This window comes from Meriones unguiculatus, chromosome 3, assembly GCF_030254825.1.
Source record: "Meriones unguiculatus strain TT.TT164.6M chromosome 3, Bangor_MerUng_6.1, whole genome shotgun sequence".
Taxonomy (NCBI): Eukaryota; Metazoa; Chordata; class Mammalia; order Rodentia; family Muridae; genus Meriones; species Meriones unguiculatus.
In genome coordinates, this window is record NC_083351.1 from 29,945,545 (window position 1) to 30,009,785 (window position 64,241).

At 47.2% G+C, this 64,241-nt stretch overlaps 1 protein-coding gene across 1 annotated transcript; it reads left to right on the forward strand.

Moving 5' to 3' along the window:
- Positions 1-29,278: 29,278 nt before the first annotated feature.
- Rimkla (ribosomal modification protein rimK like family member A) lies at positions 29,279-55,076 on the forward strand. Its single transcript, XM_021635027.2, is given in 6 exon segments — positions 29,279-29,959; positions 42,459-42,689; positions 45,214-45,300; positions 49,805-50,008; positions 51,795-52,219; positions 52,221-55,076. Coding segments are annotated over 6 exon segments (1,167 nt in total). The 5' UTR covers positions 29,279-29,796; the 3' UTR covers positions 52,278-55,076.
- Positions 55,077-64,241: the final 9,165 nt, after the last annotated feature.

Here is a 64,241-nt window from a genome sequence, read left to right on the forward strand (position 1 = left end):
TTGTTTATACTGATAGGAAAATTGCAACCTCCTGGGGCTAGCCACTGCAAGATGACAAAGTATCTTGTACTTTGTGGTACTTAGCATCCAAGTACCACAGAGACAGTGTGGTTGACTATATTACCATTCCCAGATGCTTACAGTGCTTCTTGGGGTTGGGTTAGACTTTCCCATCAAGAGCAGAATTGACCATGTGACCTGTATGGACTAGTAGAATGGGAGTAGCCGGATGAGCTAAGCCTCCAGGCACATGCTCTCCTTTTCCTGCTGTCCTGAGGACCATCGCTGCTCAGGGTACAGGCTGTTCCATCTGCCCCAGACCCAGAATGAAAATCACATACAACAAAGCCACAGCAGACCTGGGAAGGACCCAGCAAATGAGAAAAACAACCTCAGCGCATTGGACCACTGCCATCTGAGGATCGTTACAGCAGCAAAGCAAAGCTTATAGCGACTGGTACATTTTCTGGAGTTTCTCACAGCTCAGGTATCTTTTCCAGGTAAAGAAATTGCACGGGGAGAATGAAAGAAAAAGGAAATGGGACATAGCAAAATTAAATTCAATTTTGATCTGTGGACATAAGCAAGACTCAGGACCTAGAGAAATAATGAAGGTTAGAATTCAGTCTATATTTTTTGAGACAGAGTATGCCCATTTTTTTTTCTAAACACAGTACCATCATTGGACCAGGCATCTGCTAGGCATTCTCCATATTTTTGTCAAACTAATGTTGTATAATGATCTAGAACTGTAACTTGGATCTCCTAACTCAACACAAAGGCTCTTGCTATGCTACAGTTTGTTGCTAATTTGGGCTAGGGGATTATTGTTCTTATGTCGTACTTTCTACATCATTTAAAAGTTATACAAATGAAGAGTGGGACGTGGGCTCAGGGGCCTGGAGTGAAGGAGGAGCTCACTAAAGGCACACACACCCTCCTGAGGCAACACAGAACTGTGAAAAACATGACAGGTTCCAGAGGGCTTGGTAATTGGAAATTTAGCCTAGTCAAGTTGATAATGAGACTAGATAAAGAAAAACATGTAGATTAACACTAAACTAAGGTGAACATGAGGGCAGAGAGTCCCAAGTATCTTGTACTGAGCATCCAAGTACCACAGAGACAGTATGGTTGACTAAATTGCCATTCCCAAATGTGTGAGGCCTCTAGCTCAATCCCTGGTACTGACGTAGGGAGCAGGGGGCGGGGGAGCTTCCAAGGGATGATGTCGATGCAACCATCGAGGAGAACAGCTCCGACTTAGCCTGTCCAAACCTGTGGATGAATACTTCAAAAGCAGGACGACTCAGCTTGTTCATTACTGCCCCCTTAAAATATTAAGATCCCTGGGCTGTCCTGAGCAAACCTTTGTGCCTGAACACAGACACTGCGTGTGGGGGTTAGCGCTGGTGCTCGGCAGTATGCAGGAGGCAGGCTGGAGGCCAGTGGGTTAGACGGCAAGGGTCACGGGGAGCAGCTGTTTGATGGTGGGTTTGCTATTGTTGGGAGAGTTATGGGCTGGAATGTGCAGCAGTTAGCACTGTAGCCTCGAGGTGGCTGTGACCTTTATGTGCTCAGGGATTGAGCAGTTTCCTTTCCCTTGTCAGAGGTGGCAACGGAGCCCTGGAGGGCGTGAAGAAGCCAGGACTTGCAGGGAATGCCCTGCAGCCTCTGTCCTGGTGTCTCCTACACAGGTGCGCAGTTCTCGTGTTTGTGTTTTTAGAGAAACTGCTAATAAATAACAGACGTTTAAAAAAAAAAGGTTAAGCTATTGCAAAGACAAAAGCAGTAGCTAGGGGGTAGTATAGCACAGTTGGATCAAGAACATGAGCTCCCCACCTGCTGTTAAAATCCACCCTGAGCTCAATAACTCTAGTTGGGCAAATTTCTTAATTTCTCTGAGCTCAGTTTTCTCATCTGCAAACTGGAATAATGATAGTACCTGCCAGATAGGTGTGTTGTGAATTAACAGAAACCACAACACTCAGAGTACCCAGAAGAGCTGTATTAGCTGTTCCTAGTTCCTTGTATGAGTCAAGGAGAAAGGAGAATGGAGGAAGGAATTCAAACTGACTAGAGATGAGGGTCTTAAGTAAGTGTTTGCTTATACGTGAACATTTGAGCTTAGTCTAGAAAAATGCATCAGGGCTTAAAGCAAGATACACAGGAGCATAGTTCCTCGCTTTATTCTTCAAGGTAGAATAAAGGTAAAATCAAGGTAGAATAAAGCCTGGCTTTATTCTTCAAGGTGAAATATAACTGAGGCTCCGTCCCTCTCTCAACCACTGCCCAGGGTTCGGTGAGGAGGTGAGTGGGACTCACTACATCACAGCTGTACTTCCTCTGCTCATTCCTACTTATTTCATTCCCCCCCTAAGGCTGCTCACAAAAACCCCCTCCTTCGGGAGAGGATCTGGAAACTATGCTGTAGGACCTTGATGAAGGACACGGGTCACTGGGGGGAGGGGTGTGCTTAAAGGTTATCCACCTTGTCTCTACCCCTTCTTTCTCTCCACCTGCCAGGAGCTGAACAGCCTCCTCCATACTTCCCATCTCCATGAGATTCTTCCCAACTGCAAAAGACCAAGAAACTATGGGAACTGTGAGACAAAACAAACTTTCCTCCTTCAGGTTGGCTGCATTGGGGGTGTTGTCATGGCAAGGAGAAAGACAACTAACATAATTTCAAATGTATTGTCCCTTATCCATTTCATATTATCTATCTTGGAAAACTTCAAACACCTATGCAAATGACAAGAAATGCTAGGAACTCCTTATATTCGTCACGCAGCTGAAACAGCTACCAAGTGGCAGGCAGTCCAAATTCATCTCCAGCCTGCCCTCACCCTCATCTTGCCCCTTCTGTGTTACTTTGAAGCAAACTCCAGACATTAAACAAATTAATGCACTCATATTTTCAAATATACCTACAAAAGATGTGAATTCTCTTTACAGCAAAATATCATGTTTGCAATCTTAACTCGATTTTAATTTCTGGTATTGAGATACATGTTTTTACCGTATTTTTATTTTCATCGGTGTATATTGATTTACATGGTACTGATTACCTGAGGACATTTACACACAATGTACTTTGAGTTATTCCTCCATATCTCCCCACTCCACCTTCTCACCCCTTCCTCTTCTCAACTCTGTTCTGTCCTGTGAGCTACCTTTTTCCCCCTAACAATTACACGTCACATCATATATACATCTGTGATTTTATACATCCACATAAAATCTAGGAACTGCAGCAAGATAAAACACAATATCCATCTTTCTGAGACCGCCTCATTTTGCCTCTAGACACATCCACTTCCCTACAAACGATGTGACTTCATTCTTCATGAAGAAAAAAAATCTATTTTGTATTTGTTCATCACGTTTTCTTTATGCGTTCCTCTGATGACGGACACCTAGGTGGCTCCCACAACTAGCGACTTGTGAATGTTCTTGTAATAAAGACTGGTCTGCAAGTGTGGTGTGTTGACCTGCAGTTCTCTGGAGAAATGACCAGAAACGATACAGATCGGATCAGCATAGAGCCACTAGTTTTGGGAGAAACCTTCATGCTGAATCCCATCACGCCTGGGCTAGTCTGCATCCCCAAGAGCAGTGCATAAAGGTTCTGTTTGAGTGCGCCTTTGGCTGTGTTTGTTGTTTTCTTGGTAACAGCCATTCTCATTGGACAGAGATCGAATCTCAGTGCAGTGTTGTGTTTCTCCGGTCTGGTCACCAGGGTGTTTGAACGTTTTTCATAGATTTATTGGTCGTTTTTACTTCCTTTGAGAGTTTCTGTCCATTTAATTAGCACATGTGTTTGCTTATTCACTCATTTATTTATTCTAAGACAAGGTCTAGCATACCTCAGATACGTACCTGCAAGCCGGGATTGGCGGCGCACGCCTTTAATCCAGGGCTGAGGGAGGCAGAGGCAAGCTGATCCCTCTGAGTTCAAGGCCAGCCCGGTTTACAAAACAAGTCTAGGACAGCAAAGGCTACACAGAGAAACCCTGTCTTGAAAACACAAAACCAAAACAAACAAAAAAAGGTAAGTACCTGAAGATGATCCTGAAGGTCTGATCCTCCTGCCTCCACCTCCTAAATGCTCAGGTGCCTGACATGTACCACCACACCCAAGTAGCTGGTTCATTAACCCAGTCATTTTCTTATTGAGGCTTTTCTTGTCCTTGTCCTTTGTGGAGTCTACACAGCAAGCCTCTGTCAGATGTGCAGCTAACAGATTTCCTCCAATCCGTGGGCTGCGTCTAGTAGCTGTTTCCTTTGCTGTGCACAAGCCTTCATTTCACAAAATTCCACTTTTCAGCAGCTGGAATTTTGCTACCTTGTGTATTCTTTTCCCTCCCACCCTCTATTTCCTCCAGTTTCAACACCTAACACTAGATAGGAGAGAAACAAAGATAAAGGGGAGAGAGGAATTACAAAAATCCCTGAATCTAGTTCCTTTTGCTTCTTCTTTGACTACCCATACTAACAAACCGAAACCAATCTTCCTAAACGACCGATCCCACCCAGAATTCCAAACGCCACACAATCACGGAAATTATCTGCAGCTGGAGAAACCATGCTTCTGCTAGAGCACGAGGCAAATCATAGCAGCTATGGCCATCCCGGAGCAGCGCCAAATCCCCACACTGGGATTAAAACAAAAGCCCATTCTTAATATGTCTATGTTTTGTTTTTTTTTTTTTAAACCAAAATCCCAGAATTCTCAAAAATGTCACTACACTTGTCCGTTGTTTACTGAGAGACTTCCGTTCAGGAAGACCTTGCTGATAACTGTGGTTTATTACCTGAGGTGTATTTCTTACTTTTTCCTGTAATAGTATCAGAGTTTCATACCCTATGTTACAGTTTTTGATTCATCATCTGAGTGGAGTTATATTTGGGGTGAGTGGTAAGGGCCTGGTTTCATTCTTCTCCATCCTGACATCCAGTTTTCCCTGCACCATTTGTTGAAGATGCTATCTTTTTATAATGTATATTTTGGGCATGTTTATAAAAAATCAAGCAGCTGTCACATATCTCAGCGTGAGGTATGTGAGACCCTGTCTTACAATTTTAAAAATGAGTAAGTAAATAAATGCACCAATGAAATGGACACTCTGGAAAGAAGAAATACAAACGGTCAATAAACACATCTGGGCCCTACATCCCATCCCACTGAGCTACACATCTGGTTTGTTATATGGCTCTTTTGAAGTACTTCAAGTCAGATATACTGATATTCCCAGCATTACTCTTTTTGCTCAGAACCTGAGGTCTTTTTTTGTTTCTGTGTAGATTTTAAGATTGTTTATCTCTCTTTCTGTTAAAAAAGAAAGAAAGAAAGAAAGAAAGAAAGAAAGAAAGAAAGAAAGAAAGAAAGAGAAAAAGAGAAAGTGCTGCTGAAATTTTGATGGGACTGTATTGAACCTGTAGACTGCTATTGTTAAGCTACCTATTTCCACTATATTAATTCTTTCTAACCATGAGCACAGAAGGTCTTTCAACCTTCTAGTATCTTCCTCTTTTTCTTTCAAAGTTTTTATTTTAGAGACTGTTTACTTCTCTAGTTAGGTATATTCCAAGATAGGCGACAGCCACTGCCTCCTCCTCTTCCCTCACTTTTTCTGCAACTTTGAGTGAAATTCTTTTTTTCTTTTTTTATTATTTCTCTGCATGCTTATATACAGAAAGGTTACTGATTTTTATATCTTAATTTTATATCCTACCACTTTGCTGAAAGCATTAACCGTATCTTAGTTTTCCTAGTATTCTTTAGGGCCTCACGTATAAAATTATAAGATGTGTACTTTTATACATTTATTTTAATTAGCATAAAAGTATCCTTTTCTTCTTTGTGTCATTTCATATATACATAGCTTTGGTTGCCCTTTCGTCTCTTCCCTCCACCAGCCTGCTCCCTCCTCCCACTTGTACCCTCCTACCAGGAGTCCCTTTGCCACCTTCATTTCACATGTGCTCTATTTTCCTCCTCACAATGATTCCTCAAACCCTGTGTTTCCTGACTCATGGGTCCCTTTCTGCTCTCCTGACCACTACACACACTCACTCTCACATAAACACACATGTGTAAAAGGGGGAAGCTAGGACCTGGAGATGAGGGGAAGTGTGTGGTGTATGCCTTTCTATGCCTGGCTGGCTCACCTCACTTAACATACTATCTTCCGGTTCAATCCATTTTCCTGAAACTTTCATAATTCTATGGGGTTTTTTTGTAAGTAAATATAAATTTTAATATATGGCCCAGTTTTTCACTTTCTGTTCATTTGTTCATGGACACCTAGGATGATTTCATTTTCTTGCAATAAATAGAATGATGTGCAAATGCCCTTGTGGCAGAATAGATAGATAGATAGATAGATAGACCGACAGACAGACCCCAGGGTCAGTAGATCTAGGTCCTACAGTGCTTCAAGTTTGCAAATTTTGATAAACCTCTACACTCATTTCCCTACAGTCTATACTTCTACAACAGTAAGGATTAAGGTTCGCCTACATCTATTCTCTGTTATAATTTGTTTTCGTGGAGGTAGCTATTCTGACTGGGACAAACTAGAATCTTAAAGGGGTCTTAGTTTGCACTTCCCAGATGACTCTAGGTATGTTAAACACTTTTAAAATATTTATTGGCCATTTGAATCCCCTTTTTGGAGAAGTATCTATTAAATTCAGTGGCTCATTTATTGATTGGCAGTTTTGTTTTGTTTTTAATTACGTTATGCCGTTCTTTATGTATTCTGGTTACTGATGCCCTGTCTGAAGTACAGCTAGCAAAGATTTCCTGTCAGTTTCTGTATAGCCTGTCCACACTGCTGATAGGTCCATGTCATCCTATTTGTCATAAGATGTATCTTTGATAATCCCTCCCAATACTTACACATCCAGTCACTTTACGAATTTCTTAAAATGTGTTTGAATCAAAACTCAAAAAAGATCTATACATGAAAATTGGTTTGTCCTCTATCTTTTTTTAAAAAAAAAAAAAACAAAAAACATTAAAAGTTACTTCTGGAACCAGGCATGGTGGCTCATACCTGTAATCCCCTCACTTGAGAGGCAGAGTCAGGTGTATCTTTATGAGTTTGAAGCCAGCCTGGTCTACAGAGTGAGTTCCAGAAAACCAAGACTACATAATGAGACTCTTTCTTAGGGAGGAGGAGGAGGGAAAAAACAAAAACAAAAACAACCAAAACAAAACTTTTCTGCTGGGTGTGGTGGTACACGCCTGTAATCCCAGCCTCATGGAAACAGAGGCAGGTAGATTGCAGTGAGTCTGAGGCCAGTCTGGTCTACAGAGCAAGTCCAGGATAGCCAAGGCTACAGAGAGGAAAAAAAAAAAAAAAAAAAAAACTTTTCGAAGGCCACACAACTGGCAGGTGGCAGAGGCAGAAAAGATACTCAACCCAAATCTGGCTGCCTCCCGAGGTCTGTGTCTTCCCAGTGGCCCCCACCCCCGCTCTGTATTAGCTCACTGTATAGTGAGCATAGTATGTTGAGTCCTTGGAAACTACAGCTCAGTTGTAAGAATGACCCCCGCCTTTAATGGAAGTATGTCTTTTGAGAGAAAATGATAGATTACCAAAACAATTAAAGACTATTAAGGGGGAAGACATCATGTAGAACATGAAAATGTGTACATTTTGCAAGTGGTGACCACATGGCAGGGGAGGAGAACGCCCATGTTAGCTGTGAGACAGACTTCAAGCAATGCAGAAATTAGTGCAGATGTGAAAGCTTTACCAATGAGCATGGGGTCCTTTGCACAAGCATCCTCTCCCTTGGGATCTATGTCACTGACACAAAGATTTTTTGTCGCCATGGCAACTGGTCATTGAACCGATGAAATAATCGGTTGTCATGGTAACCCGATCTCCATCTTACTCCCACCAGGCACCTGTTTTAAATCATCACACCCCCTAACAGCTTCGTACCACCTCACTGTTCCTTTCTTCTTTCCTTTAGTCACCCTGTTATGCAAGTGATTGTGTAGTGCAGAGCTACACTGAGGAAAATGCAAGAGCGAAGGACCCTTCGCAGTGAGTGAGGTGTGTGACGACCTTCTTCCCTGTGCTTCCCTAGGAAAGACGCTTGGAGTTTTAGACGCAGTGCTGTCTCCTGATTATCCTCCTGCCTCTATCGGCTCCTTCACTGGCTCCTTTCCCTCCTTTTATCTCCCAAATGCAGGTGTCTCCCAAGGCTCCACTTGCTGTCTGTTCTGCTTCTAATTGCGCTGCCTGATACAGCCGCTACACCAACCACGTGAAGGTTACTGAGCCCTTGAAATTAATGCAGATGTGCTGGACTCTGCTGCTGCAAGTATAAGGTTGCGTGAGTTTTAAGGACTTGCAAAAAAAAAAAAATTGATGTTGAAGAGCTCTTTGGTAATCTTTTACAGATTAAATGTTAGAGCGACAACAATCAGGACATATTTAGTATAATAAAGAGTACTGTTGAAGCTTAATTTCAGCTGTTTCTTTTGTGTGTTTTTAATATGGTTACTGACATGCATCTGTGTGTCTTCGTGTGCCCATGAGTCTCCATGATTGCCTTCAGTACACTTTGCATGAATTCTTATTGCTGCTATAAATAACTGTCATAAATATGGTAGCATGAAATAACACAAGCTTATTGTCTAATAATCCTGAAGGTTAGAAGTCAGAAATCAGTCCCACAGTCTACGAACACAGTGTTCCATGGCTAGGTTCTTCTGGAAGAAGTGGGAGAGACTCTGTCTCCTTCCCTTTGCCATCTACTAGACTCGGCCAGCATGCTTTGGCTCACGTCCACAGCCACGTCCAAAGCCAGCGATGGTCAGGTCACATAGGCCTCACTCCAGCAAAAGTCTCTGTCATTTCCCTGTCACCTCTGTCCTTCACTGTGATCACAAGGACACCACCCAGACACTCCAGGACAATCTCCCCATCTCGGTGTCAGCTGATGAGCAACCTTAAGCCAGGCTTCCATTTTTCCGGCATTTTGTGTGTATGTGTGTGCAGTGTATGTTTCAAGTGTGGATGCATGTATGAGTGTGCATGCATGTTGGTGTGTGTGCGTGTGTTGATCAGGAATCATCCTCCATTGCTCTTCCATTTTACTCAAGGAGGCAGATGCTCTCGTCAAACCCACAGCTCACAGCATGGCAAGCCTCGATAGCCGTCTTGCTCTGGAGATAGCTGTCTGTCTTCCAAGGCTGATGCCATACGCATGCATGCGGCATTGGCTGGGGTTCTGGGAACCCCAACTCTAGTCATCATGCTCAGGTCCTCCTGATTGCACGGTAGTAACCACTTTAACCTCTGAGCCATCTGCCCAGTCTCCAACCTTCAATCTTAATTTGTCCTTGCCTTGTAGCATGATATAGTCACAGAGACTGAGACACAGACCTCAATGGCATCTCATTGGAAAGGCTGAAGGGGGCTTTTGCAAGGTCAGCAAAAAAAGAAATCATAACTCAAGCAGATTCCGGTAGAGTTTTCAAAGTGACTGATGATGGAGAAAAGTTAAGACAGCTGGCCGGTGTGGACATCAATAGTCCATCTCTTTTTCTGATCCCTCTTCATCTTACTTTTTTACTCTGGGATCTATGGTATCTACTGTATGTCCTTGAATTCTGTCTCTGTTTTTTATTATGGTTATTTACATTCATGAACTGAATATGTCTATCAACTTGTAAGGCCTTTAGGCCACCTTTGTGTTCAGCCATCTACCTCCCCGCCCCAGATAGAGCTTTAGACAGTTGTGAGCTGCTGGACATAAGTGCTTCTGGTCCACAGAGGCAAGTGCATTTAGATTTAGGATGCAGATCTCCTGTAAGCAGTGATGCTTAGCATAGTACGTGATGTGTGGTAGTTTATCTATACCTGTTCTTTGAGTTTAGTGAAATAGAGGTAGCATATGCTGACCTGGCGTGCTTGCTGTCACAGCCACTGGCGTCCTAAAACATCTGACTGTTCCACCACCAGCTTCCACTTGTACTATCATTTCTGTTTTACAATGACCATCAGCGTGAACTCTTGTAGGTAATGGGCTGTCATGCACTTGAGTTTTACGCTCATTCAAGGATTAACATAAGCTGTGATATCACGGACAGTCAAATTATAATTATATAGCTCAGTTTAAGTTTATGTAAGTCAGTGTCAATGCTATCGGTGTCAAACTGATGAGAATTATTTACACAAAGAGTTGAGGACTCCCCACAACATAAGGAAACACAGCAACCTTAAATTTACTGATGGAGTACGGAGCTCTATAAGCTCTACTGATAGAGTGGCGGCTTCAGTAAAGGCAGAAATCCCAGCACTCAGGAAGCAGAGGTAGGTGGATCTCTGTGAATTCAATGCCAGCCTAGTCTACATAGTGAGTTCCAGAACTGCCAGGGTTACATAGAGGGACCTGTCTCAAAAAAAAAAAAAAATCTTTAAAACTGGACCCGAAAGTCCCTTACAGTAGGTGTTGTTAAATCTAATGAGGAAGTTCAGAAAAGTTGCTGCATTCATGACTAATTGTGATTTTTTTTGTGATTTTTTTTAAATTAAAGCAAGAAATCTATTCTTTCACTTTTAAAATGTCATTATTAGTACTCGTGTGCATGTGTGTTCCTGCACACACTGATTAGCGCACACAGTAAGAAAAATCTTTGAAAAAAGATGACTTGGAATTAGATAAACTCATTGTGAAGAAAACAGAAATCTGTCTCCTAATCATAAAGCAATGTGCCAGTCACCACACAGCATGAGAAACGCACGTAGAAGCGCACAGAGAGACCACCGAAACGGAGAGGACCACAGACAGGTTCATGAATTGCAGGAGTCGGTGTCAAAAGATGTAAATTCTTCCCTAGATTTACCCATGAATTCAAGCACATTATGAAAAGGAAGTCAAACATGACTTTCTATGGAACAAAGCAGTCTAATGTTAAAATTCAACCTGAAGCAGAAAAGGACAAGGCATCTTGAAGATGTAGAAAAACCTGAAAAAGATTGACCTGCCAGGATCAACTTACCATCAAGTTACTGAATTGAGATGGCATGATGTTGGCATAGAGCCAGACAAATTGGTGAGCAAAACCAGAAGAAGACCCCAGAAACCAGGCTTTGAATGCTTGTAGACTTGACGCCTCAAATATGCCATTGGAAAATATGGAGTAAATTTTGGTCAGGTACGGTGCTGCACTCATTTAATCCCAGCAGAGACAGGTGGGTCTCTGTGAGGTTGACGCCTGATCTATGCAGAGACCTCCAGGACAGCTAGAACTACATAAAGAGACCCTAACACAAAAATAAAAATAAAAAAGAGGGCTGGAGAGATGGCTCAGAGGTTAAGAGCACTGGCAGGTCTTCCAAAGGTTCTGAGTTCAGAACAACCACATCATGGCTCACAACCATGAGATCTGGTGCCCTCTATTGGTATGCATGTGTACACGCAGGCAGAACACTGTATACATAATAAATAATCTTAAAAACAAAAACAAAGGGAAAAATAAAAAAGAAATTAAAAAAATATCGATGGAAGAGCAAACTACTCAATAAATAAATGAGAAAATTGATTATGGTAGGAGAATCTGTCTTTGGGGTGATCGGTGATGGATACCTCAGCGTAGCAGGAGACACCATGGCCCAACACTGCATGCTGCTTGCACATGCAGGAGCTTAAACGTTGAACTCAACACGTTGGCCTTCCTGTTCAGGTGGAGAGGTGTTGCGGGATCCGGAAGCCCAGGAACCACACAGCTCTGAGGGGAGAAGGTATCCCAGTATCCTGAGACACACAGGAGCCCAGGAACCACACAGCTCTGAAAGGAAGCCTCCTCAGCAGAGGCATTGCAGCTCCAAGGGAAGGGGTGATCCCCAGCTAAGCTGCGGTGCTCAGGAGCCTCAGCCCCCACTTCTTCATTTCTTCCGTTCTTCTCTTCCTTGCTTCTTAGACTTCTTTTGACGAGTGAGTCACACCAGGCAGCAAATCTCATTAAAAAAAAAAAAAAAAGATGTATTGGAGGAACAAATTCAGGGTTGGCTGCCTCTGCTCCAGGGCGAGGACAGCAGGGAACAGAGCAGACACAGCCTTTATAGAGGATTTCTTAGCTGGCTGGAGCTTTCCAGGGTGATGATGGGGGGATTTCAAGTCCTGTGCTTGGGGGACCTCAGGGGTTGGTTAGTTTTCTTGTTCAGGGATTGGTGGGATTTTGTGGGAAGCTCGGGGATTGGCGGGTTTTCATGCTCAGGGATTAGTGGCTTTTTGTTCATAACTGGGAAGGGTTCTTTTGCGGGGCTGGAGATGACCTTTGTGACAGCTACAGAGGTTGGAAACACAGTTATGACTGTTAGAGAGGTCCGGGGGAGGGGTCTGGCTGCTGGAGCTCTTCAGGCAAGGACCTGGTCACCTTCCTGCCTCGAGGGTTTATCCACAGCAGGAAAAGATTCCCCTGCAGCTTGAGTCATCATGAATAGCCAAGACAACATAGAAAACAGTGATAAAAAGAAGCCAGAAGGGGTAGAGTAGAGGGACCATAGGTCAGGCAGCACATTCCAAACAGACTGAGAGCTGCCACAGGTTCTAATGTTCTACAGCCCAGCACGGCGACTGTTGTCATAACAGCCTGATGTATATTTGCGAAGAAACAGGGGAGGAGCTTAAAGTCTCCACAGAGAAGAAATGACAAAAGGCTGAAGTGACAGCTTGGCAATTCAGAGACTGGCTGTTCTTTCTGAGGACTTGGGTTCAGTTCCCAGCATTCACGTGGTGACTCACAGCCATCTGTAATTTCACATTCATGGTATCCAGTGCCCTCTTCTGGTCTCTGCAGACACCAGGCACACACATGGTGCACAGACATACATGCAGAGAAAACATCCATACACATAAAATAGTATAAAACAGTGGAGGGCGGGGGAAGAAATGTTTATTGACTAGGCGCACAAATTTATAATGAAATTCCTACAAATTAATAATAAATATGAAACAACAGGAAAGAGGGGGGAAGGTAATTTCTAGATGATTTCTGAGTGACATATAAATATTAAAAAAAAATGCACCTGATCCCTTATCAGACAACTGAAGAAAGCCCATGGGACAGCATTTCACACCCATCGAAGTAGGAAAGTGGGAGATGATGCAGGTCCACATGTCGGAGGTGGACAGCCGGGCTCTGGTGAGCAGACTGTCACTTCTACCATATCAGAAATAAATAGACAGCTGTGTGCAGCGGTGCATACCTGTAATTCCAGCTGCTTAGGGGTGTGGGATCAGAGGATCACACAGGTAAGGTGATTTAGCAAGGCCCTGTCTCAAGAAGGAAAGAAAAACCCTGCCAGTATAGTTGTGAGAATGAAAACCGGCATTCCATTTGACTCACACATTCCTCCCACCTCCACCCCCCCCCCCTTTTTTTTTGGTTATTCTGTCAGGCTATAAAAACCCTCACACATATGTGCACAAAGTTCCATATGTGAATGATCAGGCTGATGGTACAACTCACTGGTAGAATACATACTGAGCACGCATGAAGCCTGGGTCCAAACACCAGTACCACCTGAGCCCATACACAAATACACAGGCATCATGAAACAGTGCAGTATTATTTGTAATTTAAAAAAGGAAACAGCTCATGTGTCCAATAAAAGAAAAAGTGCGGTTTTAGCACATTCACAATATAGTTTACTGTGCAGCATTCAAATGGAGTAATCAGTGTGATAGAGATCAGCAAGGGTACACTTCAAACATGCTAAGGAGACAGAAAATCATGTTGTAAAATAATATGTAGAGTAAGGTACCATCTACATAAAGAAACAGCCATGTTAAAAACATGTTTATGGCACACATACAAACATAAGTATCAAAGTCACACCAAATTCATGATAGTTGCTAGAAGTGGGAGAGGAACAGAAGTGAAATTACCATGGCATATACAGATTTTGCCTCTACTTACAATGTTTATTCCTTTTTGAAAAATCTAAAGCAAGTGTGGGTATAAAATACTAGCATCCGTGTGGATGAATATGAGAACAGGAGTCTATCTCATGTTTGCGATATTTCTTCTTTTTCCCAAGAAGAACGCTTTGGGGAAGTGTAGCAACAGCGCAAGTGTGAGATAAGTGTGCTTTCTGCTGCTGCAATAAACAACTTGTGGAGAAAAGAGCTTATTTCATCTTATAAGTGTACTCAGTCACTGAGAGAAAGTCAGGGCAGGAGCTTGAAGCAGGAACTGAAGCAGAGGCCATGGAGGAGTGCTGCTGATTGACTTGTTCCCCTTGGCTTGATCAGCTGGTTTTCTTGTGGCACCCAGGACCACCAGCCCAGGGTAACATTGCCCACAATGAGCCAGACACTTCCATATCAAACATTAATCAAGAAAATGAAAGCTAGCCATGGCGTAGTCCTTTAATCCCCGTGTTAAAGAGGCAGAGGCAGACACATCTCTATACATTTGAAGCCTCATCCTCATAGCAAGTTCAAAGCTACACAGCAAGACCTAGTCAAAAAAAAAAAAAAATGAATGAATGAAAGAAAGAGAGAAAGAAAAAAAAAGAAAGACAAAAGAAAAGGGTCGGGCATGGAGGTTCACGCCTTTAATCCCAGCACTGGGGAAACTGAGGCAGTTGGATCTCTATGAGTTAAGGTCAGCCTGATCTACATAGTTTTAGAACAGCCAAGGCTTCATAGTGAGACCCTGTCTCAAAACAAAACAAAACTCAAAAAGTAAAACCATTAAATTAACAATAAAATAAAATGCTTTATACTCTAGTATAGTACAAAATAATGGAGTTGGGGCCTGCAAGATGGCTCAGTGGGTGAAAGTGACTGCTTCTAAGCCTGATGACATGAGTTCAATTCCCGAAGCCCCTCTCATGTCCTCTCATGGCTGCAGGTCGCGTCTAGATCTAGATCACGTTCACGGCTCCTATGTAAATTCCTTTACACGTGTCAAGTGAAACCAAGTGCCTGACAGAAATGACTTAACGTGTTACCCATCAGTTGGCTGACGTCTTCTTGCTCTCCCTGGGTAGGAGTCATGGGTAAGCGAAGAGAAAGAAGCTCTTCCCGGACCTTCGGCAGCTTTGTGTCCCTCAGTTCTTGACAGGAGCGCTGGATAGCCCCAGTCAGACAGGAGCAGCAGTGGGGACTCCGGGGTTACAGCTCCCTGAAGCCTCGGGAATCGGAACCCGTAAGTCTTGTGCAGATCTAGTATTCTAGTTTGCTTTTCTGTCGGCGTGATAAAACACCTGAACAAGGCCACTCTTAGCAGGAAGGGTTTGTTTTGACTTACGGGTCTTTGGCGTGAGAGCTCGTCCTAGCAACAGACGGAAGGCGTGGCTCTGGCAGCAGAAGCGGAGGGCTCGGATCTTCAACCACGAGCTTGAAGCAGCTCAGGATGGAGGAACCCTTAAACCCCAGTGACACGCTTTCTCCAGCAGGGACGCACCTCTTAGGCCGCGCCCAGCGGGGGACCGCGTGTTCAGATGCCACACGCAGGATTTCTCCGCGTACACAGGCCTCTGGGCAGGCCTGTGTACTGGGATTCCTCAGCACTTGACACAACCCGTGTTTTATCTCCCGGGCCAGGGGGTTTCTGAGATACTTGGCTGCGGCCCTACAGGCTTGGCAGCCCTCTGGAACTCTTCCAACACCCGGGACCCGCAGTTTCTTTTCTCTTGTCTATTTATAGCTTTCTTTAGCCTCAGCAGTTCGTTCGCTCCGCGTCCGCCCCCTCCCCCGCCCTCATTCTTGCCCTGGGCCACTGTCGTGGACTGGTCAGTGTGTCTCTGCCTCACAGCTCCACAGCTCGGCCTTTGGACCACTCAGCTCTGCCCCTCCTTCAGCCGTCAAGTTGAAGGCTGCCACGCCCCTTCCGCGGCTCGGCCTGGCAACTACTTGACAGCTGACGCTGCCGCCGCCACTGCCACTGCTCATCTAGATCAGTGCATCTCTGCTGCCTCTGCCAGAGGTGCTCAAGAAAGGGTCACTGGAGAATAATGACCAGAAAACGCGTGTACCCTCAGCAACACGGAGGGCTGACTGTGCGGACCCCCAGACAATGGTTTGGGGAGCATGCGGAGATTTTGTTTGGTTTGGTTGGTTTTTGTTCTTTCTGTTTTCTGCTGGAATCCTCTACAAGGTGGTCTGTTGACCTTACTCTTCCTGATACCTATTTCCTTGCGGTTTGCTGGTAGGGAAGGAGTTTCCCGACATCACTCCTACTGCTCTTGCGTTTATGGGCTAAAGACTTCTTGGATGCGATGTGGCTTTTCCTTTCCTTTCCTGATGGCTTACGTTTGCCAGTTTCACTTAGGACTTTGGGATCTGTGCTCCTAAGTGCGTTGCCCTATCCATACCCTTTTAAAAAATACCGGCTTTGTGCACACAGGAGAAAACCCTGCACATTACCACTCAGATGCGCAAAGAAGAGAACACTTGTTACTTTCTATAACGTGTCCTTTCTTCCAAGGGGAAAAATGGTTTAAGTGTGGTTTTGGCTCTATGGTTTGAAATTTAATTTCGTTCTAAACTCAGACTTCCTGGGGCTAGAGAGATGGCTCAGTGGTTAAGAGCATGTATTACTCTTCCGGACGACCTGAGATCAATTTCCAAGTGAGCCACCCGTGACCCTGGGGGCTCTGACACCTCTGGTCTCCATGAGCACCCACACAAGCACAGCATGCACTTGTATACACACTGACACACTTACACATGTACACGTGATTAAAATTAAAGCAAATCTTTGTGTTTTTTTTTTGAAAGCATGCTTCCTGCTGTTTATCATTTCAATCAACCAATGTCAGCTCCTCACCCCCATTCATAAGAGGAGGAAAAGCCTCACACTGTCTTGCAGCTTTCCTTAAGAAGTTCCTTGTCCAGAGGCATAGCTCAGAAGAAGGGGATTTGTCTAGCATGCTCAAGGTCCTGGGTTCAAACCTCAGGACTTCAAAAAAGAAAGCAAGAGAGAGAGGTAGAGAGAGAGAGAGAGAGAGAGAGAGAGAGAGAGAGAAAAGAGAGAAAAAACGAACTGGGGTTGAAGAGACAGCTCAGCAGCACCGGCTGCTCTTGCAGAGGTTCTGAGTTCAGTTTCCAGCAACCACAATGTAACTCACAATCCATGCCCTCTTCTGGTCTGTAGTCATGTGTGCAAAGTACCCACATACATTAAAAGGAGGAGGAGGAGGAGGAGGAGGAGGAAAAGTTGTTCCTTGTCCAACTTATGATGTAAACGCAGGAGAGGCTAGCTTCACCAGGCCACCTTTTCCTTTCGTTTGCTTAGTTTTAGGTCACAGCATGTTGCCCAGGCTGGCCTTGAACTCCTGGGCCTAAGCAATCCTCCCACCTCAGCCCCTGAGTAGCTGGGACTACAGGTGTGCGCCACCATGCTAATGTGTAACTGCTGAGGCCTCTCAACTCTTCCGCTCCTCATGCGGCTCCTCTTAGGGCCTCTCTGTCCCCTCAGGGACCCAAGGGACTGTTGACTGATTTCTTCTCAACCCTGTTGGTGGTGGATTCTGGGAGATGACATTCAGACCTTTCTTTCCTTGCCATTACTACCCCCCCAAAATTTTTTTTTTGTTTTTTTGAGACAGGGTTTCTTTGTGTAACCTTGGCTATCCTGCACTCACTTTTTTAGACCAGGCTGGCCTTGAACTCACAGTGATCTGCCTGCCTCTGCCTCTCTGAGTGCTGGGATTAAAGGTGTGTGCTACCATTTCCAGCTCTCCCCGTGTCCCCCCGCCCCCCAAGAAAACCTTGATTCAGTACCCAAGCTCAATGCAGAATTGTTCAAGGGGCCTGGATCCCTTCCCTTGAAGAACAGGAAGTGGACAGCGGCCACTTTTTGAGATTTCCCACGTCGGCTGTGCTTTGCCTCCCAGTCTCTGACTCACACTCACCCTACCAAAGGAACTTTCTATTTTCTCTGTTTGTTTCTTTGGAGCCTCTTCTACCGAGGTCTCTTTTTCTTCCTAGCTGGCATTTGTTGTGTTCTATTCTGAGTCGATAATAGCTCAGGCAAGAGAATGGTAGGGAAATAACCCAAACAGTGGAGGATTTCCTCTAAAAATACCTTCACTTACTCATTACTGGAATCAGATGAGGACGTTTACCAAACAACAGGGCAATTAAGTTGAGAAATGTGTTGAGACAAAGAAGTTGACTATCCTAAAAGCCAGTTGGACCAGCAGCCAGAGGACGCTTATCCCAAGCCCATCTTTCTGGTGAGCTGACTGAGGAGTGGTTATATGTGCAGCAGCAAATGGATGGTCCTAGACTGGGGTGGGGGAATGGAGAGGGGGAGGGGGAGGGCCGCTTGTCACAGTGGAGGGCCAAGAGGACAACGCACAGCCCATTCTCTAAGACGGAGCTGAGAGATGCTTTTCAGTTCCGTAACTCTCAAGAACAAAGATCACGATTTCTTCAAGCTAATCCTGCCTTGGCGTTGTCCACTTGCAGTTCCTAACATGTCACATAGTAGACAGGCTAGAGCCAGCAGCCACCCTGAGGCCCACTCGCTGACTGCCAAACTCAGGGCCATGAAAGTAAGAACATTTTCACTTGCTTAACCTCAGGGGAGTTGAGGATGTGAATGGAGCATGCATTCTGGTCTCAATGACAGATTTTATGCTTCTGTTTACATCTAAGACATTTATATTCTCATGCTTTTCCAAGTCAAGGATCAAATCATAGCAACAACATTTGTATCAAACTCATGCTCCAAGGCTACCTTATTGCCACATCTCCCAGTAACTCCATAGAACACATCACATCACTGCCATCTTGCAGAAAAATAAAGTGAGGCAAAGAAAGTGTATTTGGATATGAGCAAGGCCACCAGAACAAAAGGATACCAAAGTACAGGGACTAGAAAAGGTGCTGGCTTATTTCTCTCAAGCTACAACCGACAGGCAGAAGGTCCAGAGCGGTAGGCAATTCCACCCTGCAGAGTTATGTGGAAACAGTACTTTCTGTCTGGCATCTGCACCATCAACCCGATGGTAGATACATGTACACATGTTGGCCTCATGTGTACATATCTGACTCTTCTGCCACATCAGTGTACCACCTGCGGGCAGGAAGACATGAAAGAATGGAGGACAGGCAATTTCCTTCAAATACCTCAACTCACTTCCTATGGTTTTAAGATGCAATCAACCGCAAAGGAGGCTGAAAAAATATGTAACCTCTGGCTCCATGGCCAAGGTCAGATCAGGGGTGGTAGTGGTTCTATGACTGAAAGAAAGACACCATAAAAATGGAGGGTCACAGGCACGTCCATTACTGTGTCCAGCACGTGATGTCCTCCTTCCAGATGCTAAGTCGTGTGCCCAGATGGAAAGCCACGGTTCATATTTCTCTTGCAGATTGATCAATTCAGCGGAAGCAGAAGCCACTGGGAAGGACTTCGGAGGAAGATGGAATTGTCCTTCACCTCTTCATCTCTTTTCTTGCTGCTTGGACATCGGAGAAGGCTCCAGCTTCACAGTCCACGTCTGATTGTGAGTGATGGACAGCTGTGTGTTTGAGACAAATGGTCCGCAGAAAGGAGGAACCCGGAAGTTCCATGACCGAGAAGCCACCACAGCAATCCTGAGCTGTCTGCGCTTTGAGGGAGAAATAAGGTTTTGGTTTTGTTGCTGTTTAAAATGATGTTGAAGCAAATGTTTTACCCAACTAATTCAAAGTATTCCATTATATGACGTATTCAGAGGGTGATGAGATTGCTCAGCAGTTAAGAGCACTTGCTGCTCTTGCAGGGGACCCCGTGGTGGCTCACCACCACCTGTAACTCCAGTTCCAGGGGATCTGACAAGCTTCTCCTTTGGCTTCTGTAGGCACCAAGTAACACACATGGTGCACAGACATGCAGGCAAAACACTCACACACAGTAAAGTAACAAATAGATAAATGTTACAGTAAAAAATCATTTACCTGTTAAGGTGTTCACATTCAGAAGGACCTATTTGTTCTCCCTCCAGGAGTCCATTTTTCACTTACACGGTGGGAGAAATAGCTATTTTGAAAGAAGTCTTCAGTTTACTGACGAAACTGTAGTTAGCTCCAGCACACTTGGGGCAAGCTATTTATCTTTTTTTTTTCTCCAAACTGGAGAGTGACGGAGCTCTCTACAAAATATTTCTCCACTAGCGATGTACATCATAAAGTTACAGTTACAGAAAAACACCATGAGCTATTGAGCTCTGTGAAGTTTGTTGTTCTTTGTCTCTGCTTTTTTTCTATTAATATTAATTGCCTTCCTGCTTATTTACTTTGTTGTCCCCTAGCATGTACCAACAGACAGGAAGGTGGGAGATATCAATATTAAGGACAATTAATAAAGAACGTTTTAATAATTTTTTTATGTTAATTCCATTTTTTTCTGCTTGGAAAAAAAATCACAATTATTTACCCTTAGGCACATCCACCTTATCTGCTCTGCATTATCTCTATGCGTTTCTGATGAAGCTTCAACTAGCCAAATGGTGAAGATGGAGAGGACAGGGAGGCTTAGAGGGGTCTCCTGAGCTGATGTCATGAGGTCAGTGTCAGATGCCCCGAAGCTAGAGGCTAGAGTTTACATGGGGTTGAGAGCCACCCAGCATGGGTTCTGGGAACCAGACTCAGGCCCTATGTAAGAGCAAGAGGTGTTCGTAAGCACTGAACCAGCTCTCAAGCCCAAGACCCCCCCACCCCTCCCCCAAAAGGAAGTTTCATGGAGCAGTTGCTTATTTATTTATTTATTTCGTGTCAGCCTCCACTGGCCATCCTCCTGCCTCAGCCTTCCTAGCGCTGAGACTGTGGGTGCTTGCCACCACTTCCAGCTTTGGAGGACCTTGTGAACGAGGATCACTGGCTGCATTAACCAGATGCCAGGTGTGGTGGCACACTCCTGTAACACAAAGCACGGGGGAGGCCGAGGCAGGAGGATTGAGAGTTTGAAGACACGGTCTCAAGCAAAAGTAAAACAAGACTGTGAAGAGGGGCACCTCCCCTGCCATGCGGAAGGCGGTAACTACCACAGAAGGGAACGGCGCCAGCCAGAGAGAGCAAGGGACGGAGGAGCAGGAGCAACCTAATTTGGGCAATGTGGACACCTTCTAGTCCTAGGTCAGCTGAGACTGGGGCCTCCCCAGCCTTCCAAGGACTGTGAGCCAGCAATTCCCTCTTTCCTGCATTGGTTTAAAGTTGTTTCCATCATTTGTAAATGAACAACTTCTAAGTAGAGATCCGGGTACCTGAGCTAGCCAGTTGGAACCTATCTTATGTGGACAATCAATCTTCAGTTTGTTAAGAACGCTAGCACTCCCTCCCTACCCCCTCCCTCTCCCAGATTGTAATTTTAGTTACAGCATTTCTCTCTTCCCTTTTCTCCCTCCGAACCCTCCTCTATACATACCCTCCCCACTCTCCTTCCAATTCGTGGCCTCTTTTTTCACCTGCTGTGATTGTGTGCACGTATGTATTTGTACATACATACGTATTCCTAAATATAAGGTGTTGTGTCTGTATAATGTTATTTGTATGTATGTTTTCAGGGCAGACCGGCTCTGGGTAACCAATTGGTGTGCTCCTCCCTGTGGAGAACCCCCTCTCCTGCTCCCAGCTTTACCTAATTGCCTGTAGCTCTTTGTGTAGAGCAGGCCCTCGTGGGCTTTTTCCCCCATCCAGTTTGTCGGTGTCACCCTTACTCAGCTTACATCTGGGCAGTCATGTTGGTGAGACTTTTCCAGCGGAGCTTCTGCTCCTCTGACTCTCACAGTCCCCCTCCCCTCCTTCTACAACACTCCTTGAGCCTTAGATGTGAAAGTGTTTCCTAGATGTTTTGAGATTGGGCTCCACAACTCTCTTTATCTGGCTTGTGGTCGGGCATGCAAAAGAACAGATCATGTGGCTTCCCAAATCACCCTTCTGACTTGGGAATGCTGCCTGGCTAATAACTAAAGTCATGCTGCCATGACTTTATTATTAATTATTATTATTATTATTATTATTATTATTATTATTATTAGCATCCTTAGGGCAGGTGCACCACTAACACTGTAAATCTGGTAGGAAGAATGGAGAGACAGGAGGCAGAATCTCCCACTTCTGAGTTGGGTAGGGAGAGCATCCTCCAAAAGGAGCAGCTGACTGCCACGCCTTGCTCCAGCAGAGGTGAAGACCACAGTTTGGAGAGCACCGTCCTGGTTGCAGCCAGCAGTCAGCAAGTTTCTTGACTACTTGGCACCCATGACAGGTCTCAGAAGTGATAACCTCCCACAAAAGAAGGAGGCAGTGAGCAGTTCAACGGTCAAGCTGTCAGGGAAGCATCCAGACCCACAGCTGGATAGCTGTGATGAATATTCGCTATTCATCAGCCTCCCTGACCATTAAAAAAAAAAAAAAAAGATAAGAGGGGATATGGCCAGAGAGGCTTGGAATCTTGGATTCTCCAGCGTTTTGTTGTTGTTGTTGTTTTGTTTTTTGTTTTGTCCAGTTTCCCAAACCTACCTCCTATGTGAAATTAATGATGCTGCCAACTTTACACAAGTAGGGTCCTCAGGGGGTGCAGAGATGTGGCAGGAAACATGTGTAAAGGAGTACTTGGCAAGAACAAAGGTTTGGGGATGGTATGCAGTTTTGTTGTACCTTGCCCTAAGAGTCCTGGGTGGTGGCCCACACCTTCAATCCCAGCACTCAGGGAGACTGAGGCAGGCAGCTCTCAGTGGGTGTGAGGCCAGCCTTGTCTACAAAGCGAATCCAGGACAGCCAGAGCTACACACAGAAAAACCATGTCTCAAAAAAAAACAAAAACAAACAAACAAACAAACAAGAGAATCCTGGGTGTGTCTTCATGGGGAAAACCAGGAGAGTGTTTCCAAGCTGGTGATTGACACTATCTTGAAGCAGGTGTGTTACACATTCAAGTGTGTCCATACAACTCTGCAAATCAAGCGCAAAATCGACTCCCTTGTCCTCACTCTGAGTGTGAGAAACTTGGTCTCCCGCTCAGTGATGTGGTGGACATCACTAGTGCGGTGTAAGAGTTCAAGTAATAAGTGCCAACCGGTCCCCTAACAAAACCAGAGGCTGCCTCTTGCGGGGCAGAGACTTCTGGGACTCTGAGATAGTCAGTGCTTCTGAAAGAAATACCCTCCCTCCCGCAGGAGGCAACGGTTCCCCAAGCCCTTCACCACCCTGCGGAACAGGCAGAAGTTGCTCGCCACAGTGACGGAAATCGCGGGATAAGCGAATGCCTGTGGGTCCTGTGCCCTCTCCCTTCACACCGCGGGATACATCTGTATGGAGACGGTTGTTTTCTAGATTTCCTCTACCTTTCTGCTCTTAAACTGCTTCTCTACTCTGAGAAGCCCAGCTACCTGCCTTCACTGAATATACCTCAGGCTGAGACGGGCGGGACAGCAGGTCAGTGGATCTTCGCGGGAAGGTGCAGCTTCTCCGCATCAGCGCAGCTGCTCCGCAGTCCGAGCTTACGGAGCTACAGGCCCAGACTGGGGCACTGAAGCTTTCAGCTTTGGGGGTCATTCTACCAACAGTCCTTGGGGGTTAAAAACAAACAAATCAGAATGAATACTAATGAATACTAATCTCCTAACAGTGAGCATGGGGGTAGCAGGAGCCGATGATTACAGTAGGTTCTAATCAAACCAACTTTCCGATGTTGACAAGGGAGGCCAGGCTTGCCACCCAGCATTCCAAGCCGACTTACTTCCTAAAATCATCCTTCATTCTGCATTCCATCCTGGGTCAGTCTCGGGAGAGATAGGGAAAGCCCCTAGAAAACTGTAACTGTCTACCTTAGTGGTTCTCAACCTGTGACCATTGGAAAACACAGATACTTACATTACGATTCATAACAGCAAAATTGCAATGATGAAGTAGCAACGAAAATAATTTTATGATCGGGGCCACCATAACATAGGGAACTGTATTAAAGGGTTGCAGCATTAGGAAGGTTGAGAACCACTGGCCTGCCTGGTTTCAGGAAACAAGTTTAGGGCAGAATTACAAATATTACCAATCGCCGCAGCCACCTCAACGTCTTCCTTACAATCTACCCTGCAAAGCTATGTCGATGCCCCCCCCAAAAAAATGATATATCAATAAATGCTGGATGCTAGGCGCTCCGTGATTGGTCCCATTAATATAAAGACTTGTTTGACCCTCCAGGCTTCACGTAGCATCCTTTGACTCTTCTGTGCCTTTCATCATTGCTTTTCCACACCCATCCATTCTTCCTTGGCTATATTTGCTTCCATGTGGCTAGTTTGCTTCTTTTGCATCTATGCATGTGTGGAACTTCTTCACTCCTTAAATGTATCACCTTCCATTTATTATAGGATATTTTGACTCGACTGAATTTTGACCCTCTGCATACTTGTCAAATCCTCTTGCTTGGGATCATTGGCAATTTTTATAAAGACTCTTTTACTTTGCTTTGTCTGGATCCTCATCTCAGTAATCTTCTTTGACAATGTATAATGAATCCTGGAAATGAGAGGAAATCCTGCCCAGAACTTCTGGGTGTAAAAAGCCCTGGCCCCGACACCCCCAACCCAGCCACCTCCTGTAGCAGTAGGTTCTAAATCAATGGATTCAGCCAACGGGGCATTGAAAATAATAGGGAAAATAGTTTATACAGATCTTTTTTGTTCATTATTTTCTTAATACAGAATCAAAATTATTCACATAGCATTTTTATTGCCACAGATCTCACAGGTTATGGGTTCAGTCCCCAAGACTGTAATCTCATCAGGTGCCAGTTACTTCCTGCACTTTTGACTCTCTGGCTATAAACTGTGGTTTCCCAGTCACTCTGTCATCAGGTCTCATAACCTGCTAGAATGGCCCAGTGAACTCATGGAAACATTTTGTTCACAGTTGCCAGTTTATGATAACGGATCCAATTGAGAAGAAACCAGGTGGAAGAGAGGCATGCACATCTGAGGTGAGAAACTTGAACCAGGTGCCGTCTCCCAACTCAGCACTCTGGGAGTGTTCATGGGGTAGGCACGGTCAGTTATGTCATTGGCCACTGGTGACTAAACCCAGATCCTCCTAGAGATGGATGTGGGTGGGTTGCATGATCCCACCTTCTAACCATTCGGTTGATGGCACTGGTAACCAGACCCCACACTGGGCATTCCCAAAGTCACCTCGTTAACATAAACTAAAATGTGGTCCTTAAGAGCAATAACCCATGTTCTGCTCACTTCTCTCACACCCGAGACTGATTTCAGAGTCTGGGGATAAACAAACAAACAACTAAAAATAGTCAGAGGTGGCCAAAGATGTTCCTATCACTTAATAAATTGCAAGGGCTTTAGGAAGTGTGTCAGAAATCTACAACAAAGACTAAAATAGGAGCTTGTTTTAATTATTACTATGTTTACATATTGATTCGGTGTGGAGCTTGTGTGTGGAATAGGGAGTGGGTGGAGATCAGAGGACAACATGCAGGAGCAGATTTTCTCTTTCTGCCTTGCGGGTCCAGGGAATTGATCTTGTCAGGCTTGAGGGAAAGTACCTTTGCCTGCTGAGTCATCTTGCCAGCTCCTAAAACATATCATATCATATCATATCATATCATATCATATCATATCATAGTATAAGACTTAACTAGTCCACATTTCATTAGGAAATTGTGTCACTGTATTAAAAAGGGATTGTCCATTTTCTGCAGTTAAACCCAGCCCAATCCTGTAATGCTCATTATATTGTGGATTGTCGTGTGCTCTTCTAGCTCACTGAGAAACTGACCCTGGAAGCAGGGTCGCCCCCTCCCCCCTTTCAGACTCAAGCATGCCTATGCTAAATATCAGAGTCTCTAGTCTAGGACAGGCTGGCATTTCAAACTCTTCAGCAAAGAGGAAAGAGATCAAGAGTGAAGGCTGTGTGCCCTTGAGAATGGCTGAAAGGATCACTGTCTCCAGTAGAGGCTACTAGTTTTCGTCCCGTGATACAAAAGTGCCCGTGGCGCAGTCCGGCTATAACAGGCTCAATTGGGCCCTCACTTCAAAATTGAGAACACGGCTCTCGTTCTCTGTGCCACACAAACTAGGTCTCCAAATAGCACAAGCTCAGCGGAGCAAAGCAGGCTGCTCTGGCGGGGCTTGGCAGGACGCTCTGCACCTAAAGCCATCTACCCTGGAGTCAAGGTGGGAGGATCTCACTGAATCCCAGAGTCTGAAACTAGTCTGGCAGCATAAGAAGGGCCGCATTTCAAGAGCAAACCAAACAGCTGGTCTGCTTTGCAGATCATATAAGCATCCCTCTCTCCCTGCCATATGCGTGGACTCAGGCTTCTGGCTGAACTCTGCCTATGGTTATCTGTGAGCTAAGCTGAGAATAAGGTGATCTTTCGGTTTCTCTGTGGGGTGTGTTTGTGTTTACCTTGGTAGTGATTTGCTCGTGGCAATGTCTGTGTGGATGGCTTTGAAAACGGATTATAAGCAGCTTGAACTTTGTTGATTCTCATATATTGTCCAACAAGTTTTCACTGGTAACCAGATCCCACACTGAAGAATATCAGTTCCCAGATATTCTTGGGGAAAGGGTATGTGGAAGGAAGCTGCAGCCATGCTGAAGGTCAAACAGACGGCTTGAGCTTGGTCGAGTGAAGCATCCAGGGCTAGTGGACAGCGGAATGCCACAAGCTGGATGCCGGTCTGTCTCAGTCTCTCTAATAGCTACTCGCCTTCAGGCTCGGTGACTGACCCAATGTCCTCGTGACTACTAGGTAAAACCCTTGGACTGTGTTGGTAAGCTTAGGAGACCGCTACCAAACCTAAAGCTGATAGCACATGATACTTAACTGGAGGGAAGATCTTGTGGCCGAGAAAGTCATTTCCCAGAGTCAGACTTATCTTTTGCACGTGGGATGTGCTGATCCACAACTTTCCCAAACACAGGAAACTCAGCTGCATACTTTGTGGTAGAAGGTTGTGTTCACATGATTGCCCTTTAATTTTAAAAAAAAAAAAAAAGATAGCACATGAAACCAATAGCAAACGTTTCTGTGCTTGGCTATAGCTCACCTATTGGATGTCCTATTTTATTTATCAAATATGTTGATTTATGACTTTCTTCGTCCTGTGGCTGTAAAAGTTTGTTTATCCTTTTCTATGGCAGAATATGTCATTCAAGGTAAGTTGAACCCATGTTTCCATGTTTCCAGATCATGGTCACTCATACTGGGCTCAGAATAAGCAAATTTCTCATGGCTTTTAAAAGCAGAGATTTTTGTGTTTTGTTTTGTTTGTCAACAAAACAATGTAATGCTACTAGACTTGGTGGGGAAACTTGGCCAGGTCTGTCCAGAGTCATCATGGATGCTCAGTGTAGCAATTCCTCCTTCTGGGCTGGGGTAGGACCCATCTTGGACTGAGGCTCATATGACTGGCCATTAGACAAGGAAGGTCAGGTCTTTATGGCCTGTACTTACATCAAGGAGGGGGAGTTACCAGCACATCTTTAGGTTTTACAGCTGGCTTCTGGGAAGAGGGGTTCCAGATTTTATGACCTGCAGTGGGAAAAAGAATGCTTGTTTCTATACCCTGCCTGGAGGAAGAAAGGCCCCCGTAAGAGTAACAAGGCCAGAAGGTCAGAAAAGAATTTGCTTCTGTTTTCTTTCCCTTTCAAAGTTTCCCGAACCCTAACAGTACCTGATAAGTATTTCTGTAGTAGCCCTGTAGGAACAAAGCTACACAAATACATACCATGGGCTGGCATAAAGCCAGGCTTGGCAGCCCAGGCCTGCAATCCCACTGCTCAGGAGGTGGAGGCCAGGAGATGAGAAGTTTAAAGTCATCCTTGGCTACACAGCAAGTTTTAGGCAGTCTGGGTTACGTGAGATAAAATGCCATGGAAGGTTGGTTGGGTGTGGTGTGACACAGCGCCTTTAATTCCAGAACGTGGGAGGCAGAGACAGGTAGATCTCTATGAGTTTAAGGCTAGTCTGGTCTGCATAGTGAGTTCCAGCCAGGGCTACATAATGAGACCCTTTGTACCTCCCACCCCATCCCCCAAACCATGCAACCTCAAGGAAACAGCAGGCAGGACAGAGCCTCAAGCTTCGTGGTGGAGCTGTGGTTACAGCACCCTCTTTGAAAGCACAAAGTTCAAGGGGCTGGGTTACAGCTCCATCACTTACAGGAAATTAATTCAGGGACCAGGGAGGAAATGTTTTTGCAGCAAACTTATTGCTGCAAAAAAATTTCTTTTGAAAGTTTGTTTATACAGAACTTTTCCAGAGGTGTATCTTAGTGGACATGATATTCCCAGCAGTACCTGCACCTTACCCGGGTTGTCTTGTCTGTTCAGAGATGCCATTGCTGAGTTGAGCTTGAAACTGTAAAACTCCTTTTAAATAAATAAATAAATAAAGGAGGGAAGGAAGGGGAGAGGAAGGGAGGGATGTTTTAGGGTCAGCAAGATGGCTGAGCAGATAAAAGTGTTGCTGGGCAAACCTAGTGATCCCAATTCCACCTCAGGAGTCCAAATGGGCAGTGCCATTCCCAAAGGTTGTTCTGTGAGTCCTGAAAGCTTCTTGTGGCATTCATGTGCCCCTGCACTTCAAACACACATCACAGATGCACAAAAAAACAATTTAAGCCAGGTGGTGCAGGTGCGCGCCTTCTATCCCGGCGCTGGGAGGCAGGGGCAGGTGGATCTCTGTGCGTTGGAGGCCAGCCTGGACTACAGAGCAAGTTCCAGGACAGCCAGGACTACATAGAAAAACCCTATCTCGAAAAACCAAAATAAAAATAATCCTAATTTTAAAAGATGTTCTCATGAACTGGAAACTCAAATGGCTAAAGTCAATGTCATAGTTATTTAGAAGTGACTAGCTAGATGCTGGTGAGATGGCTCAGAGGGTAATAGTACTTGTGGCCAAACCTGAGGACCTCATTTTGATCCCTGGAACCCCTGGGGTGGAAGAGGTAGGCGAACAAGCTCCAGACCTTCATGCGCAAGCCGTGGTAGCTCCCCACCGGCTTTCCTTGTGCACAATAGATAAATAAAAATATAATTTATTTATTTTTCAAGAACTGACCACCAGGTTTCGCGCTATTGTTTCCAGGCAGAATTTGCAAATGGCTAGGACCAAGGACAACCTGTACAAATGACTGAGTTGTAGGTGCAGGGGAAGTGACAGGACTGCGAGGGAAGAGGGACACACCAGGGGTCTTTAACTCCAGGAGGTCTTAGACCTGTTTTTATGACACTGAGGTCAGGAGGGCCAATTGCTGGTGAAACCGGGAGAGGATGCCTAGTGTAAGAGACGGAGGCCCTGAGAAAAGCATAAACATCTTCGAATTGTCTGAAGAGGCTGCCAAGACTCAGCTGCCTCCACTTCCCAGCCCAGGCTGCAGGCCAGGACTGGGGTAGACGGCTCTCTCTTCTAAGGGTCAAATCCAGTTCCGGAGGCCCGCCGTGTGACCTTGCCCGGCTGGGAGTCGTCTTTGGAGGAGGATAGCGGAGCATCTCAGACTCGCGCCTCTCTGGGGGAGCAGCGCCGCGCCCACCCCGCCTGGGGCCCACCGACTCCCGGGGACGCCCCAGCCCCGCCCGGCCGCCGCAGGCTGCGCATCTCCGCAGGCTCCCGGCCGCGTCCTCCCCGGGCGGCGCGACGTGCTGATTGGCTGGGCGGCGGCGGCGGCGCGGGGCGACCGGGCGCATTCGCCGGCGGGGGCTGCAGAGGCGCCTGGCGCGCGGCGCGAGCGGAGCCGCGGTGCTCGCCCAGGACGCGCCAGGGGGTCGCGCGGGCGGGCCGCCGCCGCCTCCGTCGCCATGTGCGCGCAGGTCTGGCTGCTGACCGACCGGCTCATCCGCGAGGACTACCCGCAGGTGCAGATCCTGCGCGCGCTTCGCCAGCGCTGCTCCGAGCAGGACGTGCGCTTCCGGGCGGTGTTCCTGGACCAGATCGCCGTCACCGTCGTCGGCGGCCACCTAGGTGAGCTCAGTCCCAGAAGGGCGGGAGGAACGCCGGGATCCCGTGAGCCAGCGGCTCCTCCGCATGGAGCCCTCCTCCGAGGTACCCCCTCTTTGCAGCATCCTGAGGTCAAGAGTTAAGAAGGTGCTTAATTCACTTAGGAGACGGGTTAGTGGGGCATTCACGTTCATCTGAAGCTAAAGGCACCAGACCTCAAATTGTAGATTTTCCCAGCACGGGTGCCCTGCCAGGCTGGACTCCGAAATGTAAGGAGCCAACCCAGAATCCACAAAATTGCTCTTAGGGCAGATGTTTGGGAAACTTTTCCAGAACTATGCGTGCACCACGGATGAACGCCCCCAGGCAGAACACTGTTCCCAAAGTGGGCGCCTAATTATGGAAGACAGCCCAGAAAGATTGAGATTGTCTCTGGAGTGTCAGCGGCGAGGAGAGACGATTGATGATTCTCATTAATTCGTCCACCTTCCATGGCGCGTTAAATTCTGATTCCCAGATTAAGTACACGCCCTCCAGACCTTACTCATCCTTTCAGTGCCTGGTCCAGGGGGATTTTGGGTGTTAAGACGTGGTTATCATCTCTGATTTCTACCTAACTGCATCGTTTTCAGATATTTTTATTTTCTTCAATGCATGCCTGTTTTGCATAAGCTGTCCATGACTTTGGAAACTCAAATTCACTGGCTTACATTCTGTGTTCTCAGCAAGCCCTCAGCTTCCAGCTATTTCAGGGGGTCCAGGGCTAAAGAGGGTTTGACCCTCTTGGATGCCTCTTAGAATGCTGTTACATATCATCTTGATTTGGTTCAGTGGGAGTCCCTCAGCAAGGGAAGGGATTCCGAACAGACTGCTTACAAGTGAGGTTTTGAGTACGTGTCCCTAAGTGAAACAGCTCAGTTGTGCATTGTTGATCCGTCAGTGTATTTAAGTCTTCCATATGTAGGATCAGATTGCATCTACTTTTGGAGGAGTGTACGCAAGCATTAGACACCTCGCATTTCAAAGCAGTGTGATTTAAGTGTAAAGAGTACCATTTCCCAAGTGCCGATTGCTAAAAGCCTCTCGAGTGGTCAGTGAACTACATTCCTGAAGTACTGGTTTCTTCTTACAGCTTTTCTGTTCCCAAGAGTCTTGGCTTCGCTTTGTGCATATCACTTTGACTTTGATATTAGGGTTTTGTTACATTTTTGCATCTCAGTTTTATCTGTATGGGTGTTTTGTCTCCATATACGACTGTGTACCATGTACATGCAGTGAGCGCAGACGCCAGAAGGGGGCGTCGTAACCCCTGGGAACTGAAGCTACAGGCAGTTGTGAGCCACCATGTGGGTTCTGAGAACGCGTCTTGGGTCCTCTAGAAGAGCAGCCAGTGCGCTTAACGGCTGAGCTGTCTCTCCAGCCCCCGCCCCTTTGAATTGTGTGTCTTATAGAGTTGAGGTTCTCCAATTTTGAAAAGTCCGTGCTTTTGCTACCATATTTAAGTAGAATGATCAGTCATCTTTTGGCGATGTAAACTAAGTCATTTGCTTACACATCTTTCCACTCCCCAATGAGCTTACTTGCTTGTTTTTCAGCTTGTGGAGATGTCGTTTTTTTGAGATACAGTAGTCAGATTTTCTAATCGTTCTTCAGTCTTTACATGCCCATCAGCAATTCTGAAAATGCTCTCTGGGTATCTAAAACTCCATTTCAAAGAATCAACTGTAAGGAAAGTGAAAGTTAAATCATAGTGATTCAGAAAGCACTTAAACAATTAAGTGGAATTCATGAGGGAAAGTATCTGTATTCACAAACCAGTTATTTCCTTTTAGCTACAGGAAAATCTGTATAGATGCTTTCTGGATGGATGGAGAAATTGAAGACAGGTTTTCATTGTTGTTTATTTTTTGGCTTTTTGACTTATTTATTTTTTTCCTCTTTGAGACAGGGCTCACTAGGTAGCCTTGGCTGGCCTGCAGCTTGCTATGTAGACCAGGCTGGCCTCAACTCCCAGAGATCTGCTAGCCTCTGCCCTCCACCCGCAAAGGGCTGGGGCTAAAGTGCAGTGCCACCACACCTGGCTCTGTGGCGGTTACTTTCCCTTCAGTGATCCACCCTAACCAACCCAGATTGGATGGGGTGGGGGCTTGTGAGGAAAAAGCAACGACCTTCAGGTGACTGAAGTAGCCCTATGGAAATCGTACCCCTTTACGCTCTGCTGGCTTCACGTTAGGAAAATCCTAAAGACCTTTCAGAATCTGCAAATTCTTTAGCCATTCAGTAAGTGCTTATTTTCCTAAATACAAGTGTCATACTATGTATAACTAATAAAAACAACAGTGAGAACATGACTACGTATAGTCATACATAGTAGGTACTTGCACAGGAGCGAGTGGCTTGCGCTAGGTTCTTCTCACTAATGAATTCTTGTAAGCATCAGGGAGGTAATTATGCACACAACAGCAGCTGGGAATTACAGCCATACTCGGTGCATTCTTCGGTCTTTTCATGCGTTAGTCAATGCTGGCTTCCCTGTTGTCAGTCTGAGGTGCCCATCTGGTTCCTCCCAGATGGTAGCATCCCAAATATCCCTCCAATCTAGCTCAAGCCACTGGTGTCTCCTGGAGTCTTTCCCAAAGCTCCCTGCCCTAGCTCCATGGAGGTATCTTCCACCTGCTACCAAACAATGTCAGGGTAGCCCCACTGGGTTTTCACCGTAACTTAGCTGTGTGTACAAGGCTCCTATCCCCCCAGTTGAGGAGTCTTCGAGTATTCGTTCCATATCCGGTACATAGCAGGCCTTCAGGTAAAGTCTGAAGTGTGAGGCTTGTAACTGTAAAGTTAAACAAGGTTTTTGTGCAGTTAGTGCCAGCGTGTAGGAGATCCTGATGAGATGAGCGTGTTTTTGTGGTGAGCTGCTGTCTGAAGCCAGGTCTGCTAGTGACGGTTAAGTTCTCTGGCCACCCTCAGGTCAGAATCAGCAACCAACTCAAGGGGGAAGAAAGAAAGAAAGAAAGAAAGAAAGAAAGAAAGAAAGAAAGAAAGAAAGAAAGGAAGGAAGGAAGGAAGGAAGGAAGGAAGGAAGGAAGGAAGAAAGAAAGAGATAGTTATGAGCTCATAACCAGAAGCAGAGAAAGTGAGTTTGACCCGGAAAGGCGGGGCATGTTAGCGCTTGTCTCCCAGGAGCTGAATGATTCAGCATTCCTGCTGCTTTCGGAGCTCAAGCTTCGGTGGCCATATCTATTTATTTATTTATGCTCATGCGGCCCCGGGGACTGAAGCTAGGGTCTTGTAGATGCTCGGCAAGTGATCTCCCACCGGACATTTCCAGTGCTGCAAAGTACTTTCTAGGTCAGCTTCTCTTTTATCTGTGGTACTAAAAATTAAACATTAGGCAAGCACCCTGACACTGAGCTACGTGCCTAGCCTTTTCTTTTTTAAGATCCAGTCTTGCTTCATTTCCAATTTAGGCTGGCCTTGAACTCAAGCTCTTTCTAATCTGGACTACAGGAAACCCTGCCTCAAAAAGAAAGTGCAGGGGGAGGGGCTGTGGGGGGGGTGTGGAGCCGGTCTTGGTGATCCACGACTTTAATCCCAGTGCGATCTCTATAAAGCGTTTCAGGCCAGCCATGGCTACAAACAAAGCTTTTTTTTTTTTTTTTTTTTTTTTTTTTCTTCCCCAAAAGAAGTAACTGGAGACCTCACCATCAGCAAGTGGTAATTCAGTTACTCTGTGTTGACGACTGGATAGGAATGATGAGTCTTTTCCCTTGCGCCTCTACTATTAAATTTTATTCTTATTTTTTATTGTTCACCACAATCCAATTTCCATTTTAGCCATTTCGCTCAGCAGGTATTTACTGAGCACAGTGCCAGGCAGTACGCTGGAAATATAGAATGGCAAATAAGAGCAGACCTGGTCTTCACCCTCACTAATTCATGCGTTTGCTTATTCTGTCGCTGTCTGCTGACCGTGTGTTAGGTATTGTTTTAGGTGCCTGAATAAAAGTACTGGAAAGTCACTGCCTCTCCAGGAGCTTACATTTATATTGAGGTAGAATATAAACAAGGTAAGTAAACGATTCAGAGTATTTCTGAAAAAGTTAAAGGGGAGGTGTGGTGGTTTGAATAGGAATGGCCTCCACAGAATCATGTGTGTGCATGCTTGGCCCGTAAGGACTGGCACTGTTAAGCAGTGTGGCCTTGTTGGGGTAGGTGTGGCTTTTTTAGAGGAGGTGTGTCACTGGGAGTGAACTTTGAGATCTGTTGTAAGTGACTATTAATATTTACTATTGATATATCTTCTGGTAAAGCTGCTGTTGATCCTAAACAGCTGTATAACCAAATCACCACACAGAGACTATGATTTATTTAATTAACCTAGAACACAATGCTGGGCAATAGTTACTCCATCCTAAACCTCCAAGCCCTCATAGTTTCCTAACATTTAGATTTCCCACATTATACTTGCTTTTAGTGATATATTAGGTCCAGTCCATCTCTCCATGTAGTTCCAAGATCTTTCCTCATGCCTCTGTTCTCACAGCTCTCTTGCCCTTTTCTTCCCACTCTTTCCTCTCTTCTGGCTCCTCCGCTCTCCCACCTACTCCTTCCTCTATTTCTCAACATTGTGGCTGGTTGTTTTATTTTGGCACATTTACACAAAGTTAAGACAGGTGATGCTTAGAAAAAGTATCACAATGCAATGTCTGGATTGAAACCAGAGAGTGGGGGAGAGAAATCAGCATTTGAATGAACAAAGTGTTCACATTTCAAAAGAACATTATACCAACAAGGTCAAAATCAAGCCTAATGGCTCACAGTCCTCTCCCTGCTGCCTACAGACTCAGATTTAGAACTCTCAGTTCCTTCTCCAGCACCATGTCTGCCTGCATGCCGTGCCTCCGGCCATGACAATAGTGGACTAAACCTCCAAACTGTAAGCCAGCCCCAGTGAAATGTCTTCCTTTATAGGAGTTGGCAAGGTCTTCGCAGCAATAGAAACTCCAGCTAAGACAGGAAGAGAGCAGGAGGTGGACAATGGCTGCAGTATGAGGCTGACTGGGGTGGTCCTCACCCACATGTGTGTTCTAGTCAAGAGCTGAAGGAAGTCGGGAAGTATACTGTTTGTTTTAAAGATGCTTCTTTAATGAGGAGCGAGAGCTGCACATATCTGTGGCCGTAAAGATAAGTATTTAGAATGCAGTTTGGAATTAACATTGGTGTAGGAAAATGGCCGTAGTAGGTTCTCTGTCAGGGGTCTGTGACCTCTCCAACCATGGGTAGCTGGTGAAGTTTACAGTACCAGCCACAAATTCACTCCTTTTGAGCAGGTCTGAAGTTCAATTAGACGGCTACTGGCTACCTCCAAGATGAAAGTGGCGCTCTTGTACCCTTGGGGCTCTCTTGCTGGGCTGGTCATTGTTGTGGTCCGTAGACTTTACCTCTGGGTAGGTTGCTTCTCTCCCTTGGCAGCATCTTCTAATAGTGTGAGAGCTAGTCCCCAGGGAAGAGGCTTGCAAGTCAGTTCCAGTTGGATTCTTCCAAATCCTGTCTGGAGCTTAGTTTGCTTTCTTTTGTAGTGATAAAGTTCCCACAGCAACTTGAAAAGCTGAGGGTTTATTTGACTTACATTTCCCAGGTCACAGCCCATCACAGAGGGAAGCCAGGACAGGACAGGAACTCAGGCAGGAACCTAGAGGTGGGAACTGAGGCGAGCCCCAGAGAGCTGCTTCATGGCTTATTCATCACAGAGGGAAGCCAGGACAGGACAGGAACTCAGGCAGGAACCTAGAGGTGGGAACTGAGGCGAGCCCCAGAGAGCTGCTTCATGGCTTATTCAGCTTGGTGTTTTGTTGTTGTTGTTGTTGTTGTTGTTGTCTTAGTATTTTTAAAGATTTGTTTTTAATTGTGTGTTTGTGTGAACACACACGTACATATCAGTACATACATGTGAGTGTGTGCCTGCAGAGGCCAGAAGAGTTGGATCACTCTAGAGGGGGAGTTAAAGGCAGTTGCCAGCTGCCTGATGTGGTTGCCGGAAACGGAACTCAGGTCTTCCGGAAGAACAGTGTATGTTTCTAGCCGCTGAGTCATCTCTCCAGCTCCATCCGCTTGCTTTTCCTACAGCCAAGGACCACTTGCCTGGGGTAGCATGGGTAGCACTGCCCACAATGGCCTGGGCTCTCCCACATCAATCATCAATTAAGAAAATTCCTCACATTACTAACTGGCACAGATAACTTCAGGTGGGTGTATTCATACTCAGGCCGGGGGATTCCCCTCCAGAGGGTACCAACTCACAGATCACAGACTTAACTTCCCACACGCTCTTCCCAGACTCCCCTCTCAGCATTTGTGCTGAGAGCATTACCACCTGTTTGGCTACAAGAGCCTAAATCGTGGTGTCAGGGCATCCTCGGGCAAACTCAAACTGGGGATTGGCCTAAAGCAGCTGCCAAATAAATATATGCTGAATGAGCACAGAATAGTCCGTGCATTGAGTCTGACCGTAGCTTCCTCCACGAGGGGCCTCTGAGTGTCTGGAGGGCAGCAGCAGCCTGCCTCACATTTGTGCCCTGCTTGGTAGGTGTGTCTGCCTCGAGCCAACAGTCCAATAAAGGCTGCATTGAATTGAGTGACCTCAGAAAAGCAGGGGGTGGGGAAGGAAAAGAGGCCGAACAAGTCACCCTGGGTTTCAGTGAGGTGAAGAGATTTCTTTGAGCATCTTCCCTCACAGAACCTCAAAAGGATAAGCACAGGGATGGCAGGATCAACCCCTGACTCCAGATGACTCCTTCATGGGAGGTGGTGGGGGCGGAGCCCAGAGAAATGGAGAGAAGCTGCAGTGACCCAAGCCTGCTGTACTCCGATGACACGGCTCCCTCCTAACACAGCAAACGTCCAGAGGGGGGGCAGGAGTGACCACGGAGGCTATCAATTCTTTCCTGGCACCTTCCATAGCCTCAGTGCCAGCCACAGTCCCAGGATCCTGCTAAATGCCAGTCTTAAAAGTTGCCCCAAGCGAGGGCCTCCCTTGCTCTCATCCCTCTGTGTCCTGCTGTTTCTGCTGCTTGCTTTGTACATGAAAGGTTTTTGTGACCCAGTGTACTGGAATCCAGGTTAGTGCTGAAGCTTTCTTTTGTGAAGCCAAGGGTGTGTGTGTGAGAGAGAGTGACTTGCATGTGTGGGCTGGGAAAGTGACTTACGTGGGTAGTCCCTAGTGCAAATCTGTGTAAATGCCAGGCCTCTGCAGTCAAATCTCTTCCTAGGGTCTGTATCATAGGATGGATGATAAATGAGATGGAAAATATGGACATTCTTAGGAGAATACGCAGCACAGAGCAGATAACTGCTCAGCCCAAGCACCAGCCAGAGTCAGATCTGACGAACAGCCAAGCGTCTCTTCCTCTGGGTGGGTCACAGAGAGTGGGGTTTTAAGTTTTAAAACTCTGCCTTTGGATCATGATTTGCTTCTTGCACAGCAACACTACATCTCCCTTGTAAAGCACATTTCTATGCTACTGAACACACTAAATGCAAAAGTTTACTTTTGCTGAATTTAATTTCATCCCTATACAGGTTATGGAAGCAGAGTTGATTCTTTGAAGAAGTAATCCTACGTTTTCCGCTCTGGGTCATTATTATTGGGTCGTGTCTGTTTGTTTTGTTGTTGCTTTAAGACCAGGGCTCACCATGTAGCCCAAGCTGGCCCCAAAGCTATGGTCCTCTGCAATGTCCGGCTTGACACAAGTTATCCGAGAAGAGGGGACCTCACTTGAGTGAAGGCCTCTGCCGTATTGTCTGTGGGCAAGTCTGTGGGGTACTGTCTCGATTCGTGACGGATGCGGAGGCAGCTTACTGCCTACTGTGGGTCATACCACCCCTGAGCAGGTGGTCCTGTCGGTCCTGGGATGTATAAGAAAACAGGCCGAGCAAGCAATGGGGAGTAAGCCAGCCAGCAGCACTCCTCCGTGGCCTCTGCATCAGTTCCTGCTTCCGGGTCCCCCCCCCTCGAGTTCCTGTCCTGACTTCCTGCAGTGATGTCCTGTTACCTGGAAGTGCAAGATGAAATAAGCCCTTTCCTCTCCAAGTTGGTTTTGGTCGTGGTGTTTATCGCAGCAACAAAACCGCAAGCTAGTACAGCAGTTAGCACCAGTAGACGCAGCATGTCTGGTTTATTTTCATGCATTTAAAACATTTCCAAAGGAAAACAGAATTCAAGAGGAAGTTGTGATATAGTAACCCATGAAAGTAGAAGATGGAGAATAGTGTTTTGCTTCCAAAAAGTTGCTTTATCCTAGCTGGGTCATTATACAAATCAGTTTAACATCTAATCTTTGCCCCATGCTATCTTATTGACTTCTTTGAGGTCAGAGTGATCTTCTTGGTTAATTTTTTTTTTTAAAGTGGTTTGAGGCTAAGCATAGTAAATCTTAAGCCCAGCCAGGCATCTGAGTGATGGAGGAACCCAGAAACTGCTTGTGTCCTTCCCTACCTCCCTGGGTTAAGGTGATACTGAGTCATGTCAAGTCCCTGGTTATCTGAAGGCCAGGGTAGCTTTCCTTCCATTCACCATGGCCAAGTGGAGCCCTGTCCTTCAGCCCACACGGGTCCTCCATTCCCTTGGCTTGAGGCCAGCAGATCACAATGAGAATATTAAGGGCCCTGGGAAAGCTGACGTGTTCAAGAAGCTGTATAACTAACTGCATTGGGCTTAGCAGGTGCTTACCTGGTGTCCGTGCCAACAGTGTGAATTCCTATGTGGTTAAAGGTCTCAGACTTTGCAGGCAGGTTTGCCAAGGAGCCAGCCCCAAATGCAAATTGTTTTTGGCCCCATGTGGCTGCTGCTCTTACTGAAGCCAGAGTGTGAAGCAGCTTTGTCTACCTGAGGTCACATTGTATCAGTGTGATAATAGCCAACATGAAGAGACTAAGCAAGGGCTAGTGGAAAGGCCCAGCGCAGGAGTGTCAGAAGTCAAAGATGTTTGGCTATCCCTTAGTATTTGCAGGAGATTGTTCTAGACCCTTCCGCTCCGGTCCAAAATCCATGAATGTTCTAGGCCTTAACACGTCACCTGCACATATCCTCCTGTATTTTAGCACACCCCCAGATCTCTTAGAGTACTCGATTCAGTATAAATATTATGTAAATAATTGTAGATTCTTTGTAGAGTTTTTTAAAGGTGGATGGGATTAAAACCCAGGGCCTTTGTATAACTGGTGAGTGGTCAATCACTGAACTATACCGGAAATAGTTGCTATACTAAAGTCATATTATTTAAGGAATAATGTCAAGAAAAAAAAAAGACTGAACATTTTCAGTATGGACATAAGTTAAGTTTTTCCAGTACTTTCTATTTGCAGTTGGCTGGATCCATTGATCTGAAACCCATGGATACCTGGAGCTGGTGCAACCCCAAACCTAACATGATCCTCGTGCACAGGGACAGACAGCAGCATAGGCAGGCGGCAGACCTGTCCTCCTGGCTGGCAAAGCCTTTGGGGTTCCGCCTTAACTTGTTGCATTCTTCCTTTATTAAAGGCTTCAGTGGGAGTGAGCCAGGCCCAGAGATTTACATTTGGAGGAGAGAGATGAAGTCCTGGTAAGACTTCCCAGGTGTCTGTCCCGCTGCTTGTGGAGGCTGGGCTCTCTCTCTGTGCTCTGTGGTCGGTATTCCCAGAAATGGACTGAATTCTTCTCTCCCTGTGCAGAAGTCTGTCCGTCCGTCCGTGGGCTCGTGCTGGAATTTGAAAGCTGGGTGCTTCTCTTGCTTCTTGCTTCTCTAAATTGCTTGTCTTTTGCCTAATTGTTTTCTCATTGAGTAGTCAAAAAGAAAAAATCGTCCTACCTTGCTTTTGGAAGGTCTGTGCCAAGACAGTGTCGGTGCCTTGTGTGTGTAATGTTTGGCTGGTTTTCAGAGGGTCTTTGGTCTCTGTCTCACTATGTCACGATGTGCTGGGCATTCCATATTTATCCACCATTTTGATCAGTGCGGTTGCCTTTCTTTTTCTTCCAAATTTGCCCTGTCCTCACTTTCCCACTACTTGTTCCAAGGGCTGAAGGGAGAGGGGATTTTTCAAACTGCAGGGAAGGCAGCTGCAGTCCTGTTTCTGGTGGCCGAGAGAGGCTAACCTGGCTTCTCACAGACCAGCCCTGAGACAGTTGTAGCTGCTGGGCTCACGGCATCCACAGGACTGCCGAGGAAAATGCGACTTAACAACTGTCCCTCTACAGCCACACCTTTTTAAAAGTAGTCAGTGAAACCATTTGGAATGGCTGGCTTGTAAGTTGGATCCACACAGTCCTTTTTGTGGATGGCTTGCTTTTTGTCTGGTTGGTTTTTTGTTTCAGAGATTTTTTTTTCTTCTTTTTCAGCTTAGAATTTCAATATTGATGTAGTCATGACACCATTGCCATGTAGCCCAAGCAGTCTGTGAACTCTTTATCCTCCTGCCTCAACATCCCGATGGCTGAGATCGTGGGTATGTACCACCATGCCTAGCTTAGGAGATAGTACTGTGTGGCACTGCATGGGCTTAGGAGAACCTCGAACTTAGGCCCTCACACAAGGTCAGCAAGCTCCCTACCACTGAGCAACACTCTACACCTGAATCCCTGATGGAAAAATTGTGACTTCTTTTGCATTTTGCTTTTTGGTGCAAGATATAAAAAAAAAAAATGTGCTATAAGTTAAAGCCTGTGATGTGGGTTGGTAGATTGTACTCTAAAGGTTTTCTTTAGAGCATTTGGGGACTTGCTTTTAGGTTGATTAGGGTGGAGACAGAGCCAGGAAGTCCTGAAACTCAGTTTTCATTGCCTCACACATTCTGTGCCCTGCCTCCCTCACTCCGCCCCAGCTGCTGGGTGTCCTGTCGATGCCTGGAGTAGACAAACCTGAGGGTGTCAGGGCTGAGAGACACCAAGCGTTTGCACGGCTGCCTCTACCCCTTGCATTCCCTCTGTACCACCTTCAAGTGCCCACTCCATTCTAAAGGAGTGGAAGAGTAACTGAGCTTGGCGAAGCCCAAACATATCTTCCTGCCACTTCTGTTCAATTCAACAAATAGCAGGTGCCTACCAAGTACCAGGTAGCATGCCAGGGCCTGGAGTCAGCACAAAACACACAGGCGAAAATCGTTTCATGGCTAGCTCTACCCCTTGGTGTCATGCGAGGCAAGCCAGAGAATTCTTCTGCACGGAAGTCCTTCAGCAACTTGTAGGCTGCTCAGGATCCTCTTGGGTCTTCACATTAAGCTGAGCCCACGGTTAGCTCAGAGTCAGGTAGACAGCCTCAGATCTTTTCACTTGTGTATGCTGCAGTAGCTTACAGTGAGTGTCATTTGATGAAGATGGAGTTCAGTATTTGCTAAGTATTGATTTGTTTTTTCATAGGCATTTTTAACTCTTGTTTTGTCATGAAGGTAATATACACCTAAAAAAAACATTCTGGAAAAATCCAGATAAATAGAAACTACAAAAAAAAAAAAAAATAAGAGTTGGGGGGATTGGCATAGGAGCCTGTCACTATAATCCTGTCACTTGGGGTGCTGAGGCAGGAATGTTGCTGTGAGACAAAGCCATATGGGCTACATAGTGAGTGCCAAGCTAGCCAGGCTTACATAGAAAGACCCTGTTGCAGGGGTGGGGGACGGGGAGAAAAAGGAAAAGAGGGAAGGAGAGAGAGATTTCTTCTTAACCCTATTCTTACTGTTAAAGTGTATATTTCTTTTCTTCTTTTTCAACCAGCATGTGTTTACATAGTTGAGGTCACAACGAATTAGTTATTTTGAATCCTGAAGTGGGTTTATTTGGGGGAGAGCGCATGAGTGGTGTTGGGAATTTCCCCCCTCTGTCAAATGAGTTCATACCGAGCTAGGAGTTGAACCCAGGCCTTGCACATGTTAGGAAACACTTTGCATAGCATCTTTAGAGTCCTGTTTCTCCATCTAACATTGACATGTATAAAACATTTGCATATATAAAATACAACTATATGTTCATAAAGATTCTCTAGCTTGGTGTCACATAGCATGGGTCTCAGCTCCTGAGGCAGAAGGATCTTGAGTTTGAGCTAGTTTGGGCTACATCAAAGATCTTGTTTCAAACAAAACAAAATGCAACGATAATCTGGAAGTGGTTGCATAATGTTGCAGCTGGTAGATTTTCAGTCATTGGAGAGTCTAGGGCTGGGTGTCACTAAGGCTTTTGTTTGAAGCTGTCAGCCTCCCAAGCCACTGGCCCCAGAGGAGGGGAGCAGAGCCTGACTACAGCTGTGCTGTGGACTCTTCTAACTTGCGTCACTCTTGGTGCACTGCATCCTCTTTCTCTCTGTTCATTCCTTGTGTCATAATCACGTTCTGCCCATTTGCTGGAGGGCAGTGGTGCCTACCGCCCTCTTGTGGCCACGATGCCCGTGAGGCAGTTTTGAGGCTCTCTTTTGGCCAGATGAACTCTGGAAGCACTTCTTCCGGTTAGCAAAACACTGGCAAGCGCTGAGCTCACTCTAGCCCTTGCTTGCAGGCCTGCAGCTGAGCCAGAAACCCCTGACCACCTTCCCTGATGTGGTGGTTGTCCGGGTATCCACGCCCTCTGTGCAGTCGGACAGTGAAATCACCATCCTGAGGCACCTGGAGAAGCTGGGCTGCCGTTTGGTCAATCGTCCTCAAAGCATCTTAAACTGCATCAACAAGTTTTGGACATTCCAAGAGCTGGCGGGACATGGGGTCCCCATGCCGGACACCTTCTCCTATGGTGAGTCTCCCAAAAATGTATCTGTGACTCCTTCCCAAAATACTGGTGTCTCTCTCCTCTCCCCCAGAAACCTTCCGTGTTTCTGGTAGCTTTTTCCCTATGAGTCTGTTTACCTTTGGGGAAAATTAACGTACTGAATACTGGCCAGTCCCTTGGCCGCTTCCTGTTTGAAGTCATTTGGTAAACCTGGACCAGCCACCATACGAAGATGTCTTAGTCAGGGTTCTATTGCTGTGAAGAGACACCATGACCAAGGCAGCTCCTACAACAGAAAGCATTTAATTGGGAGCTTGCTCACAGTTTCAGAGGTTTAGTCCATTATCTTGATGTTGGGGAGCATGGCAAGAGGCAGCCATGACGCTGGAGAAGTAGTTGAGAGCTACATCCTGATCTATAGGCAAGGAAAGAGACTGGGCCTAGCATGAGCTTTTGAAACCTCAAAGCCCATCCACCAATGACATACTTCCTCCAAAAAGGCCACACTTCCTAATCCTTCTAATCCTATCCAAGAGTTTCTTCTACTTCCTATTGGCTAAGCGTTCAGCTATATGAACCTGTGGGAGACATTCTTATTCAAACCACCGCAGAAGTTCTGGGCTAGAAGGGTCCTGCCCCCAGGGCATTCCCATGGCATCAGAAACAAACATACAGACAATTTCCACACAGTACGAGCAGTGATCAGGTGACAGAATCACTGTCTTTGGGTGGTACAGGAATTCACTGGTGAGCGCCTATGGAAGCCATCAGACATCCAGGACCACCTCCTTTATCTAAGAAAAAGATATCTCAGCTAGAGACAGCCTGCAAAAAGAAGGGCCAGGGACAGAGAACAGAAAAAGAGGCAGAGGTAAAGAGAGCATAATTAGCAGGTGGCATGGCTAGTAGCTGCAGAAGGTGAAGGATCCCCACGAGAGAGTTGAGGCTTGAGATCAGAAAGATAAGAGGACGCTGCACATAGTGTGCTGATGAGATAGCGGTACCCCAACAGGAACAGGAAGGTTCTGACCAGGAGGTGCCAACAAGTCACCCTGCAGATCGCGTTGGAGAGTGAATGACACAAGACAAAGCAGAGACAGGGAAGATACTTGAGAGGCAGTGAGCAGTGAACCTCAGGCTTCCGAATGCTGGGGACCAAGATTTGGAAGCCCTGTTGTGCCAAGCGGAGTGAGAGGCAGAGGAGGTTACTCTGTGTGAACATGAAGAATGAAAGCACAGAGGTCTAAGGGGTCTGCTGAAAGGGTTTGACATGGAATACTTGTTTTACGTATTTACTGCAGTGAAAAGATCAAACCGGGCCGTAATGCATGCCTGGAATGGAATCCTGGTACTTGAGGCAGGAGGATCATGAGTTTGAGGTCAGCCTAGGCTAGCTACAAAATGAGATCATCTCAATGAAAACAAAAGAATAAAACATAAAATAAAATTGGGGGGGATAAAAGAGAGAATCCACCATGTGGGTTCTGGGAATTGAACCCAGGTCCTCTGCAAGAACCAGCCAGTGCTCTTAATCAATGAGCCATCCCTCCAGCTCCAAGGAAATCTTCTAGGCAATGGCTGAAGAAGGGCCTGTGAAAGGAACTGGGTAGATGCAAGTTGAGAAGCAAGAGGAGAAAACAGCGAGGTCACAGAGGCCAATGGGAAGGATGGTGTCATCAAAGGCTCAGGTGGCTCCTCAGGACCAGAAGCTTGCTTCCACTCAGTGGTGGGGGAGGAACCATCGTGGGAGGTGTGAAGAGCTGAAGGGTGAGGAAGTGGCTAAAACTTGTAACTTGCCAGCAGCTTGGAGTTACAGGACAGTGTGGGGCCCCGCAGCAGGACTCCATTTGTTTAGGATGGGAGAGAACTGAGCATCTGAGGAAGTAGATCAGAAAAGGAATGTTTTGATGGTGCAAGACCTGTGAGGAGGTGACCATAAGCAGGTCTACTTCCTTGTTGGCCATGAGCAGGGGGCCAGTCACAGGTCCTGGAGGCTGCCTACTATGCACTGCTCCATGGCCCTCTCCGCTTTGCTCCTTTAAGGCCAACGGAAAATGCTCCTGAAGTTTTGTTTCCCTTTAAAGGATTCATCTGAGTAGAGCTGGCCCCACCGAGAATCATTTTCCTCCCCACCTTCGACAGACTCAAGGTTAAAAGAGTAGTAATGTAATCCCAGGGGTGATAACCTATGCTCCCATATTGACCGGCCTCTCTCCCACTCAAGGGAGGGGACTGCATAAGGGAATGTTCACCTGGAGGGGCAGGCAGGCAGCCATCCTAGCATTCTGCTCCCACAGCCATTGGGAAGGACCCAACTGTAAGAATGACACGAGAGTTACAACAGCTGGTGTGATGTTTCTGTCTGTGCAGGGCTTAATGCTGGCAGTGGCCTTCCTCTGTTCCCGCCTTGCACATCACAGGTGTGGTTTATGTCTGCTGGGTGTGGGTGGACTTGGACTGATTTCATCAGAGCATTCTAAAGGAGCAGGTGCTGGTCCAGCCTCTGCCCCATCGCCAACACTACTGATTCTCGCTTTTTTCTTGGCAGGTGGGCATGAAGACTTTTCTAAAATGATCGACGAAGCAGAGCCCCTGGGCTACCCGGTGGTGGTGAAGAGCACACGGGGACACCGGGGTGAGTCGTACTGCTGGGCTGGCTGCGCGGGCTGGCTGCGTGGGCTGGCTGCGTGGTCGGTCCGCGCAGCTGCACTTCTACAGCACAGGGACACCGCGCACGCTCACAGTGTGTTCCGTCCGCTCTGCTCAGTCTCCTTTGGCCTCTTGTCAGATCCCCATCTCTCGCTGAACTCTGGCAACAGAGGATCCCCTGGGCAGGTTTAGATGCTTAAGTCCCCAGCCAGCATATCTGCTCTTTCTTTGGAGTGGATTCTCAGAACCAAATCTGTTCTCCCTTGCTGGACACGCTCCGAGTCCCCATGTGTAGGCTTAGATTTTCCACCACCTATTTTATTTGAAGCTCTTACACGCCTTTATCTCCCCTCTACCCTCCCCCCATCTTATGTAGATTAGCAGGGAAAGGGGCTGTAGACCTCTTTTAGGTACTTCCTGTCGATTAGGTCGTTGGGTTCTTTGGGATATACCAGTCTCAGCCATCAGGATACCAGCAGTCCAGTCAAACAGCAAAGCAGCAAAGCAGTGGAACGGTTTCTCTGGAGCGTTTCTCTCCGCAAAAACCCACAAAGCGATGTAAAGTGTAGCACGGCAAAAAGCATTGTCCTCACTGTCTGTGGGCTTCTATTCATCCTTCCTCAGAGTCCGCACAGGGATGTTTTCCAGCTCACAAAAACCATGCCCCTTGCACAAGGAGGTTTCTAGCAACATCACATCCCTTTTCATGGGGGCTGTTTTCCTCGGAGGTTGGGAGGAGACGTTCCAGCATCTCACACTTAGGAAGAAAACAAAACAAAAAACATACACAACACAACTGAGTTTGCAAAGAAACCAGAAACTCCCACTTCACCCATGTTACCCGTTAGACCAAATCCACACTCCTCATCACGGCGCCAAGTCCTCTTCAGGCAGCCTCCTCCATGCTGTCCTCACACAGCGGAGAGACTGATTACGTGCCGCCTGGAACCATCTTCTCTCTTGACTTCACTAGAGCACTGTCTTGCTCATTTTTTCAGCCCAGCTCCTGACATCATTTCCTCTATCAAACCACACCCCTAGTCTCCCCACTACCACCACCTTTTTAGACGAAATCATTCATTCTTCCTTTTGTCTCTATAGCTCCTAGCACAGTGCTGCACTGCCTGGCAGTTCTAGCATTGAAAGCTGCTCAGGGTAGAGCAGCAGGCTTCGAGCACCTGTCTCCATCAGGCAGCGGTTCCCGGCCTTCCTGGTGCTGCGACCCTTTAGTACAGTTCCTTGTGTCGTGGTGAGCCCAACCATAAAGTTATTAAGTTGATACTTCATAGCTGTAATTTTGAGACCGCTATGAATCATAATATAAATATCTGTGTTGTCTTAGACAACCCCTGTGAAAGGGTCATTTGACCCCCAAAGGGGTCTCAGCCCACAGATTGGGAACCACTGCTCTAAGGCCTGCTGCATTGCTCAGTGCAGAGCAGGGGTGTGGCAGAGATCTCGGTAGGAGAGAGTAGTCTCCGCCTGCACTAGTTGTATGTCGCTCAGATGGCAGAGTACACTTGGGGTCACGGCTCCTGCAACAAGATGCAGCAGCCTGAACAGAAGCATGCTGACCCTCGCTGTGGTGTAGGGGCCAAGGTAGACACCCAAAGAGCGGTCAAGTCGCTTTCAAGCTCACGTTAGGCAGTGCAGACTGTCACATTGCAAGGTTTGTGAATAAACAGGCCCACGGGCTTCTTTGAGCCTCAAGAATGGGGCAGAGCTCACCCAGTCTTTCTCATTTCTGTTTTTAAACTTCTTAAAAAGTGAACTGATTTATATGTGTATGAGCATTTTGCCTGTTTATGCACGCTGTCCCACATGCGTGCAGTACCTGTAGAGGCCAGGGAGGGCATGGTTGTGAGCTACTGTGTGGGTGCTGGGAATCAAACCTGTGTCCTCTGGATGAACATCTAGTGCTATAGCCATTGAACCATCCTTCATTATTTCTCCTCTTCCTCCTCTTCCTTCTCCTCCTCTTTCTCCTTGCCTTCCTCCTCCTTCTCCTTTTCTTCTTTTTCTCCTTCTTTCCAAGACAGGGTTTCTCTGTGTAGCCTTGGCTGGCCTGGATTCGCTTTTTAAACCAGGCTGGCCTCCAACTCACTGACACCTGCCTGCCTCTGCCTTCCTGAGTGCTGGGATTACAGGTGTATGCCACTGTCCCCAACTTCTATCCTTCATTTCTGTTCTAAAATCTGGGTTATTCTATTCCATTAAAACACACACACATGGGGCTGGAGAGATGGCTCAGAGGTTAAGAACACTCGCTGTTCTTCCAAAGGTCCTGAGTTCAATTCCCAGCAACCACATGGTGGCTCTTAACCATCTATAGTAAGATCTGGTGTGAAGGCAGAATGTTGTATAAATAATAAATAAATCTTAAAAAAAAAAAGAAATAAAAAAAACACACACACACATACACAGACATACCACACATGCATACACAAACACCACACACACACACACACACACACACACACACACACATACTCACTCTCCAGTGGACATTAACTGCATATCTCCTGTAACTTTCTGCTTGGAGATCTTCAAATAACTTACTTCTGCTCCTCAAATTTCATTGGGTGTCTAGAATTCCATCATTTCAGAAATGACTGAATATTATGGTTTGTTTTATTTTGATGGTACTAAAGATGGAAGCCAGTGCTTGGTACCACTAGGCTACATCCCCAGCCCTGAATGCTGTCTATATAGTGTTGGGAGTTGCTTTTCAGTGTTTTATGCCACGTGTGTGTGTGTGTGTGTGTGTGTGTGTGTGTGTGTGCCTTCTACTCACCATCTTTCTACCCCCAAACCCCATCTTTTTTTTTTTTTTTAATTGCAAAGCTGTTCCACTTCCCTTGTGGTGGTAACAGGATACCTGGAGGAAACTTTTCCATTTTTGCCTAAGAGAATGCTCGGTCATGCGTGCTCATGCTGGAATTTTCAGGACAAACCTGTCTGGAATGCGGCGCAGACAGACCTGCTCACTGAGGGGCAGAGAGCAGGTGCTGGAGGACCTCGGGAGATTTCAGTAGCAGACAGGCTCTTCAGAGTCACGGAGGAATGCTCTTGGGGGGCGGGGACAGAGAGGGAGCCATTCTCTGCAGAACCAAGTGAGGATGGCCAAATAATAACTTTCATCCACTTAAAAGGAGGAAACAGGAACTGGGAAGATGGCTCAGTTGGGAAAGTGCCTGCTGAGCAAGCATGAGGATCTTGTCTTGACTCGGCCAGCACCCACCTAAAAAGCTTAAGTGTGGTGGAGTGGGCCCAGAACCCTTGCTCTGGAAAGGCTTCCAGTGAGAGACCTGTGTCAAAAAATAATATGGAGGAGCAGAGGGGATGGTGGAGATGGTGCAGTGGATATTGTACTTCCTGTGCAAACATGAGGACCTGAGTTGGAGACCTTAGCACCCACGTTAAAAGCTGGCCATGGCTTACGTGCCCCAAACCCCCAGCAATGGGGGTGGGGTGGGCAGAGACAGTTGGATCCTGGGAGCTGGCCGGCTAGCATCTGGTTCAGTTAAGGACCCTGCCTACCGGCGGTGAGGTAGACACTGACAGAGAAAACCACCTGACATCCTCCTCTGGCCTCCACACGTACGCGTGGCTGCACGCGACACCAAGCTCACATGCATGCATTGTGCATACACATGAGAGTGGGGAGCTGTAGAGCGAGGCACCTGACACTGACCTCTAGCCTCCATGTCCCCCACATACGTGAATAAAGGCACATACCACACACAAAAATGAAGGGAGGGCGTCTGTCAGAGCTTCCCTCCTGTGAGCCCTGAGGCCTGTCTGGTGGCGCAATCGTAGACTTTGTGGGCCTCTTACTGCGATGTGGCTGTCCTTTGCGACTCTCTCCATCCGCACTTGAGATTCCTCTAAGCTGTATTCAATTAATCATGTTCTGTATACAAAGACAAGTGTCCGCCCAGTGTGTGGTTTAGAGCATTTAGAGTGAGACAAGAGACACAGAGAGACAGACCAACTGAGAGACGTAACCCTGCATCACCTTGGGGTGGTGGGAAGCGCCGACTTTAGGAGTCTCGGGATCTTGGTTGGCCCTTTATCTGAGTTTCTGGAATACTTTATAGTTTAATTTTAGGAAAAAAAAAAAAAAGGAGCAGGCACAGCGCATAGCCTGTAATCTCAGTGTTCTGAGGAGGATTGGGAGTTTAATTTTAGGGCAGCATGGGTTATATTCAGAATAAGACTCCGTCTCAAGACAAAACAAAAAGCAAACAAGCAAATAAACAAAAATTGGGTGCCAGGAGAGAGGTGGTGGGGTTAAAAGCTGAAGAAAATAAGATTCAGTGCTCTTTGGTAGGAAGAAAGAGTTTCATCAAAAATAGGAGGAGCCAGTACACGGAAAGTTCCAGAAAGCAGGTACCTGTTTGGGGCAGGGAGGCAGGCTGAGGAGGTAGGACTGTAAAGACAGGCGCACAGCCTCCAGCATTCTCCCCTGCTCTCCATCTTTCTTATAGGAAAAGCTGTTTTTCTGGCTAGAGACAAGCATCACCTCTCCGACATCTGCCACCTAGTCCGCCATGATGTGCCCTACCTGTTCCAGAAGTACGTGAAGGAGTCACACGGGAAGGACGTCCGGGTGGTGGTGGTAGGCGGCCAGGTGATCGGCTCCATGCTGCGCTGCTCCACAGACGGCCGCATGCAGAGCAACTGCTTTCTAGGTAAGATGGGGCCCAGCAGGTCACTGGGCTAGTTGACCTGCTCACTGAACACGTACTCAAACCCTCTGCTGAGTGGGGATCTCAGAGAGAATGAGAAGGGAACCTTTCCTATGGCCTTGCCATCCAGGTGATAGACAGGAGGTCAAGGGCCGGGCCAGAAGACAGTCCTGGGTGTCAAGACACTAAAGTATGGAACCTTGTTGTGTAGATGTCAGGACTCCACAGACATCCATGAGGGGTTGACGAGGGAGGGATACGAGGACCAGCGTTTGGGAAAAGGTTTGTCTGAGTAAAGCATGGAAGGCATTAGGAGGGAGGTGAGGAGTTGGCTTTGAAAACTGCAGTCTCTCAGAGGGTTTACCACAGGCCTTACAAGCGATCCCAACCTGCAACCCAGATGCCCCCAAGAGAGCTGTGAATGCAGCCCATTGCAAAAGCACGACTTACTTAAAACATCAAGATTTATTTTCCTTGCTGGTTTGTGTGACTTAATTGCATAGCTCTCACGTGTAAATTTTGTGGATGGCAAAGTTATGGTACGGTGTGAAAGGTCCACAGAGCCAGGCCCTGAACCAAGGCTGTGGCCAGTAGAGATGTTCAGTTTGCTCTCACATTTTAATTGAAACTCATTTTCTGTCATGGGGAATGGAGACATCGCAAGAGAAACATAGATCCTTGTCTCCATCACAGAAGACTATGGTCAACCTTGGGGAATGGATTTGTGGAGATAATTTGGAAAAGGAAAAGCCCTCAGTTCCTTCCTGACTCAGCAGATGCGTGCTCCAAGTTCATTAACTATAAAAAAGCTCATTTGCTGATTGGGATCTGTTTCACTAAAAGTCCCCAAGCAGCCAGCCCCAACAGAGCCGGGAGGACAGAGATTATGAACAGTGGTTCTTAACCTCCCTAACCCTGTGACCCTTTAATCCAGTTCCTCATGTTGTGATGACACTCCCCCGCCCCCAGCCATAAAATTCTTTTCATTGCTACTTCCTAACCATTTTTGCTGTTGTTATGAATCCTCATGTAAATATCTGATATGTGGGATATCTGATATGCAAGCCCTGTGAAAGGGTTGTTAGACTCCCAAAGGGGCACGACCTACAGGTTGGGGACCACTGGATTATGAGGCAGTTCTTGCCATGGGCTAGCACGTGGTCCAGAAGCTGTGCAGGCAGACAGTCGTGAGATGCTCTGGCCACGCAGGCAAATTCTGCGTTAAGTCTGACGTTGTGTTGAGCCTGAGGTTGACAGTCTATTATTATTTTTTATTATTATTATCATCTTTTGTTTTCTGGTCCTGGGGACTGAACCTAGAGCCTTGTACATGCTGGGTGGGTGACCACACCCTCATGCTCAGCCCAGCATTGTTACTGATTATAAAGCATGTTGTTCCTATCTACTATATGATAAATAGATTATAATTCTTCATTTCCCTAACAACCATTTATTGATTATATGCTGTGTTTCAGGCACTGTGATTTTTCCAATACTTATTTTTAAATGTTTTGTGTATGTTTGTATGACATAGGTCTATGGGTGTCCATAGAGATCAAAAGAGGACACTGGATCCCATGGAGTTACAGACAGTGGCGACTCATGTGAAATAGGTGCTGGGGGGTCAAAGTAGGGTCCCCAGGGAGCTCAACTGGTTCTCTTAACCCCTGAGCCATCTCTCCAGCCCCAACTTTGTAACCTTTGTCACCAGTCCTGCCTCTCTGGAAAGTCCTTAGCGTCATCAGTGAGTGGCATTTATCACCTCCGCGTTCCTGTGCTTTCTTCCCAGGTGGTGTGGGCGTCAAGTGTCCACTGACAGAGCAAGGCAAGCAGCTGGCCATTCAGGTGTCCAACATCCTGGGCATGGATTTCTGTGGCATTGACCTTCTCATTATGGACGATGGCTCCTTCACGGTGTGTGAGGCAAATGCCAACGTGGGCTTCCTAGCCTTCGACCAGGCATGCAACCTAGATGTGGGGGCGATCATTGCAGACTATGCCATGTCCCTGCTGCCAAACAGGCAGGCTGGGAAGATGGCCATCCTCCCGGGCCTGTCCAGCCCCAGGGAGAAGAATGAACCAAATGGTTGTGTATCCGCTCAGGGAGCTGCAGAGAATGTCTATTCCATCACCAATGGGTCTACCTCTAGTGAGAGTGAGCCTGAACTGGGAGAGGCCCGGGATTCCTCAGCAAAAACAGTGGGGGCCCCGCCTCCCCATGTTGCCCGAGCCTGGTTACAGCATTAACAGGCTTGCCTCAGAATTCCAGTGAATTCTGCTTTTTTTTTTTTTGGCAGCATTTAAACCAAATCCTACTGCCTCCCTGAGTAGCGTCCAGTGAATTAGATCAAGACTAATGTGATTTCATTTGCACAGAAATTAGAAAATCCCATCTGGGCACTCTGCATTCTTTCTAACGGTTTGAACAAAGACTCATATATTTAAACAAAAACAAAACAAAACACACACACATACACTCACACACAAAAAACACTCACCAAGAACAACATCCCGAATGATCAACGTGAGCCCAGCATCCACTGTGAGCACTTGGATGGAATGGCAGGGCTTTCAGGCTCCGAGTCTGTGTTGCGGTCCCTGGCTGTTAAACACCTTCCAGCACGAGCTTGGCTCCTGGAAACGCTGTTCTCTCGGGCAGCCAGGAGATGGAGGCATGCGCAGACAGTCAGGACGCTCTGAGAAGGCTGTGAGAGGACGCCTCTGCTACCCCCGGTCTTACCACATTCCTCAGGCACTCGGGCCCGTCTCACTGAAGCGCTCCACTCCGTAGAAAGTGAGGTGGAGCCTTTTTTGACCTCAGCGGTTGGCATGCGTCCTGCTTTGCAACGGGCGATTTCTACAGACTGCTTGGTCACTCGGGATCCATACCCCTGCTTCCCCGACCGCCAGCTCCAGCAGCTTCACACACCTTTGCTGCCTTTGGCCTCAGCTGGAAATGCATCTGGATGAGCTTTGGCCACACACCGTTTTCTTGTGCACTCGAACTCAGCACCGTGGACTTTTCTTCTCAATGGACTCTGTTCACTTGTCACCCGGAACCAAAGGGGTTTTACCACAGAAAGTTACCGGACGATAACTGGCCCCCCTTCTGGACATGCTGCTGGAACCTGTCCTTGCCCATTTTTCCAAATGGAGACGTGGGTATTTGTGGAGGGGTGAGTGTGGCTATTGTAGCCTTGACACCAAGTGCTTTCCATGTTAACTCTTCAAGCAGTAGATGAGATCCTTCCCCTCAGAGGAGTGGTGGAGATGGAGCTTTGTGTTTCTGCTTATAGAAGGCCTAACTGAAAACAAGCAGTGACCAAATACACCCAAACACACCCGGAGTTACCTCACGGTGGCCACTTGGGAGACCATCCATCCTCTGGAGTTATTTCATGGCAGGTGCCAAGAACCTTGAGGACTCCTCTTTGGGGTTACCTCAGAAGCCGTCAAAGGAAAGAGGCCTCTTACGGCCTTGGTTAAGTTCTTTTACCTTCCTCCCCCAACTCCTGCTATCTGCCAAGGCAGTGCCAAGCTCCAACACCCACTGTATTTACCAGACGTAATGCTCTTCGGCTATTAAGAACTATAGACAAAGGACAAAGATTTTCCCATTCTGAGGAAGCATGTAAGTTCCCAGTTTCCAAATAAGGTTCTAGAAATTCGAGTTGGGTCAGCTACACTGGAATAACACACACGCTTTCCTTAAGGTATCCGCTTTGAAGGCAACACCCCCCAACGGGCACATAATACCTGCACTTACTCTGAGTGTGAAGTGTGTAGAAAGCCAAAACGATAACTTTTTTTTTCTTTCACAACACACATCTAAGTAGAAATTGGCCTTTCAAATGTTGCGGTTAAAGCCAGATTTCACCAATCAGTAGCTGTACAACCGAAAAATGTCGAAGAGGTGTCACACCCCACACCTGTAGTTTCTATGCAGTCTCGCCCTGGGGTGCTGCTTCCCTCTGAACTATACCCCAAGTGTGTGTCTGTACAGTTGAAAAATGACGACAGTTCACCCTGACTATAGACTAAGATGTGTATCTTCTCCTTAGCGCTCAGAGTGGCTCCAAAAGAAGTCTGGTCGTAGTTACAGTCCATAGTTTATAGACCACCTGCCGGAGGTGATGAGATGCCAGCCAAGCGGTAGCCTCGCGGAAGCCACACTCACCACATTCCCTGTTCAGTGCAAGCCTCTTCTCGTTGATCTGTGGCCACCGCAGGCCCCACCTGAGCAGAGGGGCTCAGGGTGTTTCCAGATTCCTTTGCCAAAGGAGGCCCATTTCCCAGCTAGCAGAGATGTCTGCCGTTGGTGTGATTGCCCAGAACTGACCCTGCCTAAAGGCAGACAAAGCTGATTCTCATCTGGATCCTAGGCCCCCCTCTGGGATTTCTATTCCACAGATGGCCATGGGCAATTACTTGGGTCTCAGCTCCATGGCCCAGCCATGCTTGCCACCGCTGCCTACACTTGCTGGGAAGAACATGGCGATGCAGAATGGGAGTCCGGTTCTGGCTCTCCCAGCCAGCTGACCCCACGAGCTCTGGGTCTCCATCTTTTCATTCTGCAGACAGAGAAAACGGCCTGTTTCATTTACCTCTCGAGACACTCTGAGGCTGAAGTGAGTTAGTAAGCACAGCTGTCCGTTTGCGGGAGGCGGTAACAGGCACCTCCCACGCGTGGTTTTTATGTTTCTCATCACTCCTCTGGGAGAGTTAAGAAAGGGAGAGGCTGTGAATTCTTGGCATTAGCAAGCTCAACAGTAGTAGGGGCCCGGATGTTAAAAAAAAAAAAAGCAGCTTCTTGGGGGCCTCTTTTCTAGCCAGAGATACTTGACAACCTGAAAGGAGGAACGTTCTTGGGGCAGCCAAAGAACCTTCTGGATGCATCCTGCCTAACCTGAAACCCTTGACTCCCATACGCCAACACCATGTCTTCCTCGTACTATAGATCCAAGGTGTGTGTGCGGTCTCCCCACTGTCTGGTCACAACGTCTTGAAACTGGTCAAAACTTGAATGTCAATAGCTCAGTCACTCAGAATATACATGATTCTGCACTTGGGAGCAATGCCTTCAATGTCTTGTTTGACTGCTTGCGTGTGGAGTGGGTGGGCGGCGGGTTGGAGATGTTGGGTCTTGAGGATGTGAGAAGCGGGGTGAGTGGATCGTGAGTCGCTGTTGCTGACCCAGCACTCCCCCCTGAGCCGTCTCCGTCAGGCATCCGAAGGGAAGGGCCTGGGATAGTTTTGTGGCAGAGGTGAAGTCAGGACCACTTGGAACTCTAGAGGAAAGGAGAGAAAAGGGCTTAAGTCATAGTAAGGATACCCTGCAACTATGGGAAGGATGGAAGCAGCTAATATGGGGGACAGGGGAGGTTCTAGGGCCAACCAGGTCACAGAAGACCATCTACAGAGCTGAACGTGGGGAGTGAGCCCATCACCAGGCACAGGTGGACGCTGCTCCTTGTCCTCGAAGGTCCAGCCCCCACTTGATGGTAGTCTGGACAGATGTTTTAAGAAGGACACTAGCAACAGCTACTTGTCACTGCCCTCAAAGGTCGTGATAGAACATGATAGAAAACCTGGTGGTGTGGCTGGAGAGACAGCTTGGCCATGCAGAGCAGTGGCTGCTCTTCCAGAGGACCCAGGTTCGAGTCCCAGCATCCACACGGTACCTTAGGACTATAATTCCAGTTCCAGGAAATATGACACCCTCTTCTGGCTTCCACAGGTACCATGTGTATATGCACATGGTAACATATATACATGCAGGCAAAATGCCTGTACACATAAAATAGAATAAAATACCCAAAAGAAGAATTATTGAAAAGGGAAAAACAAACAAAAACCCTGGCATTGCTGTTGGCTTAGGAACTCAGGGTTCATGTGGATAACTGCTTTAAGAAACGCCTTGGTTGGTTTTATGCTGCTGTGATAAAACATCATGACCAAAGCAACTTCTAGAAGGAGAGTTTACATGGGCCTTATGGTTCCAGAGGGACCATCACAGCAGGGAAGCGTGGCAGCAGCGCCAGCACAGTGGCAGGGACAGATGAGAAATCGCATCTTGAGCTGCGAACAGGAAACAGGCGGTATTCAAAATGAAAACGTCAGGCCAGTGACACACTTCCTTCCAGGCAAGGCCACATGAGCCTCCCCAAACAGCCACCAACGGGGGATGATCGAGTGTTCTAAGGCCCAAGACTTAGACTTAGGGTGGGGCAGGAGCATCTCATTCAGACCATCACAGAAAGGACCGCCCTCGAACCCTGAGGTCTCTCCAGCGCTTCACAGGGCTCAGCCTGCACTTCCTTCCTTCAAGCATTCCCTCTTCCCCCTAAAGATCCAGTTCCTATGCCGCCAACATGTAGGTGGGCTGCAAAACTGGCTTCCCGGCCCTGTTTGGTGACCTCCATAGCCTCAGAGATTCCAAGGCAGCATTAGAAAGGTCACCCTAGAGAGCCAGGTTGATGAGGGTTTTCCCCATCTTGCAAGTTGAGTTCCAGAAGCCGGGGACACTCAGGGCCAGTCATCAGCAAGGCTGGACCTAGTGCGCTGCCAGGGGCGGCTCTTCCTCCACACAGCTAGGGCTGGCTGTCATCCCGGGCCCACCCTCTCACCTCTCTGCTCTTCTCAAGTTCAGTGAGCCAGCTGCCGAGGCCTCGGCACTCGTGGGCTTGGAGGAGGTTTGCAGAGCCATACGTCTGGGCCCTTTGTGGACCAGGGAAGAGTATCTTTGCTTCAGCCCACACTCGGTGGTGGTATGCGAGGGAACAGGCTCAGGTCAAGCTGACTAAGGGCTCCCTGTGCCCCGATATGGCTGATGTAGCTTACTGAAGAAGCCCTGGAGGTTGAGGGTTTGAAGTGTGTAACTTATTATCGGGCTCAGCTGAGGGGGAATCCCGTGACAGGTTGTTTCAATTGCAGCCAGCAATGACGTCAAGACACCCCCCCCCCCCCCGTCTGTGTCACTCTTACAGGCAGACTGCCCCTTGAGAGCGGGTGAATCTGGTAACGGGGCTTCTATGCCGAGCCCCCGACTTTCTGTGGTTTCTGAAGGTCTTGTGTTTCGGCAGCACCTGCTTGGCCCCAAACTTCTGCTACCTCGTTGTTTTCAGCGATGGTGCTGTCCCCCATAAAGCTTCACCCCCTCCTCCGTTTCTACACACAGCACCATCTAAAGGAGGACAGGCGCCCGCGCATGTGTGGGTGGTGTAGGAGGGAAGGGCCAAGGCTGCAGCAGGCCAGGCTCAGCGACACGGAGAATGTCCTCACAGGCCACAGAGGAACCTCCTGCCACCTTCTTCCTTCTGTCTCTGTCTCCACTGCCTGGAACAAGTCAAATCTGTCCGCACTCCCGTATGCAGTCATTCTCTCTCTCTCTCTCTCTCTCTCTCTCTCTCCCTCCCTCCCTCCTCAATTTCTGTCAACGTTTTGCCTTAAGTTGTGGTGGCTTTTCAAAGGGATATTCCTCAGCAGAGTCAGCGCCCCACCCCTGGGGAACCTGAATGCCATCTCTGAAGGTGGCACACTTCATTCTCACCGCGATGACTCGGTTAACACCTCGGCAACCATTTATACTTCTAGCCCTTGGTTGCACCTGTGGACGGTGACACGGACCACAGCAAATGGCGCCAATTTGAGTGAGATCTGTGTCAGACCGGGCAGCCTTGTGTGACACTAGGCGCAGCCACCACGTCTTACCAGATCTTTCATCGGCTATAGATGTGAGGGATAAACACAATCTTGAATGTGAAACACTGCGCCACAGGCCTGGCTTTCATAAGCATTCCCATCCCAGGATCGTGGCCGAGTGCCAAGGGATAAAAGCTGGCACACAGCAGCTTTACAGCTGGGAGAACGAGAGGGAGGAGTGGGGGGAGTCGAAGGCTGCTGAAGCAGACTGTTGTTTGGGCTTAATGCCTGGAAGGTTTCATCCATCCCTGAGATTCTGTGGTACAGCAGTGCAAGCCGAGGTGCGGGCAGGGGGGAGGGCTGACAGGATGATGGCTGCTAGAGCAGGCTTAATGTCTGGAAGGTTCCACCCATCCTGGAGATTCTATGGTACAGCAGTCCCAGCCGTGGGGGGTGTATGGGACTTGGAAAGATCCTGAAGGAAAGCTGCCTAGGACACCAGGAGGCTGGAAGCTGCTGGGAAGCCTGACCTTGCATGATTTAGCACCTGGTTTTCCTGGCTCTGCTGTCTTACATTTGCTGGCTTTGCATCACATGGGCAGAGGAGGTGCCAGCGAGCAGCGTTAAACCTGTCAGACACAGGGGGTGTGGGGGTGGGGAGGGGAGCTGTGCCGAGATTGCTGATGGGCTTGGCTGGAACGACAGCCCCGAGGTCAGATGAAAACAACCAGTAGAGCAAGCTATGCTGCTTGCCGCTGGCTTAGGCCGGTCCACAATGGGACTCCCAGAATCTCCTGTGTAGAAGGAGTGCTGATTTATCATATAGGGTGAGGGACCCTGGATGATGGAGAACTGATAACGTTTTTGTGAAGGCAAGACTAGATGGGTGCCTGGAGATCCCCCAGAGAGCAGTGATATGCCGAAGCAGGCCAGTCCTGGCCCAAGAGTCCTGGTGAGACGGTTATTAATCACAGCCACCAGTTATGGTCAAACCGTGTATGTTTCAAGCAGAGGCTGAGTTTGTGGTCCAGCTGGTAAGTAAAGTGCCTGAATGAAGCCCTGAGTTCAATCCCCAGAACTGCATAAAACCAAACAGCCCACACCTGTAATCCTAGCTCTCAGGAATTAGAGAGAATTAGACTGTAGGATCCGAAGTTCTAGGCCATCCTGGGGTACATTCAATGCCGGGCTACGTGAAAACCCTGCCTCAAAAATAAATGAATAAATAGATAAATAAATAAATAAATGCTCAAAGCTCAAAAACTTATTCCCAGTACTTAGAGGCAAAGGCTAGCTGATCTCAGTAAGTTCCAGGCTAGCAAGTTCCAGACCCAGTACAAATGCACAGAGGGACCCTGTGTCAAAAACAAATGAGAAAAAAAACAAACCTACAAACCTCACTGCTGTCTCCCTGTTATTTGTATTCTTGGTGTTATTTTGGATCTGTGTGAAGGACCTAGGTCACAATGGTGTGCTGTTTGGTATCTCTTCCCGGCCTCACTATTTGGTGACATCACAGTGATAGCTCAGAACCCGCTGGGCGGAAGTATCTATACCTCAGAGATGGGCAAACACTACAGATCAAGTTTGTGTCCTCCTAGGGCTGGCACAGTAGCGCCACTTGGTGACGGAGGAAAGAGTATGCATCCAAGGGCAGGACTCCCTCAGCTTCGGGGATGAGGGGTGAGGGTGGGGGTGGGGGCTGAGAAGGCTCACCTGGAAGCCAGTGACCCGGTGACTGGCATGGCTGATGTGACGTCAGGCAGACCCCCTTGCCAGGTCTGCTTCCTGCTGATTCTGTTTAGCTTCTCTGTTTCTCACGTGTGGGGGGTAAAAATCTGTTTCCTTTGCCCGGGAAGTTTTGGAGTGATCTGTGAGACTCCGTCTCCCCTGTGGGAAACACTTAAGCTGCATTCCCTCGGGGAGAGTCCACTGAGGGGCTTCCCCTGCACAACTGGCAAACTGAAAGTGTGCTGTCAAGAAAGAACAGATGTTAACTGGGACACTAAAGAGCTCGTTTGCAAGCGGGTTGTATAGCAACAACAGAGTTAACTCTCCCCAAAGAGGAGAAATTAGTTTGGAATGATTTGCTTTCTTATCAAGATTATTACCTCGGACCAGAATGCTTCATTCCCCTTTGTGCTCTGCGGCTTTTGGACATCCTTTTAAGTAAGAGTCGCGTGTTGAATCTCCATTTTATTATTTTCATATCATAAAATGAGGGGGACGCCTCGGAGAGACTTCATCCTATTCACTAGCTCTCCAGCTGCATTCTGAAAAACGGTAATTTTCCTTTCAAAGGCAGAGTGTTGTCTGAATCGTTACAGCTCCCTGCCGTCAGGATGATGGGCGAGGAAAGACTGTTGCAGATGGCGTGGGCTTGTCTGGGCTTCTCGCCATGCTCTCCTGCACTGACGCCTGAATCACAATTCAAACCGAGTGGGGGATTAAAAGCTGTTTAAAATGGCAGCGGGTTGCAGACAGGAGTCCCCTGGGCCTGAGAGTCTCCACGCCCACCCAGAGAGCTCTGACAGGCCAGTGGGGCCATCTCGGCTGCTCCTGCCTAACATTTCAAGAGGCGTCTTGGATGAGAAGCCGGGGTAAGGATGTTGAGGGTGACAGGCTTGAGGTCCCTGAACTAAAGCTGCTCCCAGAAGCATTCAAGCAGATCAGAAAACTCTGGCTGAGGTGAGAGACAGGGCCAGCATCAGCCGCTGCAGCCAAAGCTGTTCCTGTCATCCTTCACCCCAAACGCTGTGAATGTGATCTTTCTGTCCTCTTTAAAATTATATTTTCTAAGATAAATTTGTTACTTTTATGTATCTGGGTGAGTGAATGACATGTGGGTGCAGTTCCTATAGACGCCAGAAGAGGGCGCCAGACTCCCCTGGAGTTACAAGTGGTTGTGATCACAGTTCGCTTAAGAATGTGGTTTTTGATACAGTTGTACTGAGCCGAGCAGTGTGGATCTGTTCCCTCCTTGATGCTACCTCTGTCTTGGCAACACCACTGGGGAGAGGGGAGAGGTGGCACTTTCTATAAGTCTCCACTAAGCCTGCCCCAGCCTCCCAGTCAGTGTCTCTCTTTGGCTGCCTTGCTCTCTGCCCATAGACTAGCCAGGCCCCAGGCTCTGCCACAGCTCTGCCCTTGGCTGTTCCACAGTGTCAGGGTGTGGAGGGGATGAGAAGGTGCCAGCTGGAGTCTGGAGGTTTCTACTGACTTCAGGCATGCCCACCACCTGTGCCTCAAAGTCTTCCGGGGCTGAAGTGTCACCACCAATTATGTATCCAGTTCTCAGCTGCCCGACTGTTCCTGCCGCACTAGCACCTGGCCACACGGATTCTCAGCAGCTCCTCCTCCTTCCAGGGACTTCCTTTGAGGCTCTTGTGTGTGGATCAGCAGCACAGACTAGAGAACAAAAATACCAAGGACAAGTGGGCTGCAAGTGACAAAGGCCAAAGAATGTGACTTTCTCAGGTCACAGCTTACAAGATGGGTCTAGGGTCTCAGGAGAGGGACTGCCCGAGAGGTTTGCTGTATACTTAAGTAGTGGCTGTCATGCTGTTGACCCTGTAGGGGCTAGAACAAGCTATTTTCATTCACTCTGTCTCTTGACTCGCTCCCTCGTTCTGCTCCCCCTCCTACTTTCCCCTCACTGTTTCAAAGCTCTGATTTTACTAGGAGGGACTCTCCCCTAAAAGGATGGGGATGCTGGAAAGATAGCTCTGTCATTAAGAGCACCCTGGGTGCCTGGGTTCAATTCCCAGCACCCATGTGATGGTTCATAATCATCTATCTTTAAAAAATAAATAAATAAATAAATAAATAAATAAATAAATAAATGTTTTCATCTGCTGTTGTCACATGAGAGGACATTAGCAATAAGCTTGACACCATTAATTCCCAGTCTGTATTCTGATTATCCCAGCATCCAGAACTCCACAGAGTTTCAGCACAGAACAGTAAGTTTGTCATGGCAAGAGGTATTAGGAAGGGGTAGTGATTGCTGCCTGAGCACCTTGTCTGTGGCTCTGGCAGAAATGGGTAATGTGGGAACCAGCAGAGAGACCTTTAGGCTGGTTACAGTCACCTCCCCAAGCTGGTAGATGCTGAACTGCCACTCCGTGGAGTGATTCCTCCAAGACCGCTTCTCCCTTGACTCCTGGCGTCCTGCGGTGGTCTTCCAGGCCCTCCCAGCTTCCTGCTCCTGGTACCACCTGTCTGGCTCACTGTCAGGCACTGCTTCTGCCTTGGCCGCTGCTGTCACTGCCTAACTCGGAGAACAGACTTCTCCCACACCTTCAACCAAGCACAGGATAGTTTCGCTCAGTGACTCACAGATCTTTAGCCTCCCTTACAGGTTCATTTACTAGTCCATCTTGGCTGAAATTCTTAAAGCAAGAGCACATTTGAGAAGCAATACCATATCGATCCCAGCGTCTATGACCAAAGAACTATAGTAGCTTGGTGCTTCTTGTTCTCCAAGACCTGGACTAAAAATGTGAACATGGTCCACCTTGTATTGCATAGTGTTAGATTTATGTCGAGTGCCTGATGAGAGTAAGAAAATGCATTTATTTATTTTTCTTACGTAAAATATATATTGGGGACTAAAATGGCATCAGATCTGCAACTTACTTTCAAGGCTCAGAAAACAATAGATACGTCTAGAGAAAACTGTAAAGCCATGGTAGAATAAGCACATAGAGCCAGGAAGTGGGATCTGGTGGAAGCAAGGCATCATGGGAGTTCTGAGAGCATGTGTCAGCCTCCAGGGCTCCATTGCCTCAGCTCCATCACCTGTTCAGTTTCCTTGCTCGGGCTCTCGTCTCTTCCTTCTCTATACATCACCCCTCCCTAGGCGATCTCTAGTTCCAAGGTACTTATAACCATGCACAAGACAATCTCAAACTCCTCTCTTGATCTCCGGCTCCCTTTCTGAATGTCAGATTGCATATCCAGCTACTCACCTCTCAGCCCCTCCTAGGTATGTCAAAGCCACTATCTCCTAGCAGTAGCCACATTCCTTCCCCCACACCCCAGGGCTTTTCACCTGGCTGCACAAGCCCATCTACTTGTAAGACCAGAAAACAATTCCAGTGGTCACTCTTGGCTTCTCTTCCCCTCCTGCCCCCTCACATACAACTCTGTTTCTTGTAGTGAAATTTAATTTTTAAACTACAAGCTTTTAAAAAAATCTTCTCTCTCTCTCACTTCCCAACCCTGTTTATTAAGATTTTTTTTTGGGGGGGGGCAAATGTACAATCCTGATAAAAAAAATTGCCAGCAAGTAAGTAACAATGTTCATCCTATATAATCCCGGCTTAGTTAATAACCTTGTTCTTATAATTTTAGAAGTTATGACGGTTGCTTATTCATATACTCATCAGCTATTTTAAAACTTTTAAAATTACATTCGCTTATGTATCCATTGTGTGTGTGTGTGTGTGCATGCATGCATGTGCAATGTACATATTGAGGAGCCGCGTGTGGGAAGATGTGGTGGTCAGGCCTTCACCCTGCTGAACCATCCCATCATCCCTTCTTATTAGCTGTAGAATCCATGTTTGAATGTGAGCACACGTGAACTAGAATGTGGATCTCCGACACAATGCCATCGATCTGATAGCTATCGGGGGAGACGTTATGTCAAGTGAACCGCTGGAGAAGTTCTGTCACTCAAATGATGCACCTCCATCATTTTTGAGGCACTTCTTTGCCAAATGTTTGTCTCAGGTGAGCTCCCGCGCCTGGAGGAAGCTGTTCCTCAGTCCCCGTAGGCACAAAGCCACTTCATCTGTGCCTGGAGCTGTCCCAGGTCACGGTGAGACCTGTGGGTGCCAGAGCCGCTTGGGTAGAATCGTGGTCGTCTGAGGCTCTGTGGCATAGTGTGGGCCCACAGTTAAAGCTAGGAAGAATGCAGAGCAACTCTTCAGAATGAACTTTGCTAAACATGGGTTCCCAGGCATCACGTGTTTTATAACAGTGCATGTGTGCTTGCAACAGGAAAAGAATCTGGCCCCCTCTTCCTGGGGTAATTCCTCAGCTCTGCCCTTGAAACGTTAATTTTTGCGGCTGAAGATTTTAATGCAAAGGAACGGCATGCTGACCTGGTGGGAAACTGAGCTGCGGTTTTGGGGTTGGTTTGTTTTTTTTTTTTTTTTTTTTTTTTTAAGACTGTCTTTTAGGGCCCAGTGAATGTGCTGGTATGCACCTTTAATCCAAAAGACAGATCTTTGTGAGTCTGAGTCCAACCTAGTCTTCTCAGAGAGTTCCACAGCAGGCGAGACTACGCAGTGAGACCTTGTCTCATAAAAACAGAGGTGGGGCTTTTTTCAAGCGGGTATAACCTGCTTTAAGGCTCTGAGGTCTTAAATGACCATTTAGTGTGGCTCACAGTATCCTTCCGCTGCCTGCGGATGGAGATGTAAAACTCTCAGCTCCCTGGCTGCTCCTGCTGCACCTCACCAGCCAGTGTGCTGCCATGCTTCCTGCCATGACAGTAATAAACTAGACCTCCCAAACTGTAAGACAGCCCCCAATTAAATGCCATCCTTTATAAGAGTCGCCGTGATCATGGTGTCTCCTCGCCTCA